The 59920-nt window shown below is 43.9% G+C and overlaps 1 protein-coding gene and 1 long non-coding RNA gene across 2 annotated transcripts; one reads left to right on the top strand and one right to left on the bottom strand.

Moving 5' to 3' along the window:
- Positions 1–16321: 16321 nt before the first annotated feature.
- Positions 16322–18694, top strand: LOC147000972 (spermatogenesis-associated protein 31E1-like). The gene has a single exon (XM_085830840.1). It carries the CDS (start codon positions 16322–16324, stop codon positions 18692–18694), a length of 2373 nt encoding a protein of 790 aa, XP_085686966.1.
- Positions 18695–42408: 23714 nt separating this feature from the next.
- Positions 42409–44367, bottom strand: LOC147000971 (uncharacterized). The gene is made up of 3 exons (XR_015045327.1): positions 44315–44367; positions 43389–43669; positions 42409–42512 (listed from the first exon to the last, which is right to left on the bottom strand). It is a non-coding gene; the product is annotated as an uncharacterized LOC147000971 (long non-coding RNA).
- Between the last annotated feature and the right edge of the window lie 15553 nt (positions 44368–59920).

Here is a 59920-nt window from a genome sequence, read left to right as displayed (position 1 = left end):
TCCAACTTAGAAGCTCATCATTCTTACAAACCTCCTCTCTATGGAAGTTCCAGGACTCAGTGTCTGGACTCTTTGTCAATCTAAACTCTAGATTTCTACTTAAAATGAGAGAATATCTGTCTATACTATGAACTGGTTTTTAAAAAATTAATAGAAAAAATGAAAATAAAAAAAAAACCCTTTCCCAACAATAAAATTTCACATGGCTACTCCTGTGTCAGCAGAGGTGGATTTTGGTATATGGTAAAAAAAAGCCTTAATTAGAAAGAATTAAAATAGTTCAAATTTATGCATTGAAGATTAATAAAATTCAGGGGATAGATCTTAAATAATAATTGACCATATAGGACTGGAGCGTTAGCTCAGAGGTTAAGAGCACTGACCTTTAAAGATTTCTTAACCTGCTCTTGGAAATATGCCACTAGCCTTGGATGACTGCCCCCACTGAATACATCCTTTTAGAATTGTTATAGTTTGATGATTAAAATTAATAATGATGTTACTTGTTCTGTTTGTGATTATTTCACTGGATACAGTTTCTAAGAGATATTTTTGTACAATAATATTCGAAATGTTTTTTTTTTTTTTTTTTTTTTTAGTATTTGTGATTGTTTCACTGGATACAGTTTCTAAGAGATGTAATGTATGGTTTTTAATATATAAAATTCCCTGCTAAAGAGCTGCAAAGTATGCTCAGATTCAAACTGCCTCTGTGTTTGTTTCTGTTTGTCACCACCTAATCCTTACCCACGTGGCCTTGAGAATCCACATCCCAGGGACCCCCATACACAGCTGGGGTGGTCCATGGCAGTATGCACTCACTGATAAGTGCATATTACCCCAGAATTCAGAATACCCAACATACAATCCACAGATCACATGAAGCTCAAGAACAAGGAAGACCAAAGTGTGGATACTTCAATCCTTCTTAGAACGGGATCAAAACACCAGTGGGAGGAGATACTGAGACAAAGCAGAGAACAGAAACTGAAGGAAAGGCCACCCAGAGACTGTCCCACTGGAGATCCATCACATATAGAGTCACCAAACCCAGACACTATTGTGGATTCCAACGAGTGCTTGGTGACAGGACCCTGATATAGCTGTCTCCTGAGAGGTTCTGCCAGTCGCTGACAAAGAAGTGAATGCTCACAGCCATCCATTGGACTGAGCACAGGTTCCCCAGTGGAGGAGCTAGAGAAAGGACCAAAAGAGCTGAAGGGGTTTCCATCCCCATAGGAGAAACAACAATATGAACCAACCAGTATGCCCAGAACTCCCAGGGACTAAACCAGCAACCAAAGAGTACCCATGGCTCCAGCTATATATGTAGTAGAGGATGGCCTTGTGGGACATCAATGAGAGGAGAGGCCCTTGATCCTGTGACAGCTTGATGCCCAAGTGTACAGGAATTCCAGGACAGACAAGGAGGAGTGGGTGGGTTAGTGAGCGGGAGGGTTGGGGGAGTTAGAATAGAGAGGTTTTCAGAGGGGAAATGAGGAAAGGGGATGAAATTTGAAATGTAAATAAAGAAAATATCTAATAAAAAATTAAAAAACAAAACAAGTGGACCTAGCAGAATGAACTCACTCCTCTCCTGTCACTCTACCCTTATCCTGGGCCTCCCTCAGAGTGGGCACATGAAAGACAGAGGTGTCCTTCTCTGGAAAGCACATTTTACCATGAATTAAGTCTGTTATATAATGTCATCTATATTGTTGGGCCCCATTTTGGCCCTGGTTTGGGCCTTCACTTCAGCAGGGTAGATGGCTCATCACAGAGAATGGAGCCTTGGAGCAGGTAGATGTGCTCAACCATTGGATATGAGGTCCTCTCAGGGTTCAGGGCCAAGCTGATATCCCTGCCAGGGATGCTTATAGTAATAATTCTCAACCTGAGGGTCATAACCACTTTGGAGGTTGTATATCAGATATCCTGCATATCAGATATTTACATGATGTTTTATAACAGTATAATATTTACAGGTTGGAGGTAGCAATGAAGTAATTTCATGAAGTGTCACCACATCATGAGGAACTGTATCAATATCTTGCTGAGTCAGGAAGGTTGAAAACCACTGGCTTATAGGAAGGAGATGAGGCCAGAAGGCCAAAAGGGCAAGCAACTATGTAATGCTGTAGTGTTTTGATCAGTGACTGCTGCTTACACTGAGTGAATTGTACATAGAATCCCAACATTACTTGAACATGAAGTCTATAAGAAACAGCTTCAAACTTCAAACAGGCCCATGTGTGCCCTGTGCCCAGGGGCTGACAACAGTCTCAGTGTCCATTGTGGTGTTCTTAGCCATGGTCAGTGGTATTCTTAGCCACCCTGCAAGGAAGGCACCTTGTGAAATCTGCTAAAAGGTAATGTCTTCTCTTTTGTCTGTCATTTATGTTTTTAGGGTAAGTGCTCCATGAACATAAATTGAATATGCCCAGGAGTGGGGTGCATGCTTAGGAGTTTAGTGAACTCCTATACTGAGCATGCTAAGGGCACTAGTGTCTTCCTGCAGGGAGCATGTGCAGGGATAGACCCACACTTCTACCCATATGCACAGGCTCATGGAGTGAAGTGCCCATGCTTAATATGCTGGAGCAGGATGTGGCTTCCCAAATAGGATGCCAATGCTCTCCTCATCCCCTTCAGGTAATAAACCTTCCTCCTCTCTTTTGTCTCATCTCTGTTTAGTTTCTCTTTCACTCACTGCCAGGAGGACCCTTGGTGTTTGTCTTGCATTTAGACAATCAGTGTAGTCCACACAGCAGGCATCTGCCATGCTGCTCTCTACCTTTCTTCTGCATCAGTGACATGACCTGCTGGGTCTACACAGTTGTGCCTACTTCAGGACAGTGAAAGCCCTTCAGGGATAGAGAGTTAGTGGTGGACTTACTCCTCATATGCACACTAGCAGTGTCCGGGGTAGGGAACTGGAATATGGATGGTCCTTCCTCAAGTTGTCCCATCCAGGGGACAGGTGCCAAGGTACGTTCACCTCTCAAGGCTCAGCTGAAACACTTTCGCATCCTGTTCAGGAATTTTGTAGCAGCTTCAGGAGGAAAAGAGAAGACATGACCGTTCAGCCTCATAAATGTGCAATGGAGGACCAGCCTGGTAAACCTGCCAACACACACACATACACACACACAAACAAACACAAACGCTGCTAGCTATGATACCATGATGCTGCTGCCCCCCTATCCTGCTAGCAATGGAACTATGAAAGAAGGAGGGAAAGCTTCTCAGAAGATGCATAACGACTCCGGAAACACAACAGTAAAGTAGCAGAGGGTGGAAGTGTGCATCGAGATGCCCAGTGTGCTCTGAGAGCTGGCAGAGGATGTGAGTTAGCTACAGGGATCAAGGGAATCCAATAGGCTCTGATATACTAGTGAACATGGGACAAGCTGGGCAGCTGGGCAAAGGCTGGATACCTAGGGGTTCCTATTGGAAAACAGCAGGGCAGTGTCCACCATGGCTTGACAATGTGCAATGTGTGCAGATGGAAATGACTGGGAAAAGGGGAGCACGCCTCCCTAGGTCCTGTGCCTCCACACTTTGTGTATTGGGTAGGTCCAATAGGACCTGACACTATACACAGCCCAGTGGTGGCAGGAGGAGGGGCTCCTGATTCTTCAGAGTGCCTTGAGTTTGGTAGTTGAATTCCTAACAAGACCAAATCTTAGCAGTGAACACAGGAGGTTAGAAACAGGAGGGTCTGATTCCTAGCAATGTATGTGAGGTAGGGTGGTCTCACAGGGTATAAGACTTAGTATTGTATGTGGGGTGAGGGACAGTGGATTTACCAGCATAGACTGAAACATAGCAGCATCTTTATGAGTGATGGGGACAGTGAGGGAATGTATCCAGCAGGGTCAGGTAAACAGCCCAATACCCAATAGTGCGGCTAGGGTTCCAGCAGCATCAGTTTTATGACAGTATATATAGGGCTCTAAGTGAAGGCCAGAAGCCCCTGCAATGATAAGATTATGTGGGATAGGGCCCATTAGGTCCTGAGTTATGGAAGGTTGTATGCACCCAGGAATATGTAGCTGGCGTTGATAGCTTCCAGTGTATATGGTGTATCTGTTAGGGAGGTGTTAGCAAGGTCTGCTACCTATAAGTTAATAATATTTATAATATCCACTCTCCCATGCTGCTGCCTCAAATACAATGATAATTTTCAGGCAGGGTTGGACACACTCATCTAGAACCCATGTGATGTTTAAGGTGTCAGGACTCAAAGGACAACACACCAGAGTGCCTAAACCACTTACTATAGCAGATGACAGATGCTACTGGACCACACCAACTCCCTGCTGCTATCTGAAAAATACAAGCAATCAATCAGTCCCTTTAGATTGTCCCCTGATGAAGCCCCACATATAGTGCCATATTGAGATCCTTCTGGACACTCTCCACCATCCACATGACACACACTGAGGTTTGAAGCCCTCTAGGAATTCCCCTCCACTATCAGGGACAACTGCTAGGCCCTAGGTCCTGCTGCACTCGCCTTTCCCCTTTCCCACAGCCCTAAATACACTGCTTTTATCACTCCATGCTGGGTGCCCACACTCACAGTGCTATTTACAGGCAAGGATGTCCATTCAGGCAAGGATGGACACCCAAAGCCACCTTCCCACATAGCATTCAGGTGTCTAGGCCTACCTAAATATCTGTTCCCTGAGGATACCACTCCACACACAGAGCTAGCTATCTGACTTTACTAGAACTTCCATTGACACTGCCACACAGCTTGGCCTAGGGAACAGCGTGCTGGCATTGTACACACACCGACTCTTGAGGGCATGTCCATCAAGACTGATGTCCTAAGTTTATCCAGCAGGGCCTATGACATAGTAGATTATAGTCTGTGACAGGAGTACAGGAGTCTCCATCAAGGCCTGATAACTAATGTTGTAGTAGGTGCTGATTGGGGCTGATGTCTAAGAGGGTCCTGACACCGAGAAAGACATGTGAGCTTCATTAATGTGAGGCTGTCAAGCAGGGCCCAGGACATAGCAGTGAGTTGATGGTACAGTGGCAGGGAGTATCCATCAAGGCCTGATGACTATCAGTCAATATAAGGTTTTGTCAGGCATCAGGACCGGATACACAGAACTAATGTGCTGCATATGTTGGTGACCTGTTCAGCATGGTTCAATACCCAGCAGTCAGTGTGGTGTTTGGTGGGAAGTAGTGCATGGCCCAATACTTAGGAATGTATTCAAGGCACTGGGGATGTTGTACAGTAATTCCTGGTGCCTACAAGTACAAGTGCTATTTAACAGTGCATTACACCTGGGGTATATGCCAGGATGGGAGGTGACCTGCAAGATGTGAATCTAGCAGTATATGTTGGTTAATGGCAGGGGGTGGAATGACAAGCAAGTCCTGATACCTGTCCCTGTATATCTGGTGGCAGTGTGGTTAGGGGAACTCCTAACAGGTTCTGGCACCTGGCATTGTATATGAGACAGCAAAACAGCTGCTGTCTAGCCAGGACTGATGTCCAGAAATCTATATGGTGATTGTACTTCAGGTACTTGAAGTAACAATGTATATAGGGTGTTAATGTAAGGCTGTAGGAGTTCAAGTCCTGTTGCTCACCCCATCCCACACTACCTGACAAAACAGTGCTATGATCAGATCCAATAGAGAGTCCCTCTCTACCACACAAAATATGTTGGGAATCTGGTGTAACCTCACCACACACTATACCACTATGACCCTTGAACTATTGCCCAGAGGGACCTTTGATGGCCAGGCCATATACATACAATTTCATGTCCCTGTGTGCGAAGGTGTTCTCATGGCATAGTGAAATGAACACATTATCTGCGTGTGGATGTGCTAAGCCCGTTCCTCCTGAAAACTGTCAACCTTCTGTAGCTCAAAACATCTTCCTCTGCTGTACATTCTACCACCATAAAGATGCATTTTCTGATGTGGAACAGCTTCATGATGTTTGGATGGTCCAGAAGCTTAATTTGTCAATTTCAGTCCTGTTGTCTGTGTCATTTTTCTCACCCCTTTCAGAAGATCCTGACAGCAGACCACACCTCTTTGAGGAGGTGGCAGAGCCATGTAAAGCTGCCTTTACTGAGGATCCTGAGGTGACCCAACAGTGTCACACTATCAGTGGGCCTGACCTCCAGGTCCAGCTGGATCACTGCCTGCTCTCTTCACTTCCCTGCAAACTGCTTGACAATTTCCACCTAATATCAGCTGTCAAACAATGAGATGAAAACCATGGTATTACAAACAAGACAAGCATGTTTGGAAGAAGCCTTACTGTTCTGAATAACCACATAGGAAACTAAGAGATAGGTAAGATGGCCCCATAGTGCACTTCTGGGTCATAGAAAACTAACAACACAACACTGGAAGTTACTGGGACCAGCGAGATCTAGGCACCCAGGAACTCCACCTGACCAGTGGCATAGGTGCCTTTTGGTCTGCATCCCTGTCCTGAGCAGACCTTGAACATAAACTCCACAGTCAGTCCCACAACACCCAGAGGAAGCTCCACTCCAAGGCTCTCTAACAACCCCAGGATTGCAGGTTCGCAGAATCACAGGCTAGCAGGATCCCAGAGGCAGCTTGACTCCCAGAAGCTCTGACACACCCAGGTCTCACAATCACAGGATCCCAAAATCACAGGATTTCACAATCACAGGATCCCAGAGAGAGCAGAACTCTGAGTAGTTCTGACAACCAGGATCACAGGAAGGACAGGCTCCAGTCAGACATAGCCAGGATAGGTAGCACTACAGATAACAGGATGGCGGGAGTCAATCATAAGAACATAAGCAACAGAAACCAAGGTTTCTTGGTAGCATCAGAACCCAATTCTCCCAACAGAGCAAGTGCTGGATACATCATCACATCAGAAAAGCAAGATTTGAAACTAAAATCACTTTTCATGACAATGATAGAAAACTTTAAAAAGGACATAAATAACTCCCTTGAAGTATAGCAGAACACAGGTAAACAGCTAAAAACCCATAAAGATGAAACACAAAAATCCCTTAAAGTACAGGAAAACACAATCAAACAGGTGAAGGAAATTAACAAAACCATGCAAGATCTAAGAATGGAAATAGAAACAATAAAGAAATCACAAAGGCTGACAAGCCTGGGGGTTAGAAAACCTAGGAGAGATATCAGGAGTCATAGATGCAAGCATCACCAGCAGAATACAAGAAGAGAAAATCTCAGGTGCAGAAGATACCATAGAAATCATTGACACAACAGTCAAAGAAAATGCAAAATTCAGAAAGATCCTAACCCAAAACATCCAGGAAATCCAGGACACAATAAGAAGAACAAACCTAAGGATACTAGGTATAGAACAGAGCAAAGATTCCCAACTTAAAGGGCCAGTAAATATCTTCAACAAAATTATAGAAAAAAACTTCCCTAACCTAAAGAAAGAGATGCCCATGGACATAGAAGAAGCCTACAGAACTAGAAATAGACTGGGGCAGGAAAGGAATTTCTCCTGTCATCTAATAATCAAAACACCAAATGCACTAAACAAAGAAAGAATGTTAAAAGCAATAAGGGAAAAAGGTCAAGTAACATAGAAAGGCAGACCTATCCGAATTATACCAGACTTCTCACCAGAGACTATGAAAGCTAGAGGATCCTGGGCAGATGTCATACAGACAAAAAAAAAATCACAAATTCTAGCCCAGGCTACTACATCCAGCAAAACTGTCAATTATCATAGTTGGAGAAAACAAGATGTTCCATGATAAAACCAAATTTTACACAATATCTTTCCCTAAATATGGCCTTACAAAGGATAACAGATGGAAAACACCAACACAAGGAGGGAAACTACACCCTAGAAAAAAGCAAGAAAGCAATCTTTCAACAAACTTAAAAGAAGATAGCCACAGAAGCATAATTCTACCTCTAAATACAAAAATAACAAGAAGTGACAATCAAGTTTCCTTAATGTCTCTTAACACCAATGGACTCAATTCCCCAATAAAAAGACATAGGATAACAGACTGGATATGTAAACAGAACCCAGCATTTTCCTGCACACAGGAAATCCATCTCAGTGGCAAAGATAGACAAGACCTCAGAGTAAAATGTTGGAAAACAATTTTCCAAGCAAATGGTTCCAAGAAACAAGCTGGAGTAGCCATTCTAATATCAAATAAAATCAACTTTCAACCAAAAGTTATCAAAAAAGATAAGGAAGAGCACTTCATACTGGTCAAAGGAAAAATCTACCAAGATGAACTCTCAGTTCTTAACATCTATGCTCCAAATGCAAGGCCACTCACATTCATAAAAGAAACTTTACTAAAGCTTAAAACACACATTGTACCCCTTACAGTAATAGTGGGAGACTTTAACACTCAACTCTCAGCAATGGACAAATCATGGAAACAAACTAAACAGAAACACAGTGAAGCTAACAAGTTATGAACCAAATGGATCTAACAGATATTTATAGACCATTTCATCCTAAAGCAAAAGAATATACTTTCTTCTTAGGCCACATGGCACCTTCTCCTAAATTGACCATATAATCAATCACAAAACAGACCTCAATATATACAAGAAGATTGAAATAATCCCATGCAAGCTATCAGATCACCACACTAAGGCTGGTCTTAAATACCAACAAAAACAATGGAAAACACACATACACATGAAAACTGAACAACACTCAACTCAATGACAACATGGTCAAGGAAGAAATAAAGAAAAAATTAAAATCTTTTTAGAATGCAGAGAAAATGAAGACACATCATACCCAAACTTATGGGACACAATGAAAGCTTTGCTAAGAGGAAAACTCAAAGCTCTGAGTGCCTCATAAAAGAAACTGGAGAGAGTTTACACTAGCAGCTTGACAGCACACCAGAAAGCTCTAGAACAAACAGAAGCAAATACACCCAAGAGGAGTAGATGGCAGAAAATAGTCAAACTCAGGGCTGAAATCAACCAAAAAGAAACAAAGAGAACTGTACAATAATCAACGAAACCAGGAGGTGGTTCTTGAAAAAATCAACAACATAGATAAACTCTTAGCCAGACTAACCAGAGGGCACAGAGACAGAATCCAAATTAATAAAATCAGAAATGAAGAGAGAGACATAATGAAATATATCTTAAAATAATTATTCTATTTGTGGAATATTAACAGTTGGAAATATTAAAATCATGTTTATCAAACATCATGGAATTATTATTGATAATTTTTGATCACTGTGCTTGAAATTAGCATTTTCTTAATGTTTAACTTCAAAGAGTTTTTTCCATTTTAAAAATTTTAAACAATATTTACTGATGAAATAATTTCTCTCCCAGAAACACTGATAATCTTTTTTAAGCAAATTTATAGATAGACGCTGTACACAGACATATAGTGTGTTTTCAATGGGATCTGATGCCCTCTTCTGGTGTATCTGAGGACAGCAACAGTGTACTCACCACAAAAAAATGTATAGATCTTAAAAAGAAAAAAAAAAAAAAACAACTATTAGAACATATCTAAAAATCTTTGAAACAGATATAGGAAACCTATACTGCAATCAATTTTGAAACAGGCAGAAATGGACAAATTTCAAAATACATATAAAATGCTTGAATAGATCAATAACAAGCAATGAAATTAAAATATTAACTGGAAAAAAATCAACAGAAGCCCAAGGCTTGACATATTCATAAATGAATTCTACCAGACTTTCAAAGAACAATAATGTTCCTAAGATAATTCCATGAAATAAAAGGGAAGGGACACTTTCCACTGTGTTCCAGAAAGCCAACGTTACCCTGTAACCAAACCCAGACAAACAGAAAGCTCACTGCTCCCATGCATAGAGCTGCTTATGACCAGACCAGATGATCCAAGTTTTGTTTCTGGAGCCCACATGGTGGAATGAGAGAACTGGCCTCACAATTTGTCCTCTGTCCTTCCCATGTGTGCAGACACACACAAACAATTAAAACCAGAGTAAACCAAACACTATTACCAATATTTTCATGTAAAAGATGTGACAAACTTTAACGAGAGCCTGTGATACTTCACGATAAACAACACATTTATAAGCTCATGTTCATGAACATCAGTTCAATAACGAGTATAAGGTGAGTCTGAAATACACAAATCCATAAATAAAATCATGTGAAGAGTGTACGAGATGAAAAAGGACCTAGCCTTAAGAATAAAAAGTGTAAGCCTAGCATGGTGGCATATGTCTTCAATCTGATTGCACCTGGGAGGCAGGGACAGGCATATTTCTGAGTTTGAGGTCAGCCTACAGAGTGAGTTCCAGGACAACCAGGACTACACAGAGTAAACCCTCTCTCAAAAACGAACAAACAAACAAAAACAAAGAATGAAAAGTGTCGTTTCCAGAAAATAGGTGGAACTAAGGATAATGCTTCATGTGACAAGCCAAGTCTCTAAAGACAACTGTGCTTGTTCTCATTTCTATGCATAATGTGCTCGTGTTGGAGGATCCTGGACATAAAAGGGGGACATGAATGAGGACAAGGCTCTGCTTCCCTGTGATGGTCCACAGGGCTTGTGCTAGGCAGGAGCCTGCTTTGTCTCAGCCACCACAAACTCTCCAGGGAGTGCTGCACAGAGTCCTGGGAGGTTCAGAATCTATATTCTGCAGTCCCAAGACCTCCAATAGCCAGGCAGTGCGAAGGAAGGGTCAGTGCCTACAACACAACCAAAGTGGTTCTGACAAGCTGAGAAGGAGGGTTAGGGAGTCACATCATCAGCAAGACTAGGAAAACTAGGCTGTACCTGGGTGCTGGGGGAGTAGACAGGAGCAGCTCTCCTGAAATCATGCCTGAGCAAACTGACTCTGCCTCTGTAGCCCCGGAGTGAAAACTTAACCTCAGTTATAACAGGTCAGTTACCAACTGTCTCAGCAAACTCGCACCAACTGTAACTCCTGGTCAAGACCTAATTGGTCACATGTCCAGAACTTGGCCAATCAGACTGGCTAGCGAACCAGGACTCTCCTGATTGGTCATACTGAGGTCATGTGACTCCTGTATGCACATGAGAAGGTAAATGTCCCTACCACAAGCAGACAGTCATTACAGCAGGGTTAAGGAGAGAGGCTTTGCATGCTCTGTGCTTCCTTTCCAGGACTGTGCCAGCTAGGGTGCACCTCCCCATCCCATTGCCTCTGTCCACAGGAGAGCTCACTCACTATTGCACTTCCTTTCTCAGATCCCGAAATACAGACCTATTTCTGAAGAGCAGATTTTCAGTTTGCTCTCAGCTGTGGGTCATCGCTGAGTACAAAAGCCTTCAATTATGTATTCAGTCAGTGATCATTCACCTTTCACTAGGGATCACCTACTGGGTCCAGAAGACAACAAGACTGAAGGAATTCCTGTCTTCAAAAAACTCACGGTATAAAGGAAATAGTGTGACACATTTAAACAGTGTCTGTGTCTACAGTGTGTACTGTGCTTTGCCTCAGAGAGGGGGCTCTTAATGCCTGCCATGCCATGTGTGCTAATACCATTAACAAGTGAACTCCAAAGATTTATCATAAAATAGTCATGGCTTGTCATACTTGGTTTTGCTCTCAAAGTGTCTCAAAATTAAATGTTATTTTCCACTGCCTTTTCTGATCATTCATTGCACTGCTTTACTGATGGATAATTTTAATCCAGAGATTTTCACATGATAATGTTGCCTTGATTGAAGGCTTTGCCCACATTTTGAAAAATCCTTTCCCAGAAATATGACTCTTAAAGCAGTCTTGTTGTTCTGTGATGCCTGACTCCATTGTCTGTTATGTAAATGATTCATGCTCCACATGTCAATCGAGACTCAGCAGAAAGACAATCTCTCACCCTTGGAAGGCCTGAATCCAGAAATGAAGTTGCTGTTGTTGATTGCGGAGAATACTGGCAAAGTATTGGTGGAGAGTTATTCATGGCCCAGTACTTAGGGATGTATTCGACATAGTGCACAAGTTGTAAAGCAAGGCCTGTCAACTAGCAATGCAAGTGCTATCTATCAGTGTACTACACCTGGTGGTTTATGTAACTCCTCAGTTTTTCCAGGAGCTCGAACAAGGCAGTGATGAGGTTGCAACCCATGGAGATCTGGGAAGTTCTTTAGGGTAGCAGTCTTCAGCTTCAATGTGGACCAGCCATCCTTACCAAGGTGATGCCAAAATATGGCAATGCCACACACAGGATGACCTCAGGAAAATGTTTGCACTTAAACTCATCCAGAAGAAAGTTACACTTGGAGTTAGAGTAAACCTTAGGCTGAGCAGTCAGTGCAGACTTTCCTTTCTCCAACCCCTTGGTAGGTGGGAAGTTAGCCATTTTTCCTCTTTCCACTCACTCTGGGGATTCTGCTTATTATCTTTTCTACCTTGCTCTTTCCATGGGGTAGCCATTGTAGATTGGCTCCCTACAAGCTCCCTACCATCAAACTGTAGATTCATCTCAAGGCATCCCTGAAATGAAATTGCTTAATACAGATGAGGAAACATCATTTGGTACTGTACAGAAGGCCTGGAGAAAAGAAGGGCCCTGACCTGTCATGGAGTGCCACAGGCTGGCTCAGTCGGCTCCTCAGCCCTCTGGAGAAATCCAGTTGCTTGTACTCAGGTTTGAAAGGAGTTGGTGAGTGACAAACAGACACGAACACCAGAGAGTGTTGGAACTGAACGTAATTTTTCAAAGTGAGCATCAGAATTATATTACAGAAGAAAACAAGGAAGTTAGGGTGATACATTGAGGTCATCTGATGCATAATGATTCTTTACACAAAACAAAGTAATGCATACATAAAGACTGGCAGGAACCAGGCCGTGGTTACAATTGAGATAAAAAGCGGCCCTATCTAAAGTAAATTATTCTAGGAGCCTGGTGAGGATTTCATAACCTAGTCACAATTCTAGTCTATTGTATAAGCCACCAACAGGGGGCTTCTGCTCTTGCTAAACTTTTCATGAATAATGCAATACTCTAGTTCCTCCTTAAACCATAACCCCCTACTTCCTAGACCTGTAAATTCCTATATGTGAGAGTGACTCCCCTGTTATTCTAAGTTTACTTTGTAGAATTTGCCCTGAGATTTCTACTCTTACCCAGTAAACTGCAATGCCTGATTTGTTTCACTATCTCTTTCAACACTGAAGGCATTTTGTCTAAATAACTCAAATCATTCCTTGGGGGCACCTATTATAAAACAATACTGAAAGAAAACACTCTAAGCCTATCATTGACTATCGCCAGGACATATCTGGACCACATCCCTGTTATGGAATGACAAAGACTCTCCACGAGACCAGTTTCTGTGAAACTTTGTATCTCAGGACTAAGGCCAAGCTTTTGGACTTGTCATGCACACTCTACTGGAGTGGGTGTGGCAATGGAGCCAGACCAGGATTCAGAGAATCATGATGCCAACCAGTGTTACTTGCCTGTGCACCTGGAAAGTCCTCAACTTATCTGAGTGACCAGCTGCCCCAGAAATCCCCTCAACACCTCTCCTGCCACTTGAGTGAACTGCATATCATGCATGATGCTCAAGGTCAGGGCACCCAGGTGCTCCCTGGAGAAATGATATCACAGAAATAATCATTTCTGATAGGTTGCTTCAAACATACCCTACTCTTTCACCAGTATCCCTAAAGTTTTTCTTGAATTTTCTTTCAATTTTTTTATCCTGTTTTGCCTTACTTGCATTCTTCTTATGTCACCAGGTCTAAATCTCACTGCCATCTTTGACTAGTGTCACTCTAACTGTTCGAGCCCCTTCATGCACAGAAGGATGTAGTACAATCTCAACAACAGAGGAGAAGAAAAACAAGAAAAAGGAGTATGAAGAAAATGATAATGAGAAGGAGATGAAGAACAGGAAGAAGAACAAAACCACACTTGAAGGGACAAAGCTGTCCAGAAATCATTATCACCAGGGTCACTGCACACACACACACACACACACACCTCTTACATTTTAGGATCCCAAGATGCAATGAGAGTAACCAGGAAGGAGCAATATACATTTCACTCCTGTTCTTGGATGGAACTGGAGCACCCTTCAGGCTGGCATAACTTTCTGCATGATACTTAGGTCTGGACAAAGAGTGGAGTTAATGTGTATACACTATCAAAAGCAGCAGGAGCTGTCACTTTGTCTCCAGGATTAGCTGATAACTGCTTATATGCCTGGGGTCACACATGAAGTCCAACTCTGCTTTCAATAGGTGTACCCCTCAATTTTAGAAATCCAGGAAGATGCATATATAGAATTCCTTCCTAGGCAAATTGGAGACTATGGACTCTAAGGAAAGGCTCTCTAACAGACCTGGTTCTTAGCCTGATGCTCTGAGTATGGGAACCCCAGACCATCACAGTCTCGGAGAGACTTCTGTCAGAGCAGAGATTATGCCTCCAATGTGTCTTGTTTTGGAAAGAGGGGAAATACTAGGAGACCTGTGTCTTCCTGTCTTTCCCTTTAATTGAGAGTTGGGTGGAGTATGATCTCTTTGTGACTGTGCAGAAACCTGAGTTAGACCAGGAGAGATGCAGCTGGAAGCAGACCTACCTGGATGTTGCTGTATACCAGAGTATTGCAACATGTAAGAGCAGAGCCTCCTGCTGCCATGGTAAGCAGAACTCTAGTGCCCCTGGGATTGTCAGCTCTAGATGCTGGTTTGGAATCCACAGCCACATTAATGCACCATGAATTCAGGAGTGAGATGAATCTCCTACAGGAGACTTGAAATTTAAGAGACTTGGGGTGAGTCCTGTTCTGGATTTGGTTACTTTTGATAAATGTGGCAAAGTTAGGAAGACCAGGTTCCTGACCAGGACTGGTCTTTGGGCTCCTGGCCAATCCAGAACAGAGAGCTGGAGTTCCCCCAGAGCTATGATAAATTTCAGGTCCAAAGGACAAACAGGACTCCCTGAGGATAAGTATGACCAGAGGCAAAGTGCTGCCTTCATGAGTACATTTTAAGTCTCTTCTTCATATTTCACTTCATGAAGACAGATATCTACATCATTGACAATGAACTCACAGAGGCCATACCTTTGTTCATAAGAGCACAAGTGTATTTACAAAAGAGGTGGGTCAGGAAAATGATAGTAAATGTCTAGGTGTGATAATCCAGGGTGTGCTCTACTTCCTGGCTCCAGAGGAACTCTGATAAATTCGGGAAGTCCATGAAGAGGGAGGGATGACAACATTGCCCACTGGCATCTTCTCCCCATGAATGTATGCTCTTCCTGTTCTCATTGGCAGACCTTGGTCCCTCTGAGACTGGAGAGCAAACTCTCTCCTTAGGCTGTCCTAAGCTCAGTTCACAGTGGAGGAGGATCCAGCAGGGACACCTGTGAAACCCAGGACAGCACGGCTTACACGTGGTCTCGACTGCAGCCCATGAGGGTTTGGTTTAGAGTAGGGCTCCATGCAGCCCAGGAGGACACAGCTTACAGCAGGCATCCACTGCAGTGCAGAAGAGCATGGCTTACAGCCTGGGTTCACTGCAGCCTCCCAGCTGGACTTCCCTCACTTCTGTTCATGAAGATGAGTAACAGGAAGGTTGAGACCTCTCCTTCTCCCAGGACACATAAGGAAATATTGGAATTGCAGGGAACTGAAGATGTAACCTTGACACCACCTAGGAGATGAGAATAATCAGCATTTGGATAAGTGCATAGCCTGCTGTAACAGCGGTTTGTGCCATCACATCCCCCAGAATAGCTAAGAGCAGGGTCTAGTAGATGCCCCTCATGCATCCCAACTAGAAAACTTCTCTGCAGGCTCCCCTCCCTGCCATGCTCGCGAGGAAAGTACCCACCACTTGTCAAAGACTCCCTGTTCTTTGTTAGATACTAGTCAACAACCTAGTACAAGTATGCTTTTTCCCAAGTCACGTGTATGATAGAATGATTCAGCCAGGCCAGCTGTCACTCCCAAACTCCCCTTTCAGTATGTCCGGTCTCTCTGAATATGTCTCTCCATCACAACCTATGAGAATGTAAGAAATCTTTGTCTTATGGAAATTTTTAATCCAGATTATGAGCTCAGGGTCTGGGGCTCCTCATACTGAAGATGCTATACAAGGGTGGGATGGCAAGACAGCCCTGTTGGATGTGAGAATAAGGAACATGTTATATGGAGGCAATAAGTGGCTGCATGGCTACAGGTGCCATATTTACACAGACTGATGGGCCTCTTGATTCTCTGCTTGGGGCTGATGTTTTGCCTGCTGTCTTTTGCAGTTCCACTAAGCAACTGCTCCAGGATTCCCCACCACAACCCTTGTGGAACCCTCTTCAGAATATGGATCACCTTCCTCTCTTTCAGCAGTTGTCTTACCTGAAGGTCTTAGAGCATCTTATACAAAAGGAGTTTAGTCACATATTCTGGGGCATTTCCTCTCTGTACCCTGAGTCACTTCTGGCTACTGCCCATATCCTCAGAAGCCCTATCTTGTCAGAACGGAAAACCTTGAGATTTTGTGATGCCTGTGTCCCTGCCCAAGCTCTAGCCCAGGGGGAAGGACAACCACAGCTTTCCCAGGACCTGCCATTGCCTCTGAGACTTGTGACACCAAGCTTGGAAGGTGTGGCATGGTTCCAAGAAATAGAAATGGTCCCAAGCTCTACATCAAACCAAATGCCTCCTTATTTCAAGAGTAGGACCTGTAGAATAGCATGTCCTACCATTGAAAGAGGGACACAGATACCACTAACAACTGAAAACCAGTGCTTGCCACAAGGACTATATTGGAAAAACACCAAAGTTTCTGATATCCAAAAACACCAAGAAGCCATTTGTAAGCCCACTCAGAACTTGTCAAAGGGCACCCAGGACACTACAGATATCAGGTCAGCATCCATCCTTCCTGAGAATTGTCAGATCATCCATAACAATGAGGAGTCACAAAATAAAGACAAGGCACCTAATATGGGAGAACCACAAGGAACTCCTGTCACACTCCACCCATCCAGGAAACTGACCCAGTTTCAGGGACATTTCCCAGCAAACAGTGATCATTATTGTAAAAGCAGGTCTCAACTCTCCCAGCCTGCCCAGCCCTCCATCCTCAACTCCAAACCCTACAAATGTAGCAAAATGATGGAGTCTGTTCCCTTGGGGGTACCCGTAAAGAAGGACATAGCAACCTGTGATATACATAACACTATCAAGAAGGGCATTGGTCTAGAAGACAAAGATGTGCCTTGCACTTCAAGCAACAGCCCCGGGAAGGGGCTAAAATCCAGGAACCCTGCACTGAGGAGAGACATTCGGTCCTACATGAACCCTTCAGAGCACCATTCCTTCCTTGACTCAAACACTGAAAGGAAGCTGGAATCAAACATTACAGAGTTTCCAGAGAAACGCAGAAGGAGACCATATCGGGAGAACCTTGAGGCAAGAAATCTGACCCCACCTGAAGTTCCAGACTCAAACATGCCTCAGGTTGGGTTTCCTGCCTCACCCATCTATGCTTCCAAGGCTGAATACTATTCTAAGGTTGCCATGGTCCTGGAAAATTTACATCACCAGGATCCAGGAGGGACAAGGGTGGAAAGTATTTCAAATGCCAGGCTAGAGAGTCCTGAGTTTACATTCTCATCTGCAGAGGTTCAGGAGACCCAAAGAAAACCTCCACCTGCTGCCAGCCATGGGCCCTCAAAAACCCAACCAGATCCATTGCAGGGATACCTGAATGTTCAGCAACCTGCTTTTTCCTTCCAGGCAAAACCCCCACAGACCAGAACTATCCAATGCACAGGAAAAGGCAAGCTGCAACCAAATACCAGCCCCAAAATGCCCAAGCTTCCACCATGGAAGAGATTTACGAATGTGGACTCAGGACAACCCTGCAGGTGGGTGATAGTGATTGACCCTGAAGAAAGTATCCCACCTTCAATAGCCAAACAAAGCAATGTAGTGGAGAAAAAAGAAGAGCCGCCTCCTGCATGGACAGTGAGTCTGGGATCCAGTGACATTCACAATGACCAAACCATCAGTATGGATCCCAGGAACTTTGGATCTTTAGAGGCCAACAAAAACCCAGGCCATCTCCAAACACCTACCACGCAGCACTCACAGGACTCAGGTCTAAAACCACAAGCATACAGTACAGTTGACTTGATATTAAAGGAGCAGCCAGAAGCCTGGCTTGTGAAACATGATCCAGATGGACCCAGTACAGTACAGTGTGCCAAGGTCAGCTTGCCTTCACAGCACTCATGGCCCAACTCCCAGAATACATGCCCAAACACCCAAGCATTTCAATATTTAGGTGATGTCCTGATGAAGACAAACGAAAGGGTGGAAACTAAAGAGATCAGTGTCCTGAAGGATAAAATCAAACTCTTGGATCCCAAGTGGCTTCATCACCATGAAGAGAGGCAGAGCATTATAAGATCTACAGGCATATGTCAGGAGGAAAGCCTTGGGGGAGTGAGGCCTTCCATCCCAAGTTCCACCCAGCTCAATGATACAACCTGGATACCAGGAAAAGGAGAGATTACTTCTAAATGCTCCTGGAAGAACATCAGAAAGAATCCATTACAATATAAAAACTTCAGCAGAAAATACAACAGGCATGGAGATTCTTTACAGAATGATCACCCCCCAGCATCTACTCTCCAAATGCAGGAGGTTGTATCAAGATACAAGGTCATCTACAAAATTCTATGATAGCAGAAATACAATTGCTCATGAATATTCTTGTGCAGATCCTTGAAAACACTGAAGGACAACAACTGAAGGTACAAATGTGTAAAGTGGAATCACTGACATCCCAGCTAGGTGGCTCATCCTATCCTTCTGAGGGTGTGTGTATGACACAGATCATAGCAGAGTACAAAGCAGAAGGAGCTGTGGCCATGCCGCAATCCCTGAGATGCATGACTGTCCTTTCACATACAGAGGAATTGAAGACAAACTGCAGTCAGGGACTGAAGACCTGAAAGCCTATGATCAACATCAGAACCAAGTAAAGAGGGAGATGGGCTTGGACCAGTTCCCCATGCCCAAGGAGTTTGACCTTCCATGTAGGTGCAGTAGAATTGGAGACAAACAGGAGCCAGGTCTTGCAGACCAGAGAGCCTGTGACCTATGTAGAACAAAGATTGTCATGGGTCACTGTCCACACAGAAGCCCCGAGGTGCTTAAGCATTCATTCAGATACAGAGAAATTAGAGATGAACAGCATCTAGCTGTTGACCATAAAGCCTTTGACCCACATCAAAGTACAAGAAAAGGAATGGGCTGTGGCTGGTTTCTGAGTCCCAAAGAGAACCATCCAGAAAAGCACAGGGGAACTGACTGCTCTTGGCCTTCAGTTGCTGCCCAGCAAGACTCTGACCCCAGGTAGATCTTACCAGAGTAAGTCAATGAGCAGGGGGCCCAGGCCATCCATGCCTTCCCACACCAGGATCTTCCAGAAGATGTCCCATCTTCCCAGCCATTGTTTTCCTCATGCCTCCTGGTGTTGTCCCTGCAAGGAAATGCTTTTTCTTTCTGGTGTTCTTCCTTGCCTGCTCATGGCTCCTTCCCAGGCAGGAGCTGCTTCCTGGTTCCTGATCCTGTCTTTCAGCACAGTGGTTTCTGTCCTACAGTGATGGAGCAGGGGAAGGACAGCATTGCTTCTGCCTCAGTGCAGTTTATGGAGAGACAGGGCCCATGGGAAGGCATGGTCACTTAGAGGTGTCATCCTCACACATTCCCATTGCTGTGCAGTTAGTATTAATCTTGCTGTCCTTACAGAGACAACAAAAGGCTATAGATTTTCAGGATGAACCAACCATGTAAAGATCCCATTCAGGTCTGTAGCCCAATGTTTTCCCTTTGCTGTCGCACCTTGATGTATTTGTCACTGTACAGAATGATGTGCAGAGATGACAATCACGAATTTTCATCCCCAATTCCAAGATAGGAGAATCTCTACCTGCATGAGTAGGACAGGCACAGAGAATACCTATCCCAGGAGACCCTACTCAACTTGATGCACCCTGAGCCCCTATCAACAATTACCTAAGCCTGGGTGATAGGGCAGTGACTGCCCATAGTCTGCCTTTCTTTCTGATGAGAGCAGGGTCCAGAGTTGATCCTACAGTGTTTGACCTTGTGTGGTTACTGAGGGCCATATCACACAGCCCTGCCCAGTAACACAGCAAAGCCTGCAGAGAAACCAGAGACATCCCATTGCTTCCACTCAGTGTCCTCACTGGAGACCTGGATCCATCCTGCCCAGGTCATCACCTTGCTGACATGTGGACAGGCAGCTCAACGGATGCTGCACCACTGCCACTCTGGTTTAGACAATTTCTGTCAGCATATATATTGTTTTCTGGTGGACAGTTTCTTTGTGGATATTTGGAGAACTACATTCTCAATGTATATTCTTCTGAGCTCTGATGAGACCACAGACAGTATCTGCATCCATTGTCTGCCAAAATTCAACCTTCCTTCTTTCCTTCCACAATTATCTTTCCATTCCACATCCCTCTTCTGGCCCCAAATGAAACAATCCATTTTCCATCCCCCACTGCTTCACCAGATCTCATCTCAACTTCCTCTTTGCATTTTTTCATATATTTGTTTTTAATGTAGGATAAAAGAAAATATAGCCCAAGAAGATGGGAGGGCAAAATGTGGATGCTTCAGTGCTTCTTAGAAGGGTGACCAAAATATTCACATTAAGAAATATGGATTCAAAGTGTTGAGCAGAGCCTGAATGGATGACCATCCAGAGACTGCCCTACCTGGAGATCCATCCCATATACAGCCACCAAACCCATACACTATTGTGGATGCCAGGAAGTGCTTGTTCACAGGACCCTGATATAGCTGTCTCCTGAGAGGTTGTGCCAGAACCTGACACATACAAAGGGAGATGCTCACAGCCAACCATTGGACTGAACACCGGGTCCTGGATGGCGGAGATGGAGAAGGGACTGAAGGAGCTGAGGGGATTTGCAGCCCCATGGAGGGAGCAACAATGTCAACTAGAGAAACACACCCTGGAATTCCAGGGGTCTGTACCACCAACCAAAGAATACACATGGAGTGAACCATGGCTCTGGCCACATTATGTGGCAGAGGATAGCCTTGTTGGACATCAGTGTAAGGAGACGCCCTTGGCCTGAGTGTGTTCAATACCCCAGTGAAATGCCAGGGAGGGAAAGACAGGAGTGGGTAGGTGGGTAGGGGAGCACCCTCATAGAGGCAGGGAAAGGGGGATGGGATAGGGAATTTCTGAAGGGGAGACCTGGAAAGGGGAAAACATTTTAAACATAAATAAAGAAAATATCCAATAAAAATGAAAGTTAAAAAAATGAATAAATAAAAGAAAATATAGCAAAATATATATGTAATGTCAATTCATTACTATAAACAAGTGCACAAACAAGGTAAAATGAAGGATGCTGTCAGCCCCTCAATTCCCATGTGCCTTTCTATCATCACTCATGCCTACTGCAAGGGATGCCACCTCCTCACATTCAGTAGACTCTTGATACACTGAGTTTGTTCTGCTCAACTCAGCAGCCTGGCTCGCTCAAACTGTCTCCTCTCTGTCCGACAACTTTCATTTTACATTGTAGCATAGCATGATACATCCTTGCTCAGTGAGCCACATATGAATCATTTATATTAAATACTTTCACATTATTTTAATGTACCCAGATTTCTCTGTTCGTTAAAAAGTTGACAGATGTTCACATTCTGTTAATTGCTGTGACTTCCCTGGAGCCTGCTTCCTCCCTGCATGATGCTATTATTAGCTTGTGTGCTTCTAGGGCTCCAGCTCAGGTGTACACAGGTTCCCTCTGGCATGTGGGTGGGTTTATTTTGTGTCCCTTTGAATCTTCTTTTCCCAATTTCACTTGCTTTAGTCACTTTAGTATTAGCCTACGGGGTTAGGGACTTTTATGATGTTTGGTGCCTCTTCACATTTCCATTTTAATGTATACAGGTGTGACATTCCCCTACTCTTAACAACCTTTCTCTTCATTGATTTATAGGAACATATTCTGGGTGTGAGTCCTTTATTGGCTGTATATCTTGGCAGGAAATTATTCTATACCAAGCACTTTCTCCCTGAAAGTTGAGTTACCCATGGTTGTGTGCCACCATGTGAGTGCTGGGAACTGAAACCTGGTCCTCTTCAAGGCAGCCAGTGCGATTAATTACTGAGCCACCTCTCCAGTCCATAGGTCCTGATATTGTTTGGGAGGACGTTAACTAGGTCATTTCTCAAAATAATTTCATTTTTCCCTACATTTTGTAAAGCTGTCCAATTCCAAGGAGAAAAAAACCTTAAATTTTAAAGTGTATATTGAATCTTAAAATTCTATACTGAATTCTCATTTTCATTAACTTAGAATATGTTTTGATTACAATAACCAGTACCATTATAATATTGATTATTTTAAACTGTGAAGGTGATGCTACTACTGTAAGATTAGAACTATTAAATATATCATTTCATGATTTTGTAAAAGTTTACCTTCAAGGCTTCCCTGCTTATATTAGATATTTTTCTAAATGCTAGACATGTTTTAAAATTATGTCCACTGAATCAGTATGATCTTTGTGTCTTTACTTCTTTTGTTTTCCTTAAAATAAAAATATGAATTTGGGTGAGTAGCAAGGAAGAATTTTGGGGAAAGTTGAAGGAAGGGAAAGAATATGAACAAAATATATTGTATGGAAAACTTACAAACAAAACAAAACAAACAATGTTTGGGAAAATAAAATCAGTTTGCTAGCACACCACGGTCAACCAAGGTAACTAAGATTCTTTTTGATATATGGAAAAAAAAACATTTTCTTGCTTCATATTGAACAGCTAACCGGCTACTTTGCTCACTTCTCAGAGCTTTCCTCTGTTCATTTTCTTACAGATTCTGCTGTTAGGAATGACATTGCCTATCCCTGCTCTATTCCACTTCACACTGAAACTCCATTCCCTCCTGTGATATGAACCTTGAGACACAATTAGGTGACTAGCATGGAACCTCCTAATATAGTAATATACTTATACATAGACCAGAGAAGAACTTCTATGTGCTCAATCATCTATGTGTAGTGAATGTGTGTGTGATGTCTCTCTCTCTCCCTCTCTCTCTCTCTCTCTCTCTCTCTCTCTCTCTCTCTCTCTCTCTCTGTGTGTGTGTGTGTGTGTGTGTGTGTGTTACCTTTCTCTTTGTTTCCTTCTATCAGGCAGGTGAACAAGAGGACCATCTGCAAACTAGGAACAGAGTCCTCAGCACAACCAAGTCATGTGTGCAACTCTGCCCTAATTGCACTTGGCCTGGCACAGGAGCTAGAGTATACAGGCCAGGAAAGACTAGGGGAGGGGGGCATCAATGTAGGCTTGGAGAAGACATCAACCTCACTGGGTAATAACATTTCTGGTGCAATTTTGCAGGGAGGAACACTTGCACCTCTGAGGGTAACCCCTAACCTATGCTCTGTAAATAATGCCTAAGCGCTCCCTGGCTCCCAGACCAGATCCTGCCTTAGTTTGTCACTGGCACCTTAGGAAGAAGGGTAGATGGTAAATCTCCTGGGAAGACATTCTATTGACACCTAATCTGATAAAGATTACTTCCTTTCTTCTGGAATCCAGTTTTCTTAACTATTCCATTCTCTGTCAGGAACTAAAGTATAGGAATTTAAATATTTTTCTGTCATTGTAGATGTGACTAGTTTTGTTACAGAATTCTTTTATATATTACATTCTGTGGTTCTCCATTCTCCTGGAGGCTGCTGCCACGTGAATGGACAGAGTCAAAGAACAGGATTTGGATGGCCCTGGGTACATGACAGACTTTCAGGATTAGCTTCACAGAGGCAGCTCAACTTTATTTGGTGTAAATCAAGGACCAAATAATCTTTGGAAAGAGGCTAGTGATTTCCTAGATAGGTAAGTATTATTGACTAGGGCTGGTACCAAAGAAGGCCTCCTTTGCAAGCAGAGGAATTCCTGGATTTTATGAACAGGTTCTTATCAGGAGAAAAGAAGCTGAAGCTGTAACCTCACCAAGGCTATGTGACAGTTCCTAAATAGAGGATATATGGGTCAGGCTCCCCAGATGAGGGAGAGAAGAAGCCCAGCTAAGAAAAGGGAGTCTTGCTCTTCCGGTCAGAAAAGCACCAGGGTAGCTAGGGCGCAGGGTCGGCTGACACTCGCCAGCTACCCACAACACCCACCACAGGATCTTAAGACTTCTGGTGAGTGGAACACAGCTTCTGCTCCAATTCAATTGCGCGCGGGACCTGAGACTGCATTAGTTGGGGAAGCAGAAAACCGGCCTGAGTAGGACCACAGGCCTCTTCCGGCTGGACCAGCACCAGGGTACTGCCAGCTACCCACGACAGCCGCCACAGGATTTTGAGACTGCTGGTGAGTGGAACACAGCTTCTGCTCCAATCTTTAAACAGTGACAACGACAACAACTAACCCCAGAGATTACCAGATGGCGAAAGGTAAACGTAATAATCTTACTAACAAAAACCAAGACCACTCACCATCATCAGAACCCAGCACTCCCACTTCGCCCAGTCCAGGGCACCCCAACACACCGGAAAAGCTAGACACGGATCTAAAAGCATATCTCCTGATGATGGTAGAGGACTTCAAGAAGGACTTTAATAACAAACTTAAAGAAATACAAAGGAACACTGGTAAACAGGTAGAAGACAATAAAGAGGAAGCACAAAAATCCCTTAAAGAATTGCAGGAGAACACAGCTAAAGAGTTTCAAATCCTTAAAGAAAAACAGGATAACCTAATCAAACACGTAGAAGTCCTTAATGAAAAACAGGAAAACACATCCAAACAGATGATGGAAATGAACAAAACCATACTAGACCTAAAAAGGGAAGTAGACACAATAAAGAAAACCCAAAATGAGGCAACACTGGAGATAGAAACCCTAGGAAAGAAATCTGGAACCATAGATACCAGCATCAGCAACAGAATACAAGAGATGGAAGAGAGAATCTCAGGTGCAGAAGATTCCATAGAGAACATTGGCACAACAATCAAGGAAAATGTAAAATGCAAAAAGATCCTAACTCAAAACATCCAAGAAATACAGGACACAATGAGAAGACCAAACCTACGGATAATAGGAGTGGATGAGAATGAAGATTTTCAACTCAAAGGACCAGCAAACATCTTCAACAAAATTATAGAAGAAAACTTCCCACGCGGGACCTGAGACTGCTCTGGTTGGGGAGGCAGAAATCCGGCCTCAGTAGGGCCACAAGCCTCTTCCGGTCAGAAAAGCACCAGGGTAGCTAGGGCGCAGGGTCGGCTGACACTCACCAGCCACCCACAACACCTGCCACAGGATCTTAAGACTTCTGGTGAGTGGAACACAGCTCCTGCTCCAATCCAATTGCGCGCGGGACCTGAGACTGCATTAGTTAGGGAAGCAGAAACCGGCCTGAGTAGGGCCACAGGCCTCATCTGGCCGGAACAGCACCGGTGTAGCTAGAGCGCAGGGTCGGCTGACACACGCCAGCTACCCACGACCCCCGCCACAGGATTTTGATACTGCTGGTGAGTGGAACACAGCTTCTGCTCCAATCTTTAAACAGTGACAACGACAACAACTAACCCCAGAGATTACCAGATGGCGAAAGGTAAACGTAATAATCTTACTAACAGAAACCAAGACCACTCACCATCATCAGAACCCAGCACTCCCACTTCGCCCAGTCCAGGGCACCCCAACACACCGGAAAAGCTAGACACGGATCTAAAAGCATATCTCCTGATGATGGTAGAGGACTTCAAGAAGGACTTTAATAACACACTTAAAGAAATACAAAGGAACACTGGTAAACAGGTAGAAGACAATAAAGAGGAAGCACAAAAATCGCTTAAAGAATTGCAGGAGAACACTGCTAAAGAGTTACAAATCCTTAAAGAAAAACAGGATAACCTAATCAAACAGGTAGAAGTCCTTAATGAAAAACAGGAAAACACATCCAAACAGATGATGGAAATGAACAAAACCATACTAGACCTAAAAAGGGAAGTAGACACAATAAAGAAAACCCAAAATGAGGCAACACTGGAGATAGAAACCCTAGGAAAGAAATCTGGAACCATAGATACCAGCATCAGCAACAGAATACAAGAGATGGAAGAGAGAATCTCAGGTGCAGAAGATTCCATAGAGAACATCGGCACAACAATCAAGGAAAATGTAAAATGCAAAAAGATCCTAACTCAAAACATCCAAGAAATACAGGACACAATGAGAAGACCAAACCTACGGATAATAGGAGTGGATGAGAATGAAGATTTTCAACTCAAAGGACCAGCAAACATCTTCAACAAAATTATAGAAGAAAACTTCCCAAATCTAAAGAAAGAGATGCCCATGAACATACAAGAAGCCTACAGAACTCCAAATAGACTGGACCAGAAAAGAAATACCTCCCGACACATAATAATCAGAACAACAAATGCTCTAAATAAAGATAGAATACTAAAAGCAGTAAGAGAAAAAGGCCAAGTAACATATAAAGGCAAGCCTATCAGAATTACACCAGATTTTTCACCAGAGACTATGAAAGCCTGGACGGATGTTATACAGACACTAAAAGAACACAAATTCCAGCCCAGGCTACTATACCCAGCCAAACTCTCAATTAACATAGATGGAGAAACCAAAGTATTCCACGACAAAACCAAATTCACACATTATCTCTCCACGAATCCAGCCTTTCAAAAGGATAATAACAGAAAAAAAAAAAAAATACAAGGACAGGAACCACGCCCTAGAAACTACAAGAAGGTAATCCCTCAACAAACCTAAAAGAAGACAGCCACAAGAACAGAATGCCAACTTTAACAACAAAAATAACAGGAAACAACAATTACTTTTCCTTAATATCTCTTAATATCAATGGACTCAACTCCCCGATAAAAAGACATAGACTAACAAACTGGCTACACAAACAAGACCCAACATTTTGCTGCTTACAGGAAACTCATCTCAGAGAAAAAGACAGACACTACCTCAGAATGAAAGGCTGGAAAACAATTTTCCAAGCAAATGGTATGAAGAAACAAGCTGGAGTAGCCATTCTAATATCTGATAAGATTGACTTCCAACCCAAAGTCATTAAAAAAGACAGGGAGGGACACTTCATACTCATCAAAGGTAAAATCCTCCAAGAGGAACTATCAATCCTGAATATCTATGCTCCAAATACAAAGGCAGCCACATTCATTAAAGAAACTTTAGTAAATCTCAAAGCACACATTGCACCTCATACAATAATAGTGGGATACTTCAACACACCACTTTCACCAATGGACAGATCGTTGAAACAGAAACTAGACAGGGACACAGTGAAACTAACAGAAGTTATGAATCAAATGGATCTGGCAGATATCTACAGAACATTCTATCCTAAAACAAAAGGATATACCTTCTTCTCAGCACCTCATGGTACTTTCTCCAAAATTGACCACATAATTGGTCACAAAACAGGCCTCAACAGATACAAAAATATTGAAATTGTCCCATGCATCCTATCAGATCACCATGGACTAAGGCTGATCTTCAATAACAAAATAAATAATAGAAAGCCAACCTTCACGTGGAAACTGAACAACACTCTTCTCAATGATACCTTGGTCAAGGAAGGAATAAAGAAAGAAATTAAGGACTTTTTAGAGTTCAATGAAAATGAAGCCACAACATACCCAAACTTATGGGACACAATGAAAGCATTTCTAAGAGGAAAACTCATAGCTCTGAGTGCCTCCAAAAGGAAACTAGAGAGAGCACACATTAGCAGCTTGACAACATACCTAAAAGCACTAGAACAAAAGGAAGCAAATTCACCCAAGAGGAGTAGACCGCAGGAAATAATCAAACTCAGGGGCGAAATCAACCAAGTGGAAACAAGAAGAACTATTCAAAGAATCAACCAATCAAGGAGCTGGTTCTTTGAGAAAATCAACAAGATAGATAAACCCTTAGCCAGACTCACTAGAGGGCACAGGGAAAGCATCCTAATTAACAAAATCAGAAATGAAAAAGGAGACATAGCAACAGATCCTGAAGACATCCAAAACACCATCAGATCCTTCTACCAAAGGCTATATTCAACAAAACTGGAGAACCTGGATGAAATGGAGAAGTTCCTAGACAGATACCAGGTACCAAAGTTGAATCAAGATCAGGTTAATGATCTAAACAGCCCTATATCCCCCAAAGAAATAGAAGCAGTCATTAATAGTCTCCCAACTAAAAAAAGCCCAGGACCAGATGGGTTTAGTGCAGAGTTCTATCAGACCTTCAAAGAAGATCTAATCCCAGTTCTTCACAAACTATTCCACAAAATAGAAACAGAAGGTACTCTACCCAACTCATTCTATGAAGCCACAATTACTCTGATACCTAAACCACAAAAAGACCCAACAAAGATAGAAAACTTCAGACCAATATCCCTTATGAATATTGATGCAAAAATCCTCAATAAAGTTCTTGCTAACCGAATCCAAGAACACATCAAAACAATCATCCATCCTGACCAAGTAGGTTTCATCCCAGGGATGCAGGGATGGTTCAATATACGGAAATCCATCAACGTAATCCAGTATATAAACAAACTCAAAGACAAAAACCACATGGTCATCTCGTTAGATGCGGAAAAAGCATTTGACAAGATCCAACACCCATTCATGATAAAAGTCTTGGAAAGATCAGGAATTCAAGGCCCATACCTAAACATGATAAAAGCAATCTACAGCAAACCAGTAGCCAACATCAAAGTAAATGGTGAGAAGCTTGAAGCAATCCCTCTAAAATCAGGGACTAGACAAGGCTGTCCACTTTCTCCATACCTATTCAACATTGTACTTGAAGTCCTAGCCAGAGCAATTCGACAACAAAAGGAGATCAAAGGGATACAAATTGGAAAAGATGAAGTCAAAATATCACTCTTTGCAGATGATATGATAGTATATCTAAGTGACCCTAAAAATTCCACCAGAGAACTCCTAAGCCTGATAAACAGCTTCGGTGAAGTAGCTGGATATAAAATTAACTCAAACAAATCAATGGCCTTTCTCTACACAAAGAATAAACAGGCTGAGAAAGAAATTAGGGAAACAACACCCTTCTCAATAGTCACAAATAATATAAAATATCTTGGCGTGACTCTAACTAAGGAAGTGAAAGATCTGTATAATAAAAACTTCAAGTCTCTGAAGAAAGAAATTATAGAAGATCTCAGAAGATGGAAAGATCTCCCATGCTCATGGATTGGCAGGATCAACATTGTAAAAATGGCTATCTTGCCGAAAGCAATCTACAGATTCAATGCAATCCCCATCAAAATTCCAAATCAATTCTTCAACGAATTAGAAAGTGCAATCTGCAAATTCATCTGGAATAACAAAAAACCTAGGATAGCAAAAACTCTTCTCAAGGATAAAAGAACCTCTGGTGGAATCACCATGCCGGACCTAAAGCTCTACTACAGAGCAATTGTGATAAAAACTGCTTGGTACTGGTATAGTGACAGACAAATAGACCAATGGAATAGAATTGAAGACCCAGAAATGAACCCACACACCTACGGTCACTTGATCTTCGACAAGGGAGCTAAAAACATCCAGTGGAAGAAAGACAGCATTTTCAACAAATGGTGCTGGCACAACTGGTTGTTAACATGTAGAAGAATGCGAATCGATCCATTCCTATCTCCTTGTACTAAGGTCAAGTCTAAGTGGATCAAGGAACTTCACATAAAACCAGAGACACTGAAACTTATAGAGGAGAAAGTGGGGAAAAGCCTTGAAGATATGGGCACAGGGGAAAAATTCCTGAATAGAACAGTAATGGCTTGCGCTGTAAGATCGAGAATTGACAAGTGGGACCTCATGAAACTACAAAGCTTCTGCCAGGCTAAAGACACCATCAATAAGACAAAAAAACGACCAACAGATTGGGAAAGGATCTTCACCTATCCTAAATCAGATAAGGGACTAATATCCAATATATATAAAGAACTCAAGAAGGTGGACTCCAGAAAGTCAAATAACCCCATTAAAAAATGGGGCTCAGAACTGAACAAAGAATTCTCACCTGAGGAATACCGAATGGCAGAGAAGCACCTGAAAAAATGTTCAACATCCTTAATCATCAGGGAAATGCAAATCAAAACAACCCTGAGATTCCACCTCACACCAGTCAGAATGGCTAAGATCAAAAATTCAGGTGACAGCAGATGCTGGCGAGGATGTGGAGAAAGAGGAACACTCCTCCATTGTTGGTGGGATTGCAAGCTTGTACAACCACTCTGGAAATCAGTCTGGCGGTTCCTCAGAAAATTGGACATAGTACTACCGGAGGATCCAGCAATACCTCTCCTGGGCATATATCCAGAAGATGTCCCAACCGGTAAAAAGGACACATGCTCCACTATGTTCATAGCAGCCCTATTTATAATAGCCAGAAGCTGGAAAGAACCCAGATGTCCCTCAACAGAGGAATGGATACAGAAATTATGGTACATTTACACAATGGAGTACTACTCAGCTATTAAAAAGAATGAATTTATGAAATTCCTAGCCAAATGGATGGACCTCGAGGGCATCATCTTGAGTGAAGTAACACAATCACAAAAGAACTCACACAATATGTGTTCACTGATAAGTGGATATTAGCCCAAAACTTAGGAAACCCAAGATATAAGATACAATTTGCTAAACGCATGAAACTCAAGAAGAATGAAGACCAAAGTGTGGACACTGTGCACCTTCTTAGAATTGGGAACAAAACACCCAGGGAAGGAGTTACAAAGTTCGGAGCTGTGATGAAAGGATGGACCATTTAGAGACTGCCGTATCCAGGGATCCATCCCATAATCAGCTTCTAAACGCTGACACCATTGCATACACTAGCAAGATTTTGCTGAAAGGACCCAAATATAGCTGTCTCTTGTGAGACGATGCCGGGGCCTAGCAAACACAGGAGTGGATGTTCACAGTCAGCTATTGGATGTATCACAGGGCTCCCAATGGAGAAGCTAGAGAAAGTACCCAAGGAGCTAAAGGGATCTGCAACCCTATTGTTGGAACAACATGATGTACTAACCAGAACTCCGGAGCTCTTGTCTCTAGCTGCATATGTATCGAAAGATGGCCTAGTCGGCCATCACTGGAAAGAGAGGCCCATTGGACTTGCAAACTTTATATGCCCCAATATAGGGGAATGCCAGGGCCAAAAGAATGGGAATGGGTGGGTAGGGAAGTGGGGGGCGCTATGGGGGACTTTTGGGATAGCATTGGAAATGTAATTGAGGAAAATATGTAATAAAAATATTAAAAATCAAAAAAAAAAGAAAAAAAAAAGAAAAGGGAGTCTTAAATCCTGCACTGAGCTCAGGAAAGCTGTCTGGACATTGAGGACCTCAGCAGCACTGCTTAACAACTTTCTTAAAGTCGATTCATTTGTCAACTTAGCTGCTTGCTTGTTGAGATTCATTTCAATCATCATTGGTCCATTCCACACTCAAGGGGGAGATAATGAAAGGGTGTGGCAATGTGTAGTAGGGACCCTAACTCCTCTTTAGAGTTCAGTCGTGAAACACACACTTTGAACTTTCTCTACAACTTTTAGAGCTCGATACATACCTCAGGTGTTGAGTGTTTTGCCTGTCATGCTAAAAACTCTGTGTTTGGGATCCAGAACTGAAAAAACAAAGCAAAATTGTTTCTGTGTCTAGGAACCAATAACTTACACTGACAAAACGTGATGACTTCTCTCAATATGAGAATATGATTACAGCAATAGGATTACTTTTCTCAAAGAGGAAGTTAAGGTCAATGCTACATTTGATCGTCTACCAACAGTGCTAAACTTACATAAACAGTTTTCAGACAGATGATATTTAAACCTAAATACTAAACAAAACCGAAGCATGCACTGTAATGTCCTTGACACACATGACGCGACTCACTGCCAGCATGTTTAATTTTGCTTGAGTCAGTCACTCAGTGATTAAAGTTGTATGTTCACAAATGCCACGTGCCACTCCAGAATACTTTTTTGCTCCATGGTATTTAAAGAATTTAAGATGGAAAGATGAAACTGTCCATCTAAAAATGAATGTCATTTTAAAAAAATATGGTAGACCTTCCTGGTAGAATATATGTATATTTCTTCTCTCATTGAGTTTGAAAATAATAGTAAAAACTGGCACCACCTCTTTTAATTAATCACCACAAAAGATCACAGCAGCACTCACTTCATGTGGAAAGCCTTTGTGTGGGCAGAGACCTGGATGTGCTGTTGAGTTAAGGCACCCACCACTGCTTTCACCTCTGCTGTTTGCATTGCAGGTATCCCTGAGGCACTGACACTCATCCCTGTGCAGCCCTAATGTAGTTTCCTGCTGGCTCTGCTTCCATGGTAACCTTTACTGCCAAGCCTTGAGCTTCCTTTCAATCCCTGAGCAGATGGCAGATGTGTAACACAAACCTGGGGAAGTCAGACAACCCAAATAAAGATCTGCAAAATATCGATGGCAATAATTCTGAGCCTGGGACTACTTAACAGAAAATAGCTCGATGCCCACAGCAGAGAGGAACAAAATTATTGACAAAATGTAACACACAGTAGGTGAATAATGCCTGTAGAGTCAGGCCCTGGGACATGAAGGATGCCATGACTAAGAATAGCGCAATGCCTGGATTCTAATTGTTGGCTTGGAGACATGGATAAGTCTCTTAAGATCAAAACTAAGTATTTGGCTCCTAGAATATTAGAAATTAATTTAAACATTACTGTAGGCACTGAATCCATACTATTACCTCCCCAGCTACAGTTTACTGATGAAAATTACACAGGCTGCAAAACATTTATTCATGTATCCCCAGTGAGCCTCACCCGTAGAAGCACCTCTACCCACGGGGTGGTGACCCCCCTCACTCACTAACATGTTCTGATATGGAAAAGTAAAATTCACCAGTGAAAAAAAGTAATGATAATGACTTATGAAAGTCCAGGATACGCTTCTCAGACAGAATTCCTCCCAGACATGCTAAGAGCAAAATTGAATTTAGCTCAAAAGCTAAATTCAAGAAAGGATCATACCTAGGACACAAGAACAGTGGCAACACAAATAAAATTTATGAAAATAATAAAATATGGCCAGTGAACAAGAATAGCCTTGAACTTAAATGCTGGGTGACATAGCATACTTAAACATGGAAAGCCTGGGACATGAGGCGTTCTGTATACTACAGCAGTGCTCTGGCACTATGTAATCTGGGACTATGTAAAGCTTGGACAGGGTCAGTCTTTGGGGAAACTGCCAGATCCCTCTGGTCCGCATAACAGACAGTCATGTGGGGCAGTTCAATGCTTATATTTTTCCAAGGGCTTCAGTCCAACTGGCCAAGATGGGTACCAACCTTACTGCCTGGGGGTTATACAGCAGATGAGTGTGTCCAGGACCATGAGCCATGTTCTGGGAAATGAGTGCCCTGGTCATTGATAACCTGGTTAGGTGGCTGTACATCACATGAATTGCTCACAGCCTTAGAAGGTAGACATTGAGAACCTCCCTCACTAAGGAAAGCTTGCTGCAGCCAGTGACTGTGCCTACTCAGCTTACAGTTGCTTCACAAAGGAGAATGTATAACAGTCCCATACTCATGTACTGCTGCTCATGTAGGTCACATGATAGGGCAAGAGGTAGGAATATACCTGTCACTGGGTTGTGACCACCACAGAGTCATGGTATTTTAAGGACAATCCTACCCAGTTGTTTCTGCTTTACCCCATTTTAACACTTTCAAAAGAACTTTCTACATATCCACAGCACCATGTCTGCTGCCTGGGTCAGGGCTGTCACGTACTTTGGTTGAGTCAGTTTGACATAGCGAAAGCTGGGAAACTGACCGATGAAGCAATGGGTTTCAAAGGGGACTCTCTTCCTGAAGTCTGACATTTTTTCTCCCCAAAATTTTAAAAATCATAATATTAATCCTCCACTCACCGTTAGTCTAATGTATAGACTCACGTGCACTCTATTAAGCATTACCTTATAGTAAATGCCTTTTAAGATTGAATTCTAACATAGCTAAAGCCTTTCCCAGTGTTCTAAGATCCCAGATAACAGCAAGGAGCTTAACCTATTCAGTAACTAATTTAGCTCTACCATAAAACAATAAAAGCACTAGCCATTAGCTCAGTTATCTGCAAAAAGAGACTAAAAGTCTCACTGAGATAGAAATATTTACTACAAACTACATTCCACACCAGAGCAAGTTGATATACTATCCTGATAATGGGAATTCTCCAAACTAGATAAAATTTAACAAGGCCTAGAGAATTTCGGGGTCAGTGACACTACATTACTCTTGAAGCCTGTAAAGATTTAAACCCCATGGAGCAATTAACAAAGTGTAAAATTCTTGCCAGGCCAGGGCTGAAGGAGGCGCTTATATCTAAGTAAACATAGTCCTTCTAAAGTCACTTCTCTTACATCTAGAGGGATACTTATTTATAACCTAAACATTTATCTGGTTCCTGCAAATTCTTTTTATAGTCACTCCTCTTGCACCTGGGAAACTTCAATGTACCGTATCTGTTATGTTTTACAATTTATGATATTCGCTGTAATATAATAGTCTCATGTTTTACCAAGAGATTACATTCAGATTCGACACCTCTCTTGTGTGCTTGATTCTGTCTGTCCCATCCAACTCTTTGCCCATCTGCTCGAGAGACCTGTTTTTACGCAGGCATAGGAGAAAGAAGGTCTGCGGCACAGGGCTACACCCTCCTGTGCATCAGTAAAGCCATCTCCATCTTTCAAGCAGGCGGTTTAGTTATGAATCGACACACTAGCTAGAGATGACAACAAAAATTGCCAGTGTGGTTACTCAGATAGACTATCTATCCGTCATTAGAGAACAATATTCTCTTCCACACACATAGGCCTGAGTACTCTGCCTAGGTATTAGTAAAACCATCCTGGGGCCATATTTTAGAGAGATAGGAAGTCATATAGTCAAAATTCACCCTTGCATTGCCAATTTCCTGTATCTGGCCTGCTTGATTGAGAGGCAGACTGTAATGCAGGAGTGTACAAGACACTTGGGTTGTTTGCTAGAGTCTTCTGTTTGTCAAATATGTCAGGTATGTGCTGCCTTCCCTCAAGCCTCTGAAGTCACAGATGCTGGGTAGCCATCAGAGATGGTGAGGCATTTTCATAGATTAAATGAGCCCAACAGCAGCCCCAAGAGTGTCAATAAGCTGTTGGTGAGGCCTTGGTGTTGTGAATCCACATGTCACTAATACAGAGCAAGGTCTGCTCTCTCAGCCTGAGGCTGAGTGACACATCTAACAGGACTCTATGGAGGTCATTGAGTGACACAGGCAGGCATAGGCAGTGCTCCACCTATCACAGGCACTGCACACTGCCAGACCCTGTTCTCCATGGGTGGGTGAGCCATAGCGCCACCTACTAGAGCAGTGGAGACCATTCTAAACTTTAGAATAGACTAAGCTTCACTATTACCTAGAAAAAGGAAAATTCTGAGAAATATTCAGGATAATCAGGGGGAAACAAGGTTCTTCTTCCCTTCTACTGACATTTTCACTTTCAAAATCAGGGGACAGTTGAGAAATTTTCAGAAACCAGAGCGTCACTCCTGGGAAATGGCAATAGGCACAAGGAAGAGAGTGGGCCCATGTGGTCTACACAAAACTTCAGAATGTGTGGTGAAACAGAGGCACCTAGCTGAAACTGGAACTCACTGGACAAGGAGTGAGTTTCTGAAACTTGTGGGACTATTTATCCACGTAACAAAAAAGCAGAAGGAAAAGAAAACACGTATATCATCCTGGCAACATAGAAAGCCAAACTGCCCAGGAATACCAGAATAAGAAGCTCCTTCAGGGACAAGCAAGGGAATGAAGCCCCAACCCCTTTTGTGACTATCAGGGACAGAACGAAAGAATGAAGAAAAATGTACTGTGACAGTTAGGCTCTGACCTTCCTCTACAAAGGTGACTTGGCCCGGTTCCTGAGTGAGGAGAGCTATGTGTTTGAGGATGTGAGTTTCAGAATCCTGACAGTGAAGCAATCAAAACTGCGGAAACGTTGTAGGCTCTACACGTACAATGAAACTATCCACAGATAATGCTCATAGAGGGGAGCAGATGGGGAGTAGAACTGTGCTATCCAGATTTGGAGGAGGATCTCTGGGCCCATCTGTGGACAAACTGTTTCACTTCCCTTAGACCTAGTCTTCTTTGAAAGGATTCCTTCTTTCTCACTCATGCAGTAGCTTTGGAAATATAGAATTTGGTAGAAGAAGCACTCTATAAATGATAGGGCCAAATGAAACTTTGTTTGCAGTCATTGTTACTAGCCTGAGTCGCGGGACACTGGTGCTGGGGTTTCGCTTTCCTGGGCTCCACCTGGCAGTCACTGGGCCCATCCTCTGTCTAATCTCTGAGTCCAGTCTGTAGAGATAGCTGGTAGTAGAACAGACTCAGAACCTACATGGAACTTGACACACATCTGCATAATGCTTACCAGTATTTCTGAAGTGAACCCAAGGCCTAGGCCTTACTTTGTAGGAAAAGTAAAAGCAGATTTCAAGCGTCTATGGAAAATGAAATAGGAAGGATATCTGAGGTCAGGGCAGTTGTGGGCCCATGGGCAATAGGGGCTGACCCTACTCTGCCTACCAGGCCTCTTGACCTCATCCAACCCATACTGCAGACTGCACCTCCATGCCTCCTGTAGCCACCACAAGAGTTCATAACTGAGACACGATGAGTTCACTCTTCCCTCTTCTGCAGCATAAAATGGAACAGCGACTCCCCAGTTCTCAGCAGTCATCTCCCCCAAGAGCTTGGAGGGTAAGTTGGAGCAGAGATGCAGCAGGTACTGCTATGGAATGTGCTCCCTGCTCAGTGAGTCTCTGCTGGCTCCTTCCTGGTCTCTGGAAACTCTTCCTCTGCCCACCCTAAGCTGCTTCATTCCACAATCTCTCATTCTTTCACACCTTGACATCAGGCTCCGTGACCTCAATTCTGCTCCCAGGCCTAGTGCTACCTCGCAATGAGACCTAGCCCCAACTTAGGACCTGTGGCTAAGGTCCAGACCCGGGCCAAATTCCTATCCACTCAGCAAAAACCAGATCATTCTAAATCTTTGACTAGACTGTAATAACAGCCTTCTATCTCAGCAGAAGTGCCAATTAAATGAACTGTCCTTCCTGGAATGACTGAAATGAGCAAAGGTAAAATTTCTCCTCCAGGTTTATCAAGATATAATTAGTGAGCCCACTCTCAACCTTTCCCTGGGCAACCAGGCCACCCAAATCTCCATGTCAGTCTCTGTCATTCATGCAGATTCCATCATCACCAGTGAAGGAGCAACACAGCCAGGAGCAGACACCAGACATGAACAGCACCAAGGCTCCCACTTCACATGGGGCAAGTCTGATGTGGGAAGGGTAAATTCTCAAGGACATGTCATTGCCAGGGACAGAAAAGTCCACAGTTGCTTTTGAAGGCAGCAAGGCTGTGTAGATAATGGGGTCCTTTAGCTCTGAAAGGCCATCTAAGACAGGCCAAGAGGTGAAACTAAAAGATGGAAGGAAGAGGCTAGAGGAAAATGGGTGGAAGAGAAGAGCTACCTGAAATTGAAGCATCACCCACACACTGAGGCCTGGCAAGTGCCACTCCAGAAATCCCTTTTCTAGTGACTCAAGCAAGAAACATTTCTAGAACAACTTGCAAGTCAATCATGGCAGGAAGTCGGAGCAAAACACACAGGGTGAACTCTTTGAGTGATGATGGTCTGCTGTCGACCATGACTGCCCAAAGCCCAGCCTCCTCAGCCCATAAAGCCAGCATCCTAGAAGGGTTGAACATCCCATGAGAATGCCCACCCCCAGGAGCCTAACTTCCTTGACCTGAGGTCTCACCTAAGTCAGAAAGTAAGACAGCTGCATCTTGTGAGGTTCAGGTGGGGCACAAACCTGCAGGTTCTGGAGCCAGGAGATCCCATGCTGAGGGACACTCCAGCCTCATCGCTTCCCTGGCATGCCTTTCCAACTTCTACCATCTGTGTCTCTTGCTAACATTCCCAAGTTCCTGGAAAAACTTCATCAAAAGGTTTAAGTCAGCTGCCATATTACAGAATCCTCTCTCTTCCTGGTTATCTGCAGGGTTTCAGGGGCCTCAAAGCAGGACCCTATCTGCTTCTGCCTGGGCCATACAACTGCAGAGAGGGACTGCCTGCCTTGTCGGGACCATGCTTGCTGTCTGCTGGTTAGAACCTGCCAGAGCAAGGCTGTCCTGGGAGCCCAGACATTCAGCATGTAGTCAAGCCCGATTGTTGCAAAGATGACGGGTGACACACAGCAGGTGGGTGGGTGGGTGGGTGGCCTCAGAAGACACTGAAGACGTGAGACTATCACGAAGACTGAAATAGGATTCCAGTCATCATGATGAAACCACCATGACTGTGGAGTCACTGGAGGTGCAGCAGTGATGTCACTACTGAGTGCTAATTGAGCCTCCCTGACAGCCTGATGTCACTGCCTGAATTATCAATGAATCTGGCCAAGTCAGGCTTGAGACCTGTAAAAACCTTTCCTCAACTCTAGAATGCAGGTATGTGGGCCTGAAAGCACAATAGTGAGAGGTATACACTTAACAAAACAGTCTCCAGAATGGTCCCCTGGTATTCCCCACCTCACTGTACCACACTCCTCACCTCAGCCAGCCTGCACTCTCGCTCTCTCTCGCTCTCTCTCTCTCTCTCTCTCTCTCTCAGCATTTTCTATATTATCTAGAAGCAACATGGAGACTTTGGTGACTCCCTGCTCTCTGAATGAGCTTGAGGTACAGCAGAGAGCAGAAGGAGCATGTTGCCAAAGAGAAGGTTTCAGAAGGAGCCCCAGCAGGATACTTCTACAACCAGGAGAGAGGTGGCCACCAGAGGCCCAGAGCAGAACAGGAAGGAAACAGCATGGGCTCAGCTCAGGAAACTAGGTGGGCACTGTTGGGAGCACGTCCTCCCTCTGCCCATCAGAGAAGTGACAGTCTCCCCCAGAAAGGCATTTTAAGGGAGGGATTGGAAATGTTCTGAAGTATGTGAATAATATTGTCTAGGAAATGGAATACTTTTAGGTTAGTGTTATGTCCCTGCAGCTACTGTCCATAGCTGGATCTAAGTCCAAAGGAATCTCTTCCTATACATGGGACAGTAGGATGCTCATGACATCATTAGAGACAGCCTACTGCAAAAGATAGCCTCTGACACAAAGAGGCCCATCATAATGAAGATGCAATGTGGAGGAATGCCCAGCCCTCTGAGGGCAGTTACTCCTATCAACAGTGGGGGTCACTATAACCTAGAACAAAGCAGAGTGATGAGAGACATAAGCCATGGCCATCAATCATATCAGCCCCAGAGGCCACAGACATCCAGTGAAAAACAAGGTGATCACAAACAGGGACAGCAATTAGGCCTTGCTGCCCAGAAAGTCTGTGTCCAGGAGACTCTTCCCACAAAGTCCATAGGAGACAGGATTCTGGGTCACCTTTACCATGTCCATCAGGCATCAGTCAGTAAGGTGGCACATCTGATCAACCCAATGCTTCTCATGCCTGTTAGCAGAAGAAATATTTTTCAATAAAAATATGTCCCACAAAGGAAAGCTTTACTTCTTATGTGAGCATACCCTCTGTGTACTAATGGCTGCTTCTTCTCAGGGCAGGGACTGCTTCCTGGTTTTGTTTCTCTCTCAGTGTAGTTATTTCTCTGTACACTGAGCTGGGCACAAGACAGGGTAAGCATTTGGTCATCTTTGAAGAAGCTTCTAGGAGGAAAGGTCACACAGAGAAGTGACAATAACACTGACACTCGCACTCACCCATATTCCCTAGCTGCACTGTGAGACTCGCCATCCCAGTACCAGAGAAAAAGACTTCACATATGAGGAGAAACACCATCCCTCCAGGGACCCCACCTCAGGGACTTGCTCAGCTTGACCCTCTGGCTAGTTTCTACATTTGTGCAGGTGTAGGTATAAGTACTCAGAGGCATAAGAAGGCCCAGCATCTCACACATCACAAGGAGTGCTCAGGAATGCTGGGGCTGTGCTGGTCTCCTCTACCCTGGGCTTCCTAGAGAGAAATGAAATCCCCAGGACAGAAGTCAGTTCTCCATGATGAAGCCTGTGGGGACTGAGCTCTGTAGCCCCTCAGCTCAGCCTGGGTAACAAAGTAGTGTCGTCTTCCCCTATCTTTTTCTCCTCCCCACACTCTTGGAGGTGTCACACTGAACCTGCATCCCTGTGGTGTGCAGGCATGGTGGCTGTAGGATAGCATTAGAGGGGTGTATCACCCTGGCCAGGGCTCTCCTGCCTTTCCATCTTCTCAGGCCTGTGTGTGCAGTCGTGATTGCCATAGACACAAAGCCTCTGCCCTCACAAAACACAGCACTTACTCTAGTGATGAGACCTCTGGCTCTGAGCATCGTCTCTCTGACACCATTCCAGGGAGCTCTGCTCCTGGTCTAAACCACATGTTTGGAGAAACAGACTCTTCAGCTTATCACAGGCTTCTGAGAACAAGCAGAGCCACGAGTTACCTCACCTTCTGCAATTCTCTTAATAAGGTTTAAAAGGTCTACAATGGTGAAATTCCATAACCATTTCTTTCTTTTTTTTTTTTTTTGTAAAGAACGTTGTGATGTTAATCTTGACAGAAGATGCTAAAATGTGAGCAAATGGGATAAGTAGAGCTGAATACCCTGCATGTTCTCGCCCTTTTAACTCCAAAAAGGAGGAGTCACTGATGGGAAAGCCAGGCCCTGGTGACCTTTATACATACACAAAGCACTAACACTACACTCAGGGCAGAGGAGGGTACCTAATGTTATCAAGAGCATGACCTGGGATCATACAGTAAGTCCTTCTGGGCTTCCAGCACTTGCTGGCCCATGAGACCAGCCGGAGCCCAGGCTATCCTACAGGCCTGGCTCACACAAAGAAAGGGGCTTGTTCAAAGTGCAGGAATTACCTGGGCACTGAGCAGGCCAGGAAGGGTCCTGGCTGGGCAGCACTCAGCTCCCAGGCAAGCTTCAAGTCCCAGGGTCCATCCATATAGGCATGAAGATGCATCAAAACAGGGGAGCAGCCATTTATCCCAAGTCTTCCACAGAGACTCCCACTATGAGAACACCAGTCTCCTTTTTCCTAATGCGTGTGTGCACGTGTGTGTGTGTGTATGTGTGTACGTGTGTACATGTACATGCATGCCTTTCTATATGTACACACACATCTGCAGTGCCTGTGGAGGTTTCCCATCCCTGGAATTGGAATTACAGGCAGTTGTGGATCACTTGATCAGAACACTGGAAACCAAACCCAGATCTTCAGCGCATGCTCTTAACTGATGCACCATCTCCCCAGCCTTTCCACGGTCATCTTTAAAGACTCCTATGATAGAGCCCCACAAGAAAAACACCCAAGGTTCCCCTCAGACACCACCCTCCCCTCCAAGACCCTTAGATTCTCCACACAGAGACCCGGGAATTTGCCCCTAGACCCTCCCCACAAGGACATTTAGAGAGAAAGTGCCAAAAATCTCCCTCAGACCCTCTCTTCCATAGACCTTCACAAACCCCTCTACAAGGAACCCCTCGTCCTCCCACGGGGCCTTTCACAGTCACTCTCACCAGGCCCTCTGGACCTGGCTATGGACCTGCACAGAAATGCCCCACTTGACGCACAGCGAGCGCAGCACTCACAGTGAGAACATGGAGACTTCCGATCAACATGGAGACAGACACTCTGCAGTAACAGCTGCCACACTCAGGGATGGCACACGGGCTCGGACTCCACAAAGATCTCAAAGAGACCCCTCTCCACACCTCCGACAGACACCACCAACAGAGATACACACAACCTCAAAGACCCAATACCTCTTCCAGAGTGGCTTCTATGTGACTCACAGTCCCAAACAGACATGCTCCTTCCACCGTGACAGCCACTACAGGAGGAATGAAAGATGCTAATGTGTCCGCAAGGAAGGTGGCCACCGGGGCTTCTTCTGTGTTCACTTGGCTTCAGCATTCGTCCTCATCTGCCTGGATGATGCCTGAAGCACTTGGCTCCCTTAGCTCAGGCCCTGGACTGGACACTACCTTTAGTACATCAATGCCTTAAGGGGCTTTACCACCTCTCAGTAATGATCACATGACTCCAAGATGCCTCTCAAGTTGGGGATCCTTTTGAAGCTTCGAAATAAGCCCCACCCCCTTCCCCAAATTTATATTCATCTGGTAGCCTGACAACTGCAAACATTTTACATACCTTTTTCAACATCACGGAGAGCTCAGAGAGAAGTATGCTCGGGTTTTGTGCACTGTGATCCCTGGACTGAAGCAAACTTTACTGTGTGTCTTGAAACTTCCCTTGCTTCCACTACAAAACGGAGAATGGGTGTTAATACTGTATGAAGGGAAATGAGTGGCGAAGCTAAAACACTCTGGGTTGTACCATTTGGAGTGTTTTTCAAATTTCATTTTATGTGCATAGGCTGTGCCTGCATGTTTGTATGTGAATCATGTACATGCCAGATCTCTGGGGGGCCAGAGGCAGGTGTCAGAGACCCTACCTAGAACTGGAGCTAGGAATGGCTGTAAGCTGCCCTGTGGGACTGGGAACTGAACCTCTGTATTTTACAAGAACAGCCAGTGCTCTTAACAGTAGATCCCTCTCTCCATTCCCAAGTTCTTTTTTCTCTATCATTGCTTTTATTTTTTATGACATTGTCACTAACATGATTTTCACTGGCCAACCCATACACAATAAAAAAAAAAAATTCCCCCTGGGGCTTGAGAGATGGCTCAGTGGTCAGGAGCACTGGCTGCTCTACTAGAGGTCCTACTTCAATGTCCAGCAACCACATGGTGGCTTATGACCATCAATAATGAGATCTGAGGGATCTGATGCCCTCTTCTGGCATGCATTGGTATATGCAGATAAGAGTATGTGTGTATGTATACACAATAAATACATCTTGGAGGAAAAAAATCCCCATCAAATCAAGGATTTATAGATTTACAGTCCACATGACCAAAAAAAATGGATAATCTTTCAGGTCATTCTTTTTTTTTGCGTCATTTCCTGGCACATGGTATGCAGCGAGCTTTGTAACTTCCTCTGATGGAAAGGATCCTTCTGCAACCCTAAAGCCATTACAGGGACCTCACGGGGTTCGTTTCTTCCAAACCATCTTTCTCCACAAGGCCTGTGCACACCTGTCCCTTGGGTAGGGTCCGGGGTCCCCTGACTTACCTGCTGATGTCCAAGTCAAGAAAAAGTCGGCTGCCCGGTCCAGGATCTGACAGTAGCGACAACACCACGCCCGCTCCTACAGTTGCTGAAGGGCCTCGAGGCATTGAAAGGAAAATGTCTTCCCTGTCCCTGTCCAGAAGTGAATCCTAAAGTCTCCGCCTGGCTGGTGGCAGCTGCACACTGCTCCATTCCCCATCTTGCTGTAACCTGCTCTTCTTCCAGGCAGGGCCTCTCAGAGACCACCTTGAGATGAGTAAAGAAACCGGAGGCCTGCACTTTTCCTAGATAACACAGGGGGGCGATGTACAGCCTGAGTTTTCCTTCAGCTTTCCAGCCCCTTCCAAGCCTTGCTCTAGCATACCCCTGGCAACCTTCTCCACTTTCTGGTCCTCACAGCCCCGCTCCAGCTTCCCCCTACGAAGAACTCTGCTGTCATTCTGGTGTGTCCCCGCCCCCGCCCTCCCTACCCCAAGCAAGACGCTAGAGGGCTCTCAGGCTGGGCTAGAGTTAGAAATGTGACCCCAAGCAGCAGCCCCAGATGCTAGGGCTTCAATATTGCCAGGCACTTCAGCTTCCCACTCAAGCCCCAGCAGCCATCTGATTCCCCCCAAAGGCCCTGGGAACACAGGTTTTTTGTTTGTTTGTTTGTTTTGTTTTTTTTTTACTGTAAAACCCTTTTATTTTTGCATTGAGTTGTTCATTACTGACTTCTTTCTGATGCCTTCTGTGCATGCTTAAAGGATCCATTGCAGTCCTTACTCATTGTCATGTGGCGTCAAGTTTACTTGGAGGTCTCCTGTTTTGTGTTACTGTGTGTCAACCCTCTTGGGTCTTGCTTCACTTTCATTTCTCCGATCATGCATGGTTCTCTGACATTCTGTCTTTTTGCGTTGCGTTGAGGGGGAACACAGGTTCTTTGCTCGTACCTGAATGGGGATCCTTACAGGAAAGCTGCCAGCAGTTACATTAACAAGGTCCAGAGCTGTTCTACTCTAGCATCACTGCACACGCGGCCACCGTTAAACAGCCATAGCGGGGCAAACCGTCGAAAACAGCCTGATTGGCTGCGGGCTGCAGGTCACGCAGGCACCATGTGATCCATTGTTAGCCTGTGATTGGCTGAAACCTCATTGCTGTGATTGGCTGAATCAATGGTTTGATTTCTAGGTTATCCTGTATCCTGTGACATTAAGGTACAATGCCTAGTAAGTCCAGTTACACAGTTCACTCTGTGTGGTGGCCATATAAATACAAAATTTATCAGGAAAAAAAAAGGATAAACATATAAACAATTATCTTTAGAATAATAAAGAACATTTATTTAAATACACTTTAAATTTGAAAGGAACTTTGACAAAAGTGTCATTCTAAAATCAATTGCTTTGCAGGAAGAATAAACACTAATGAATTTTTTTAAATCTTCGAAGTGACTACTAAATGATAAAATGTGGAGGGAGGGGGTTTTTCCTAGAAACCCTTGCGAGTCACGCCACCGCGAATCAGGTCAAGCAAAGCAACAACAGGAGGATTCGGTCTCCGGCAGCTTCAGCAGTCAGTGGATAGATGGTGGTAAAGACCTAGAACCAGCCAACAGGGCTGGAGAGATGGCTCAGCAATTAAAACCACTTGCCGCTCTTGCAAAGAATCCAGATTCACTTCGCAGCACCTGCATGGCAGCTCACAAACACCTATAACTCTAGTTTCAGAGACTCCTGCTCTTTTCTAGACAAAACAGCCATACATGTTTAAAAAAAAAAAAAAGTTAGCATATGCTACACAGTGTCTGTCTTACTCTCTATTCTGTTGCTGTGAAGAGACACTGTTTGGCTTTGAAAACAAGGGATCGTCGTGCATATTTTACATATAAAAGCAGACCTGGCCTCCAGGTTCTCCTAGCATCCCTAAGCCCCTATCTGGCATACCCTCCCCACCTCCAACCTTGAACTTTCCAGTCCAGGGGCTGGACTGCCCTTTCCCCAGAGGCCTCTCCCTAGATAATCCAGACATTTTGGTTTCATTCCTCCTCCTCCTCCTCTTCCTCTTCTCTGTGAGTTCCCTTTCTCTCTTTCTTTCCTCCTACGACCCCCTCTCCCATGGCAACTCCCCGGGCCTCAGTCCTTGGGGCTAGTGAACTCGCCTAAGAGCAGCTTCCCAATAAACTTGCCTTTAATACATTCTATTCTGGCTTGAATTGGCTCATTTCACTGGCGGAGAAATAACCTATCAGACACCATGACCAAGGCAACTTTTATAGAAGAAAGCATTTAATTGGGGCATACTTACAGTTTGAAAGGCTTAGTTCATTATCATCATGGAAGAGAGCATGGCAGTAAGCAAGCAGCTCTAGTGCTGAAGAAGTAGCTGAGAGCTCTATCGTAATCTGCAAGCAAAGAGAGAGGGGGGGAGAGAAAGAGAGGAGAGGAGAGGAGAGGAGAGGAGAGGAGAGGAGAGGAGAGGAGAGGAGAGGAGAGGAGAGGGGAGAGGAGAGGAGAGGAGAAGAGAAGAGAAGAGAAGAGAAGAGAAGAGAAGAGAAGAGAAGAGAAGAGAAGAGAAGAGAAGAGAAGAGAAGAGAAGAGAAGAGAAGAGAAGAGAAGAGAGGAGAGAGACTGGCGTGGACTTTTGAAACAGCCAAGACTTATTTTAATTTGTATATCTATTTTATATACCTAGAGTCACGCAAATTTTTCTTATGGGGAAAAAAAGAGGTCAGAAGTGGAAACCGTGTAAGAAGCTTTAGGCTGTGGGGCTTCTTCTGACCATAGGTGAGACTGTCACCTCAGCATCCCTCCAACCATGTGCTTGTGAGGAAGGACAGGTGTCCTCCCGTGGGTGTATTTACTCACATCCAGCTGCCTCAGCACAGACATGAGATCAGCCCCAGGAACCTCCACTGAACCAAAACTCAGAGACGGTTCCATCACTTTTTAAAAAATATAGTAATTGAATATCATCCGTACAGACCTCATACCCTTTACAGCTTCTCGCGATTACTTATAACTCAGTATAAGGCTACATAAATACTGGCTCGCCTGTATTTCCTAGGTGAGGAGGTGAAGGAGGAGTGTGTACATATTCAGGCCCTCGGCTGTATTCCCCCTCCATTGTTAGTTCGGGGGAGGGGTACCAGACCATTTTTAAAAGCTTTTTGTTTTCCCTTGAGGCAGGGTCTCCCTAAGTGATTAGATTGGCCTTGAACTCAGAACTCGACTGCCTCTGCTTAGGCATAGCCTCTCTGTGTCCCTGAGCATCTTCCTCCTGTGGTGTCTGTATCCACGTTCCCTTTTAAGGACACAGGTGACCTTGGATTATGGCCTTACTGGAGACATTGTTTTCACCAAATTCATCTTTCAAAGCCCTTGTCTCTAAATGAAATCCTGGTCCAAAGCTCCTGGGGGTTAGGATATCCAGGGAATTTGAAGAACACCATTCAGCCCTTGATGACATCACATAGAATTTATTGAACGTCAGATCTGTTCACTCCCTGGGCTCAGTAGCCATCTACTAATGTCTTTCCTTAGCACAGACTTGAATCTCCATGAAGAAAACTTGTGGAAAGGCTCATGGGAGTCACAATTAATTCCAACACTCCTTGTGAATCCATGACTGTGGCTCCCTTTCCAGTCACCACAGGTCCTATGCTGGCTATCTTCCAAAGTGAGTTCCATGAGACAGGGAACAGTTTTCTCAACTGCTGGCCTCTCTGGGTCTAAGACAGAGCCTGGTAACTAGAAGGTTCTCAGCAAAACTTGTCAAACAAATGTGACAGTATTTCTCTGTCACTCCATATCTCTCTCTCTCTCTCTCTCTCTCTCTCTCTCTCTCTCTCTCTCTCTCTCTGTCTGTCTCTGTCCCTTTCTCTGTCTCTCTCTGTATCTTTCTCTGTCTCTCTATTTGTGTCTCTGTCTTTCTGTCTGTCTCTCTCTGTCTCTCTGGGTGTCTCTCTGTCTCTCTGTGTCTCTCTGTGTGTCTCTGTCTCTGTCTCTCTCACACACACACACACACTTTCATGTACACACACATTTTCATGTACACACACTTCTCTCCCGCACAGATGGCATCAACCTTCTTTTTTGAACCTGACTCATTTCCCGCATGACTTCCTCCTGTTTCCCCTGGTTTACCTGTCACACAAACACTGACAAAATAATATCTCCAAGACATTCAGAGCCCCAGAGAGGAAATCGTGGCTCAGTTATGCCTCACCTTGGCCCGTGATCTCTGTTCCACTTGTCAGACCTGTGCACACGCCACATCCTGTCTGAAGTGTCCTTTCCTCCCCCCTCCCTGCCACCTGCTAGCACTAAGATTTTACAGCCACCTGGCAATTCATGACTCACGGTTTGTCTCCCCTGCATCTGGTTTTCTCGCCTTGGGCTCTGTCTTACAGTCCTTGTCAATTCCTTTTAAATAAATAATTCAGGTTTAAAACTATGTCAAGGTACATTAATATGCCTGTAAATGAGAGGAGAGAGTGTGTCCGTGAATATAAGCAGAGATGCTTTGAAAAAAAAAAAAAAAAAAAAAAAGCTCTCAGAATCCGCGCACCTGCTGGGAAGGTGTGAAGTGTCTGCTGGGAAGGGGAGTTAGGTGAGCATGTGGATGGAGATGCACCCGATTTTCTTCTGCCCCTCATTACACAGCCTCAAGTGTTTCACATCAAGGATGTATGTAATAGACAAGACAATGAAGGTACACCCACAGAAACATAGATGGAGCCTGTGCTGTCACGACTTTACTGTAAGTTCCAGAAGGCCTAGAATTCCTGACATCTTGACAATGGCTTGGATTGAGAAACCCCTTACTCTAAACAGAAATTCAGTTCCAGGATATAAATCCCCACTTAATCCCAGGAACAAATGGAACACATTGAGACATAAACTACTCCTTGATGCTGTTGTGCAAGTCTGATATTAAGAAATCCCAGTCAAACAACCGCAGCCAAGGAGAACATGATGTTGCCAAACCTGCCCTGCTCCTGGACCCCAGATGTCCTTACAGAAGCCCACACTGGTTTCTGACAGAAACCCTTGAGAGGCTGCTAGAGGCTGCTGCTTTTCTTCACTTCCTTCACCCCTTTCCCTGAGCCTGATGTGATCAGGAGCTAACCTTACCACATGTTCAAAGGCTTAGAATAAAGAAAGAATGGAAATGAATTACACCCCACTAACTGCGACATTAAATACAAGCCACTGCAAGGACTTGAGTTTCCCAACACGGACAATGACAAGAGTCATTAAAACCTAATTTAGGGGCTGGAGAGATGGCTCAGCAGATACAGTACTTGTTGGGAAAGCAGGCATGCCTGGATTTAGATCCCTATCAACCATGGAAACATCTAGGTGTGGTGGTGCAGCACTGAAGGGTACCCAACACCAAAGGGCAGAAGACAGGCAGATCCTGGGTACTCATGGCCAGCCAGACTGGCAAGCTCCAGGTTCAGTGAAAGATTGTTAACATATATGGTAGGAAAGCATTCCAATCAATCTGTAGGCATCACATGCACCTAATAGGGTCAACACTGTTATACACATACATACATAATACATACATACATGCATACATACATACATGCATGCATACATACACTCATACATACATACATACATATATACATACATACTCATACACACATACATACATACATACATGCATGCATATATACATACACTCATACACACATATATACATACATATACTCATACACACATATATACATACATATATACACTCATACACACATACACATACATGCACAATACACACATACATACACACATGTATGTATATGCACATGCATGCATATATACATACATATATACATACAGAAATACATAATACATACATGCATGCATACATACACATACATACACAATACATGCACGCACATACATGCATGTATGCGCACACACATATACATACATACATACATACATACATACATACATACATACACACATACATACACACATACACACATGCATATATCAAACATATAAATTCCCATTTAACCCAATTTAGTTTAGGCTCTGGGTAAAGAATGGATTTCTGCGCTCCATTTGGGAATGGCTAGAACATGAGCTCACATTACTGGTTGAGGCCTGGAGTGGGGGCGGCGATGAAGGGTTTAGCTCAGTGGACTCTCTCTTGCTCAGCCCTGACCTCTCTTCTTTGAGCCTTCGGGTCTCTTGCCCACTGAGCCAGCAAGAAGGCAACTTAGGATATATACACCCTTATCTGTCCTTTTCCTTTGGCAGGTCTGACCGGCTGGACTGTGTCTTTCCAGGTAGGTTCATTTCTTTTTAACCAATCCGGAGCCTCATCACCAGAGATGTGATGTCTGAAAGGTGAGCCAGAATAGGCTCTCTTAGGAAGCACCCCTCAGAGTCCCTTGGTGCATACTTCAAGGAAGTAAGGCCAACAGAGGCCACTTGACTCACCTGAGAGCACTGAGGGCAGAAACGGCAGATAGCCCAAAGGGTTCAGCCGGGGAACATTCATTGTGTCAAGGTGAAGTGTGCCAAGGTTTGCCAACCTTTTCATTAAATGTGGACTGTTGTTGTGGAGAAAGAAGTGCACTGAAATCCTCAGCTTATTTTTGGAGTCCTTTTGTCTTATCAATGGTGGGCATGTTTGCTCAGACTAAGTCTGAATACTTTCCTCATCTTCAGTGACTCAAATAAAGTCATCTAAGGCAAGTCGGGAGCCACCACTACTGTGGCCTGTGTTGTGTCACCAGGAAGGTGCCTTCTCGGTTACAACTCTGGGCTAGTGCTCTGAGGCGTTTTAAGACTCTCAGTCATTCTTTTCCCATTCAACATGGAGTTTTCCTTCTGACAGCAGCCACTGCTGGTTACTACTGGCTGCTGCTGGCTGCTTCCTGTGGGTTAAACAATTCACAACTTGCCAGCTCTGTTGCACAAAAGGAAAAAAGCAAAACCCAGCAGGCTCCATGTTGAATATGCAGAGGGATTTAAAGTAAGTTTTGAAGAGAGAACCCTGGAGCTGGGCCTGGGCTAGCTTAGTTCTCCCCCTGCCTGGTCCAGTACCCTGAGGAAAGCATGCAAGTGCACTCACCACAATGGCTCCCCTAGCTGGATCCAGAGTCTTTGGCAAGGAAGGGTTAACTCAGTTATTTTCTTGTGTCTACTCTAGGCAAGTACCATAGTAGATGAAAAAGAAAGACAAAGAAAGGTTAAAGAGAGATGTCTGAGTTAGGGTTTTATTGTTGTGAAGAGACACCATGACCAAGGCAACTCTTATAAAGGAAAACATATAATTGGGGCTGACGAACAGTTTCAGAGATTTAATCCATTATCATCATGGTGGGAAGCATGACGGCATCCAGACAGACATGGTGCTGGAAAAAGAGCTAAGAGTTCCACGGGTAGCAGGAGACTGTATTCCACACGGGGCATACACTTGAACATAGGTGGCTTCTAAGCCCACCCCCACAGTGATGTAAGCTCACTCCTACAGTGATACACTTCCTTCAAAAAGGCCACCCCTACTCCAACAAAGGCACACCTCCTAATAGTGTCACTCCCTATGGCCAAGCATTCAAACACACGAGTCTATGGGGGCCATTCCTATTCAAACCACAAGAGATAAAGGGGGAAATGATAAAGCAAATCTATATTAAGGCTTGTCATTACCTGAAAGTATTTATACTAGACTATCAATAGAATATGGAGAGAGATAAACACAATGCTGTGTGTGAAACTAAATATACACCTAGTGTATCTACCTAAATGTACACCGAGTGTGTGTACCTAGATATACACACGGTCTGTCCTGGGCTCCTGTAGGTTCTGGATCTGTGAATTCAACCAGCCTCAAAACAAAAATATTAATAAAAATTTGCATCTGTATTGAACATGTACAAGATTTTCCCCTATAAATATCTGCTAAATAATAGTCTAGCAACTCTGCTACAACAGTGTCTTAGAAGTAATCTGAATGGTTAGAAGTATATGTCATGTGTGCATTGGTTACCTACAAAACTCTGCCATTCTGTATGAAGGCTTGACTTCACAATGTTTAGATTTGGGTCTTCATAGGATATAACCCACTCTTGGAGATGCTCAAATCCCTTGCAGAAAATGGTAGAGTGTATGCAGTAACTTACCTGGGCTTTCCTATGTGCTTTAAACCCTCTCTACGTAATTTCAATTCCTAAGGCATGTTCCCATCGTGTGAACAGCTGCTCTACTCTATGCCTTGCTGTAAAGGGCACAAGATCCTTGTATTCACAGATAATCCCTAGGGAAACCAAGGATGTTAAACACGCAGAGATGCCTTCTCACTGGAAAAAAATTAAAATGGCTGCCTTCCATCCAGAAAGCCGTGTGGCTGCTGTTAACAACTGGGTGACCTTTTGCTATCTGTAGAGCCGAGCCTTATAGCCTTATAGCTTCTGTAGAACCAAATCCCCCAGAATGGTTATTCCTCTATAACTTTATCTTTAGCGCCCATTTAATGGACACTATCATTGGGGGAGATGTTACATCTCCTACTGACCTAGCCTACTGACCTCTATGCCACCTCGGTCAGAGACCACACTGGATCTAAGTCTTTAAGCTGTAGAACCCATCTTTATGACGCGACGTGTAGTTTGCAAAGAAGTTTCTATGTAGTAACACATTAAGATTTCCCGTGTCCTGGAATTGGAACGACTGTTGCCTGGAAACCCTGTTCCAAACTGTAATGTGTTTAACTAAGCTGACAGCAAACCACCTGGCCTCAGACTTCGGACATTTGGACCAGCCTGACTGAGTCAAACCAAACCGTTTTGATTCTTCCCTGTTGACGGGTTTTCCCCATCAGCCATGACACCTGCAGGAACTCCTACATCTTGCCCTGGATGACTGTTTCATAAGCAGCCTCTGACTCCGTTTTGAGGGTACAGAATGATTGTGCCCCTGGGAAGGCAACTAAACAAGGGCATTTTTCCAGCACCACCCACATGGCTGACCAATGACTTATTCCTGCAAGTACAACGGATGTCATCCTATTGACTTATTGGGATGAACTGAGACTGCAGAGATACATGGGCATATTAAAATCATATCAGAGAAGCTAATACGAAGAACTCATCAAATGTGCCATTCTTAGGGAAGGATAACTCCTCCACCTGGATCCCATTAAGTAGTTGACCCCTAGTGTTGGCCACACACAACCTATAATCTGATGCTTGGTGCATCAAGGACCGACAGGTGACAAAATGTCAGCTGTCCCTGGGGCTTCGTCTTGGGTCAGTTCCCCACTGTTGACATGGCTTCTTGATTGCCATCTGTTGTCCAGCAGCTTGTCCATCTGGACCCAAACCTACAGTTTCCTTATCTAACCGGGCTCTGCTCTCATCTCTGAAGCTGACATCCTTTTTCTCAGACCCTGGCTCTCCATTGACCTGATCTCTACACCATCAGTCTCTTTCCTACTTCTTATCTACCAAAATTCATTATTTATTAATACAGACTACTTGCATTTCTCTCAGCCAGCTTCTTTTTTAAAATGTTTTTTAAGTTTATTATCATCATCATTGCAAGTATGTCTGTGTATAAGTAAGTGCATATCTTGTACCTGCAGAGGCCAAAAAAGGGCATCAGATACCTTGGAACTGGAGTTGCAGACAACTGCGAGCTGCCACGTTGGGGCTGGGAACTAAACCCAGGTCCTTTGCAAGAGCAGCATGTACTCTTAACCACTGAGCCATCTCCAGCCACGTGGCTCACTTCCAAAGCCTCCTGAACTCTGCCATAGTCTCTAGCTTATCGATGTTCTTGAAATGGCTTTTATGAATATGTAGACCAGCCCCCTATGTACTGTGTGATAGGAGAGCTATTATTAGTAATAAAGATTACAATAAAATAATCTAAATTTGCCTCTGCCTGATTACTACCACTGAATGCTGCCATTTGAAAATATGCTGCCATTGAAACGACTAGATCTTATGAATTTATTCTCGTTCTACTAAATCTGATGTTATAGGAAGACATGGCCACGTCCATCTGTGTTGTGGTGTAGTGTGCTCACAGCTGCTGTGCTCACAGCTGCAGACCTCGTGAAAAGGTGCAAAGAATACTCAGCTCACGAAAGTCTGGTTTTCTTCTAAGTTGGAAGACAGGCAAGGGTGTCTTCTCTGGGATTCTTTTCTAGATGTATCCGAGTCTCAGATGGATACACACCAGTCCCTCCCCTTCTATCACTGGTATAATCTTACCAATAGATCAAATGAGGCATGCATGACAGTTCATTTGGCACCATCAGGCTGCATGGGAGTAGACTTGCTCATGGTATTGCTAATATTAAGAGTGCTGTACTTTTTTTTTTTAATTGGGGCAGATTGTAAGAGGGGCCCATTATAAACGTGGGTGGTGAACAATAAGGCTATGCGCTTTCCCCATTTTCAAAAGTGGTTCTCACTTTCTAGACAGATCCTGGCTGTCTTAGTGTTTTACTCCTGGAAACAGACACCATGACCAAGGCAACTCTCATAAAAACAACATTTAACTGGGGCTGGCTTATAGGTTCAGAGGTTCAGTCCATTATCACCAAAGCGGGGAGCATGGCAGCATCTAGGCAGGCATGATGCAGGAGGAGCTGAGAGTTTTATCTGAAAACTGCTAGCAGAATACTGGCTTCCAGGCAGCTAGGATGAGGGTCTTAAAGCCCACACCCACAGTGACACACCTACTCCAACAAGGTCACACCTACTAAAACAGCCACACCTTCTAATAGTGCTTCTCCCTGGACTGAGTATACTGGTTAACCAAATTTCTTGACCTAACACTAAATTAACTATCAAGTGGTTACATTTCTAGATTCAAACACTGCTTCTAACACTGCATCCTTTGGTAGATTTTCTACCTAACAGGCTTCAGGGAAAGCGCAGGTCAGAGCACATCACAGGCTCTTTAGAAACCTCAGCTGCTCTCATCACATACTGAGAAAAATCAGAGTTCTCAAGAGGACCCAAAAGCTCTGCAGAGCCAATTCTCTGCTCATTTCGCTCTGCTTACTGCCTACTTCATCTGCTCTGCCTTACCCTTGCCATGTAACTGCCAACTCTCCTCACTTCCTTGGACACTCAAGGAAAGCTCCAATCTTGGTCTTCTCTTCCACTCTCTCCCACCTGCAAAGTCCGCAGAGAAACTGAGGAGTGTTTGAAGCATGCAGTGTAAAAATGACCAAAATGTCCAATAGATATCTTCTGGGCTAGCTCAATCACTTCCATCTCTCATCTTCCCAGAAAGAATTTAATGATCTAAAATCATGTGCCCTATAATGCCTCTTAGTTACTGTTCTATTGCTTTGAAGAGACACCACGGCCAAGGCAACTCTTAGAAGAGAAAGCATTTAGTTGGGCACTTGCTATAATTTCAGAGGCTTGGCCCATTATTGTCACGGCAGGGAGCACAGCAGCATAAGAATAGATGCTGGAGCAGTGTCTGAGACCTTTCTATCCTGATCCAGAGGCAGAGAGAGAGAGATGCTGGGTTTAGTGTAGGCTTTTTGAAGCCCACCCTCAGTGACACACTTCCTCCAAGGTCACACCAACTTCATCAAAGCCATGTCCCCTAATTCTTCTAAAATAGCACTACTTCCTAATGTCTAAGTATTCAAACAGATGAGCCTTTTGGGTCTCTTCTTATTCAAACCACCACAATGACTTCAATTCTTCATTCTTCCTTTGTGTTTTTCCCATTAGTATTTCCTGGGACTGAATATATTCTATCATGTTTGGGTCCAGGTCCCCTGGGAGAGAGTATACTGTTCAGGAAGAAAGAGATTTTTGATTCATTGTTTCTTTTTCCCCTCCTCTTTTCCCAGACAGACTTACAATGGGTGCTCAAGAGATTGGTTGGGTGACAAATGAGGAGGGGAAAGTCGTCTTACAAAAGAAGAATGGAGCGTTATAAATAAGAGACACCATGGCCTTTTGGCAACAAAGATATACTCTAACCCTTTGAAAACTATCTGATGGTTGAGTATCATAATGAAAAAAAAATAACTAAAACATGAATTGGAGACTCAACCCAATCGGTGTGGTACAGAAGGAGGAGGCAAGGGAACTGAGGCACAGTGTAAACTTGGGAAACAAATAAGATGAGATAAACTGGGAAGATTGAAAGTCTTTTACTAGCTATTTTGAAACAGAAGAACAAAAGGTAAAGAATGTCTAAGATATATTAAGAGTAATTCAGCAAAGCTGAAGAAAGTTGCATATCTTCTCACCATGAAAGTTCAAGCAGGACACATTACAAAAAATATAAATGATGTTTTAAATTGAATAAAGGATTTTACTAGAGATTCCTTCAGCGACAATGTACAGGAAAAGATTATCCATGTCATTATCGAGTTATGGAAATGCAAACATAGACATGACCCACCACGTACAGTCCACCACGATGCCTGCCACCGGTAGGAGACTCAACACAATGTCAGAAAGCAATGTCTGTTAGCACACGGATGTGTACTGTGGATGCATGCTGGAGTATTCTAAGAACTCACTTAAGAGATGTCAGTGAGTATTCAACAAACTACAAACTATTTGATGAAGTGTTTAAACATACGGTTTTCGACTTATTTCTGTCCACAGTAGTTATATAGGTTTAGTTGTCAAAAGCAGGATTTCAATTAGTGGATGGAATGTATATATATTAAATCTGAGAAGAAGCATGTGGCAAATGTAACACATGTCCACCTCAAATGCAGATGGGGGGTGGTGGGGGGAGATGCAAAATGGCCCGGTAACTTAAAAAAAAGTTTGCATTTCATTAAAATGCAAATACCGATATAACACTGGAACCAGTGGTTTTACTTCTAGAACATTTGTAATGAATGGAGCTTTCAAGTCAAGTTGACAAAGAGTGCACTTGTGGTCAATGTACATTGTCTACGGCAGTGGACTTAGAATCACCTAGGACACAGCGCACCACATACATAGGTGGGCATGTATAAGAGGGTATTTCCACAGGTGTTTATGTGAGACAGGACGAGCCACCATGAGTGTTGGCAACAGCATTCTGTGGGCTAGGATCCTGAACTGAATAGAAAGAGACAAAGGAGAAAGCAGCTTTCATCTCTGCCTCCCCACTGTGAGCACAATGTTATCAGCCACTTCACACCATTGCTGCCTTGCTCTCCCCTCCACTTGGAGTGTATCCCTTCAAACTGTGAGCCAAGATAAGCCCGCCTCTCCTCAAACTGCTTCTGCCAGGTACTTGGGCACAGCAAGTTGATAGTAATTAGCATATCTACTGAGGGAGAAATACCATTGTACTAAGACGTAATAAATAGTATGGTTATCTCGGTAATAAGGTGTTTGCCTATTGATGTGAGTCTGACTCAGTCTCTGGCACTGGAGAGTGTGGGTCTCCCACTCTCATGGATCATCTGCCCATTCAGTCAGCAGGGGCTGTAGGAGTAGAGATGTTGAGCACGGAGGTTGAAAGCCCTGTGAGAACATGTGTGGGTATGTACATGAATGTCCACACCTGGACTGGTTGTCAGGAGGCAGATAACTTCACTGGGGGTGATTGAAGGCTTATAAGGTTTGGGGGCACTAAGAGCAGGATGAACAAAGGTCACTGGCTGGGGGCTTAGGGTACCTGGAAGGCCTCATTAGCATGGGGAAGCCTTTATCAGAAATCTCAGAGCCGGGCATGGTGGCACAGGCCTTTAATCCCAGCACTCGGGAGGCAGAGGCAGGCAGATTTCTGAGTTCGAGGCCAGCCTGGTCAACAAAGTGAGTTTCAGGACAGCCAGGGCTACACAGAGAAACCCTGTCTCGAAAAACCAAAAAAAAAAAAAAAAAAAAAAAAAAAGAAACTCAGGTGCTGGGTTTGTAGGTGTTAGGTTTTGTTAGGAGAAAGGAAATTGATCCTATAAATTAATTGAGGCCACCTGACATTCCTCAGGTAGAGGCGAGTGTTGGGGGCTTAGAGTACCTCAGAGAAGGAGAAACTCTGCTAAGGAAGGGAGTCCTCCATCAAGCACCAAGCTCTGGAAGGCTTTCTGACCAATGATAGACTTTGACCTTAGTTAGCAGTTTCCCACAGGAGAAGACAAAGACAGACAGCCCACACAGCTGTATGAATATTCACATTTGTGGATCACCAAGATGGCTTAGCAGATAAGCCTAAAGACCAACAATAAATCCTTGGGGTCCACATAGTAGGAGAAAACAGACAAACATGCACACACACACACACACACACACACACACACACACACACGGGCATACAGGCACATGAGTACGCATGCACGAGAAGGGGGATATTTTAAAAATTCAAAACATATAGTGGGATGTGGTTCAATTTGGTTGGTAGGTAGAGCATCAGTTGCTTACCATTCACAAAGGCCTGGGTTTCATCCAGGCAGGTGGGTTTCAGCACTGAAGAGACAGAGGTAGAAAGTACAGGGATCTAAGGTCATCCTTGGTTACATGGGGAATTTGAGGCTATGTGACAACCTGGGCTCTGTGAGACCCTGCTTAGAAACAAATAAACAAACAAAAAACTCAATATTACACATAATAGCAAAGTGGTAAAAGCTATCTACATTCCCATAAACATAAGACCAAGGAAAGAAAACACAGTGGCGCACACATAAGGAGCTCAGCCTTTACAAACACGGAGTCCTGTTATATACTCTAGTATAGTATATAGTATAGTTGTCTAAGTGTAATAAGACAGTTACAAGACAAAGATACTACATGGTCCCATGTATGAGATAGCAAACTAAATTATTAAGAAAATAAAGCAGGGTGGTGGCTGCCTGGGGCCAAGAATAGGAAGGGGACTCTCTGGGGCCTCTACTCTCATGGTCTGCTCACCTCCCAAAGCCTCAAGCTCCTAACGCTACCTAGCCTCCTCCACTCTCTCCCCACAGACAAGTTCATAAAGCTAGGAAATTGAACTTCCATAATTCAAGAAACTAGAAAGTCCAGTTTGGTGGTAGGACCTGGTGAGAGCCATTCTACTTGTGTCACAACCTGCCAGAGGCTATCGCGTGACAAGTGAAGACACGGGGCAGAACAAAGCCACACTGTGGTGGCTAATCTGCTCACGTACCAACAGTGGTAATCCATTTATGAGTACTGGGCCTTCATGCAAAAGACTGTGGCAAAGGCCCCGCCTCTTAATACCTTAACAATCTCAATTAAATTTCAACGTGAGTGTTGGAGGGGGAATATTCAAATGACAGCATCATTGTTCTAAATTCGTGTTTTCAACAATAAGAGCTTCAGGGGATACAAATGTTTACTCTCCTGCATATCAAACGGAAGCCTGGCATCTCAAAAATGGAGCAGCCAAAACAGAGATAATCCAACTGGAGAATGGAGAAAAGACACAGATAGACTTTTCACCAGAGGTTTACTTGGTGGCTGGGGTGAGGACTTGGTGGCTTAGGGCACTCGATGCTTCTGCAGAGGAGGCAGGTTGAATTCCCAGTACCTACACAGCAGCTTATAGCCTGATGGAACTTCATTTGCAGGGAGTTTGACACCCTCTTCTGGATTCCACATGGTCCATGCACAAGTGGTACACATACACACATACAGGCAATCCACTTGTACACATAATAAATCTTAGTAGAAAGAAGAGGAGGAGGAGGAGGAAGAAAGGAAGGAAGGAAGGAAGGAAGGAAGGAAGGAAGGAAGGAAGGAAGAAGAACAACAACAAGAGAAAAAACAATAGCTTTATTTGATGTCAAGTAAACATTATGAGGAAGTTTCAGTGTCACTATCTAACTAAAAACTAACAGATTTAACCAAAATGAGATATAAACACACACTTGTAAGAGTGGTTAAAACTTCTTAAAAGGGATAAATCCTGGCAAGGGTAGAGAGAAATTGACTATGGTTTCTAACTACAAAACTGGTAGAGTCATTTGGGAAATAAATTGGATATTTGTTTGGGTATGTACAGATGTGTGTGTGTGTGTGTGTGTGTGTGTGTAGACCTGAGGACAGTCTTAGATGTCCTTCTTCAAGAGCCATGTACCTTCTTTTTTGAGACAGGGGCTGTCTCTGGCCAGAAATTCAAGTGGTCTAAGGTAGCTGGCCCAGAGAAGCCCAGGGATTTCTTTTCTCCACCCCAAAGTAACAGGTGCTGGGGATGGAGCTCTGACCCTCTTTACTGACTGAACTCTCTCTCTCCAGACTCAGTTTACTTCTTCCCCCATGCCCTTTAAAAAGTAAAATGGCTGTGTCAATGGCAGTTCAGGACAAGTCTCAGGAAATGCAAATCGGTGTGCAGATAACATTTGTTATCTAAATGTTTGTAGCAGCCTTTGACCGTACTTCACCTGGAGAATAACCAGACATACACTAAATACTATTCCTTGACTCCCCTCTCTGAGGATCAAACTTCGACAATACTGTGACTATTTTTTTTTATAATGCTGCATGACTGGATTGTGTGTTACTTAAAAGGGAAGGCTATGTTTCATGTTTTATTTTTATTTATTATTATTATTATTGGTTTTGTTGAGGCAGGGTTTCTCTGTGTAGCCCTGGCTGTCCTGGA

The sequence above is a fragment of the Mus caroli genome, unplaced genomic scaffold, assembly GCF_978045245.1.
Source record: "Mus caroli unplaced genomic scaffold, Mus_caroli_1 scaffold_15, whole genome shotgun sequence".
In the NCBI taxonomy this organism is placed as follows: Eukaryota; Metazoa; Chordata; class Mammalia; order Rodentia; family Muridae; genus Mus; species Mus caroli.
The sequence above is the reverse complement of the archived record's forward strand: the minus strand, read 5'-3'. Positions and strand labels throughout refer to the sequence as shown.

Bases quoted from the DNA above. Each gene is read 5' to 3' on its own strand.
- LOC147000972 (XM_085830840.1), top strand. From the start codon at position 16,322: ATGGATCACCTTCCTCTCTTTCAGCAGTTGTCTTACCTGAAGGTCTTA.